The 72,089-nt window shown below is 37.4% G+C and overlaps 2 protein-coding genes and 2 long non-coding RNA genes across 7 annotated transcripts; 3 read left to right on the top strand and 1 right to left on the bottom strand.

The window, feature by feature from the left end:
- The first annotated feature begins 36,854 nt into the window (after positions 1 to 36,854).
- LOC107315246 (serpin A3-4-like) lies at positions 36,855 to 48,090 on the top strand. The gene is made up of 4 exons (XM_032444983.2): positions 36,855 to 37,500; positions 42,575 to 42,845; positions 45,669 to 45,819; positions 46,654 to 48,090. Exons 1-4 carry the CDS (start codon positions 36,867 to 36,869, stop codon positions 46,840 to 46,842), a joined length of 1,245 nt encoding a protein of 414 aa, XP_032300874.2. The 5' UTR covers positions 36,855 to 36,866; the 3' UTR covers positions 46,843 to 48,090.
- Positions 48,091 to 54,290: 6,200 nt separating this feature from the next.
- On the bottom strand, positions 54,291 to 62,863 carry LOC107315248 (uncharacterized). Its single transcript, XR_004307420.2, has 3 exons — positions 62,734 to 62,863; positions 56,818 to 56,975; positions 54,291 to 56,056 (listed from the first exon to the last, which is right to left on the bottom strand). It is a non-coding gene; the product is annotated as an uncharacterized LOC107315248 (long non-coding RNA).
- On the top strand, positions 55,358 to 62,787 carry LOC146760783 (uncharacterized). Its single transcript, XR_014947261.1, has 3 exons — positions 55,358 to 55,434; positions 62,234 to 62,330; positions 62,658 to 62,787. It is a non-coding gene; the product is annotated as an uncharacterized LOC146760783 (long non-coding RNA).
- An 865-nt stretch (positions 62,864 to 63,728) lies between the features above and the next one.
- LOC107315243 (alpha-1-antitrypsin-like) lies at positions 63,729 to 68,569 on the top strand. Of its 4 annotated transcripts, XM_085550523.1 has the most exons (6): positions 63,731 to 63,838; positions 64,023 to 64,082; positions 64,849 to 65,538; positions 65,986 to 66,256; positions 66,964 to 67,111; positions 67,775 to 68,569. In XM_085550523.1, exons 3-6 carry the CDS (start codon positions 64,866 to 64,868, stop codon positions 67,979 to 67,981), a joined length of 1,299 nt encoding a protein of 432 aa, XP_085406649.1. In that variant the 5' UTR covers positions 63,731 to 63,838; positions 64,023 to 64,082; positions 64,849 to 64,865; the 3' UTR covers positions 67,982 to 68,569. The 4 variants fall into 4 exon arrangements, with proteins under 4 accessions (XP_085406650.1, XP_085406649.1, XP_015720869.2 ...); XM_015865383.3 differs by lacking the exon at positions 63,731 to 63,838 and having other exon boundaries at positions 64,006 to 64,082; XM_085550524.1 differs by lacking the exons at positions 64,023 to 64,082; positions 66,964 to 67,111 and having other exon boundaries at positions 63,729 to 63,838.
- The last annotated feature ends 3,520 nt before the right edge of the window (positions 68,570 to 72,089 follow it).

The following is a 72,089-nucleotide window of genomic DNA, read 5'->3' as shown; positions in this document are numbered from 1 at the left end:
TGTACATAAAGTTAATCTTCATTTTCTAGCCTTTCTCTCTGTTTAACAAACTTTTCTTTTGGAATACTGCTCATTAATTTTTACGTTATTTGTTTCATGCTGACATACATAAAATTGCAATCTCTTCTATTTAGATACTCAGGTCCTACATTAGCTTTAGGTAATATGTATTAAATAACTTAGGAAAATCCCATCTTAAGACCAGCCATTTAAAAATTGCAATAGCTTTATCTCAAAGGCTAGTGCCTTTCTCACTAGAAGATGGCTGGTTATTATTACGAATCACTCATTAGAAATTAATTCCTGCTTCACCTTAAATAAGTAGTACTCTATTAATGATTTTGCAAGGTGGCGTGAAGAAATGGAAATAAAGGTAGGTAGAGTGGGGAAGCGGCCTATGCAATGAAATTAATGAGACTTCAGGAAGACTCATCCTGTGTAAAGTAACCATATTTCAGAATACATTGACTCTGTTCCAAATCTGCTATAATGAAGTTATCCACAAACACTCATTGGTATCTCAATGGCATAAAATATATTTGGTCAGAAGCTACTAAGGTCAGCTTCACATCAGTCTGTCCTCTCACTGTATGTGCATAGCTTTCATGCTTTCATAGTATTTCATAAATATCAGGCTGACTGATGGTTACACCGCTTTCTGTGTGCATTCCCACCTTTGTTCTGGCCATATTCTCCTTCCTCTTTCTTTACATCAGTTCTAGAACTCATGAAGCTGTTGAAGAAGTAGATCATCAGGATGAAAATTAACGGGAAATAGATAATTGCTTTAAATCTGATCACTGGGAAAATCTGATCTGCAATGAAACAATAATTGCTAGAGCTGAAACAAAGGACTGCAAAAGGATCTGCAGAAAAGGCAGTTTTCTGGCACTTTTGCAGTAGCCTACAGGTTGATCAGCTTAAGACAGTTGTGATTTTATGTCTGTGGTGTGCTTTGCAATTTTCATAATGAGTTTGGTAAGTGACAAAAAATCTGTTTGAATTTCTTCTTCTGTGAGTGATCTGTGAGTTCTTTGGATAGTTTGCAATATTTATATAATATTAATTTTGCAATTTTTAACAAATCTTGCTAAGTAATTCTTAGCAGATAGGTACATCTCTTACCGTAATCAATCTGCTATTTGAAAGCATCAAATGGATATGAATGGGTGACATTTCCTGCCCCCTCCCCCCCCCTGCATGGAAGAATTCAGTGACAAGCTTTCACTTCATCCACACTTCCATTTCAGATGCCATTCTGCCAGAGTGTCCCCTCTGCTGCCTTCTGCTACACAGCAACGTAATGAAACAGAATATTGGTGGGAAGGTTCAAACTCTATTGCCATTCCACTAACATCCACCTCTGATGTTGTGGGCTGACACAATGAAATAGGAGGCATTACTTTCGGAGCAGCCCTCATGTATTTTCCTAGAATTTTTACCACTTTTAAGTACTGAAAGCACTGAAACAGAGAAACCTGAATAACAGCTGATATGTAGGGTATTGGAGGCTCTTGCATTCCAGTCATAGTTCTGGGTGGAGCAACTTTGCCACTAAGTTAAATTGCTTTCAGCTTTCTCTTTTACAGTGTGTTAAATATCAGTAATATTTTTTGTCTGCAACACCTTGTGTTTTGTTGGCTACAAATGCTGATGCTATAAGTTAATTTAAAGATGAAAGTGTAAATTATTACCTTACTTATCGTTCACTTTTTAAGGATGTAACAATTGTTAATAATATACTTAAAGGTTCCATTTGTGTGGCTGCTTTAAACGTTCCTCCAAGTTTAGGCGTAAAGAAAAAGTGTAAGCTAGCAGTCAAGTCCTACTGCTACCAGTAGTACTAGAGCAGGTACATAAATGTATTGCCGACAGCCTCCTTGTTTGTTTTTTGCCATTCAGCCATTCAAGTGTTCAGTGGGAGAAAGTTGTTTGGGTATGTGTCTGGGAAATATCACACTGTGTTCTTCAGCCAGGCTGTTAAGTCAACCTAGAATGCTTTGGATGAAAACAGCATGTTTAACAGTACAAAGTTCATTTAATAGATCTGGTTATTTTAGTTCAGAATGAGGTTGTCAATGTGAATGCTTCCCTCAGAATGATGATGACTAGAAGCCAGAGCCTATTGTGCTGCAACTAACCTTTACCATTCGTGGTTTTAACAAAATTCCAAGTTCTCTTTTATTTGAAATAATAAAGCAGAAGTATTTTAGTGGTAATATCTGCACACTTAGAATAAGAAAAGTCCTGGAAACCTTCAGAGGAAAAACATGAGTTCATTTTCGTATCTGTTTGCCAAACTTCAGCAAGTTTAGAGTAGCATGCTGATTATTAGGCATATAATTAAATTAAAGCATTTTCTGGTATCCATTTGGCACTTCATTTCATTGTAATTGCTTAAAATAACTAATAATGGAAATCATCCGAAATTAAGTTAGTTTTTTAAAAAGACAACCGACCTTCCTGCCAGGAACACCCAGAATCTCAGTTGCCATATTTTTCTTTAAGTGAGAACACTAGTGAAGATGAATGACAAAAAATTTTCTTATTTGGAAGTATTATAATGTTCCTGGGCCTGTGTTTGTGCAGTTCCTGGAACGTTTGATCATAGGCCTTTTTGAGAGCATTCTTCAGCAATTTCAAGGGAGGATTTGGCATTCTGTATGAGTACAGTCAAAAGAGCCGAGAAAGAATATTAAGGACTCTTTTGAGAAGGTTTCCAGAACCATATAATCTATTCTGAAGAAACTGCCTTCCAGAAGGTGAAAGATACTCCAGCTTTTTCCAACAGGAAGAGGGTAGCTGAGACCTGGAAGTCATGTCTGGAACATTCTGCAAGAAAAATAGGTACTACTTATTGAATGTCATGAATGAATAATTTGTTTTGGATAACATTTTTGGAGACTTATGTTCCTGAGATGGGAATCTGAAATGCCTGTTTCCGCTTAGTAATACTGGAAGGTGGTCTGCCTAGTCAGAGAAATTACCATATTCTAGTCTATTAGTGCGGAAAGGATCATGACAAGTGTAAGAAATGGAATACCTTGTTGAATTTTCAAATTACTTTGCTGGTGAGACAGAGCCAAAAATTCTTTTCCTGTTAATTTCAAAAGGTTGTGTATGTACCTCATATAGCTAGCTCTGGGTCTTATTTGTTTTTCTTCTTACACCCCCAATGATCTAATCTACAGTCTCTGTTCTTCCATTTAAATGATTTATGTTTCATGCATCTCAAGGATTTCAGTATCTATTTTGTGTGATTCCCATTAATACTCTTTATCCAGGGAACAGATTTCAAGTCTTTGTCATTTTACTTCAAGGTATTGTGTTGTACCTATGGAAATTACTTTGGTTATGCTTTTTTCCATCCATTTCAGGAAATATAAACAGAGCAGCTGATTTAGGGATATAACACCTATCAGCTGTGTGGACAGTTCTTTCAAACAGTACTAAAGGAATAAAACTGAGGGATGTGAAATGTTCTTGGTATTTCAGACTTTTAAAACTAAATTATTACAGATATTTCATAATTTAGGAGATTATTTATATAGCACTGAGAAAGCAAACTAAGTGCCTAGAATTCACTCTGTGTTCCAATCTCATATAATAAAAAAAAACATTTGGCTGCTCAAGACCTGCTGACATCCACACTCCAGAAACCCCTGCACTAAGTGAGATGTGGATCTCTGGATGAAATGCAGGGCTGCTTATTGCTTGCATTCATATTCCTAATTTAAGTGTATTTGTACTAATTGTGGTCAATGAAAAGTGTGCAGTTTAGCTAGTCTCTCTGATTCCCTGAATGGCAATCTCAGATACATATGCCAAGCTCAGTTGCGACAGATTTTTTCCAGCAACAGCATGTGGCTCTCTTTGGCAAACTCCCACCAAACATTTTGTTGGCTGCTACTAAGTAGACTCTTGATCTTTAAGGCAGGGAAGCTGGTAATGGGGTTCTGACCTACATATTTATCTGGAAGTAATTTTTTTCAACCTACCTTTTGCTTCTGCAAATGCTCATTTGCTTTATATTTATCTATTCGGTGCCAAACCTTACGTAATCTTCTAAATGCCTAGAAATCAATTTACTTTTGAAAGAAACATTTTACATGCTAGAAATCTATGCTGTCCTTTGCTCTTCCATTTTTCACTTGTACAACCTCCTTTCATTATGCATCCATAAAAGCTCTGTGTCCTCTAGGTTTCAGTGCTGTTCCCCTTTCTTGTGTCACTAGAATTTTTTTAATGACGTGCTAAATTCTGTCTGCTTTTTCATCCTGGCTTGAGGTCTTGATATGGTCCTTCAACTTTTCTTGTGCTTCTACAATGGCAAGCCAGAAGCTCCTCATGATTTAGCATAGATAGTGATGACTAGAGGAAGCAGAACCAGATATGCCATCAGATTTTCTTTGTCTGATCAATATTTAGAGGATTGAGCCTGATGGCACTGCAACTTCTGGCAAGATGTGAGTTGTTTCATATAACACCCTTAGGAAACAATTTGCCCTTCCCTTCCTGGCACAAGGAATACAAGCACAAAGCTAATGACCCAGCTCTTTTAAGTACTGACTTTTGTACAAGTCTGTCAACTTGAATTTACTATTGGCAGCCACCGTTTTGCTCTGCCCTTATATTTTTAATTCCATGTCCATGACTGTCTGCTCCTGCAGACACGTGAATTAAACCTTAAAAGAATTCTGTGACTTAATGGAAATAGTTATAAGTTACATAAAAGGGAAGGTGGAAGTCCTGTGGAGGCACAAAATCTGCATTAGGCAGGAGTTGCCAACTGCTGGAATAACTTTCTGGGCAGAACAGCGTTCCTACTGTTTTTTGGAACTAGATTTCTAAGAATAAAAAATGAGGATCACAGGTAACAAATTTAACAAATTCTCTGTTGACAGCAGACAAACAGAATCATCAGAAAGCTGCTATATTATGTTTTCCATCATGGTGGGTAACTTCTAGGTCATTTGTTTAACCACTGTATGATAAAAGCTTCTCCTCAGATCGTAAAGAGATCTTGAATACTGAAGAAAAGTATCACTCCAAACAGAGTTTCACTGCTAACTTGTGATTCAAAGTTTGTTTCGAGTTAAACATTCATAATGGAAGATAGAAATAAATAGCAATTTTTGTTCAGTTTTGATCATATATGGAGAAAGGGACCAAGTGGGGTCTCAGATTACATGTAGGAGAAAATGGAAAATAAATGGAAAAAGTAACAGCTTTCCATAAAATTATGTATTTGGATGGAAATGAGTGCATCTTTCAAACAGAAATTTCAGGGTGAGTGAAGGCAAATAATGCTATCTAAGCAATATTACTGTTCACATATTCCTACTGTTGATTTTTCACATGAATTTAGAAAGACATACAGCTGTTCATTGAATTTTTATGAGTTTTAGTCATGTTACAAGCAGAAAGCAGATATGGCACATTTTCCACCCAACTAAGTACTGCTTCAGTCTAGTAGGGAATTATTGTGTAATGTTGTCAGTTATTACAGCAGCATGGAGCAGGTAGTTCTCAGGTGAACTTTGGATTCTCATTTTATCTTCCCCTTTACCACTTTTTGTGGACCTGAATGAAAACACACAATAATACTAATTGATAAAGCAAATTATCAGCCACAAAATATTATTTCTTTAATGCAGTCACTGTCACTAGCTATGTGTTTTCACCAGTGATAATTAAAAGCCTGAATATCCCTGTGGTAAAAATATCAATGGCTGTCTGGAACATGACTTGCCTTTCTTGTCACTCTAGCCACTGTTGGAACAGAACACCCACCACCTCATTTTGCTCAAGTCCCCATCAATGTTCAGCAAGTGTCAATGAATGTCAGTGAGAGTCATTTTAATGTTTGAAGGAATTCAGTTCCACACCTTTCTTTCAACCATACCTTCATATCAGATACCATTCTGTCACACTGCTCCTCTGCTGCCATCTGTTGCTCAGCAACAAAATGTAATGGAATATTGGTGGGGAGGTTCAGTCTCTACTACCATATCACCAACATCATCATCTGATGTTGCGGGTTGACAAAATAGGAGGCAGTACTTTTGGAGCAGCTGTTGTAAAACGTGAATTAAAATCAAACAAAGTGGGGAATGGTATCATGAAGTGCATGCTTAAGTCATGAAATCCAGTATGAAATGTAGAATGAAATAAGTGAAGCGTTTTCCAGAATCTAGTCCCAAAATAATGCTGTGGAGTGGTCAGTAGGAAAAAGAAACAATTCTTGGGGGAGGAAAAAGAGGGGAAAATCGGGGATTAGGCAAGTGAGAAAAGATGCATAATTCAGTGGCAGGAATTGGACATCTTGTGATTGGAATTTGCCTGTTGGAAGAAATGGTGTAACTCCCAATGCCATTGAAAAGGCCAAAATCTTAGCCACGCATTTTATTAGGCTCAGTCTTGCAAATGGTTTCAAATGGATGCATAGTTGACATTTAGTTGATAATTTACCTCAATTCAAGAAGTTTAGAACTTGCCTGAAAACGCAAGTGGTTAACAGCTACAGGGTAACAGCATATTGTACAGCTGCATTAGTGGTGGAAAACAGGCAGAGCTGCAGAACCTTTTTGAAAACCCATTTGGGAGTGCTCTTACAACCTGATTGCCTAAATTATATTTCCCAATGGCACCACCTCTGTTGAGTCTGAAGGGCTGAAAATAGGAACCCAGCAGGAAGGAACGACAATATTTTGAAGACTTTTGTGGTTCAAGTAGTGGAAGAATCATAGAATTGTGAGCACTGTAACAGCCTGCTCAAGGGGGCTGTGGATTATCCTTCTCCAGAGATATTCAGGGCCTCCTGGACATCTACTTGCGCAGCTTGGTGTAGGGAGCCTTCTTTGCAGGGGTTTGGACTTGATCTCTAGATGTCCCTTCAAACCTCTACAATTCTGTGATTCTGTAAAGGAGGAATTAATTCATGCAAAAGAGAGTGAGAGGTGCATGCTGTTTCTCAGGAGTGTTCCAACCCCTGCAATTCTGATTCTGTGATTTCCAGAGGCTAACATCAGTTGTCATTAAAGTGATCAATCCTTTCCATGTCCTGAGGCAGCTGTTGGCAAATGTTCACATTTGGGTAAATACATAAAGGTTGTGATCCAAATTCAATTTGCAGTTGTTTCCCACTGTGTTCAATGGGAACTTCTTGACTCCGCTCACCTTGTTCAGGTAAGAAATAAGCTTACATAGCTGTGTAATACAGATATTGTCAGAGGACGTTCTCTGCAGCCAGTTTCGAATATTCCCGCTTCTTTCCCAAATTATTCCATTCTGTGTGGAAGGTACAGTGAGGAAGGTGGCTTTTGGGATGTCTTTCAATATTTTCTGGGTGTGGAATAAATCCAGCCAGGCTAGATGTTTCCAAAGAGCAAAATCATTCAAAATGAGGAAGATCAGCTAAATATAATTTGAAATGGTATGAGGTCCTGGCTTTCTTGTATTTCCACTTTTTCAGAATTACATTTGATTCACTTGGACATCTGAATGAAGCAATTCAAGAACTCTGACATTTTCATACTACAGGAAAACAAAACGAAATGATTCTCAGAGGATCCTCATAAAAATAGTGTGCAGAATGCTTAATCACAGGCAGGCAGGAGGGGCAGAATTCCAGAAAGGTGCCTAGGGAGTTGCACATGTTGTGCTTTCTCTGCCCTTTATACACTGACTTGCAAGCATGCACACTTCCATATCACTTCCTGAGCATTACACCGCTACTTTATTATACTCAGATTGTCTCAGCAGCTGGTGAGTGTGAAATGGCAACTAGAGAGGGAAAGGTAGAAAACTGTTTTTTCAGCTCATAGCTTTAATTTTATGTTTACTTCAGAAGTGAATTTTAAAAAGGTATTTACAGTTTTGAGATATGTGGGATTTATATTATTATTATTTAATTTCAGCTGGGATTTTGGGGGCTCACCATTTTTAAACAGCATTTCACTGCTTCTTAGCAGCAACTGAACAACATCTGAAGATACTAGGTTGTGTGTTAGCATTTTTAATACCTCATTATTGGTTCTGAAAAAATAAATAGAAAGCAATATGTAGCCATTTCAAAATTATATTACATTGCATATCATATTTATAGTAACTCCTCTCCCCTCCCCTCTGTTTTGCTTTGGTGTTGCGGTGATTTTCTTAAACATATGTTTTTGAATGGCTAATTGCATCTTAGTTGATTACTGTACCTAAATTGATTGGTTTTACTTCATTCACTTTTAATGTACCAGTTGCCTGCAGCCTACAATAAAAATAAGTGCAAACTATGTTTAAAAGCTTGAGAAGGCAGATCTGACAAATGCAATGTAGGATTTAGTCACAAAAAGCAATTGGTCACTCCTACAAAATCATATCCAAACTAATGAAAGACTTTGAGATCGATAGATCTCTTCAGTAATTTGGAACCTGACGGGCATCTAAATCTGCTGTCAAAAATCAAGCACCATATTGAAGTCAGTGCAGAAGAACATTCTGGGAAGTGTGGGAATAGAGGACTAGAAGGGGTTGCCTGGGTCATCAAGACCAGTTTTTTTTTACTGTTGTAGACATCCATGATTCATAATCCCTCTCATTAAGTTACCAAGATCTATCTTAAAACTAGTTTGCCTTCACTTTTCTTGGCTGGCTGTCTCAGAATCTCTTTCTTCTGATGGTTAGAAGCCTTCTAATTTCCAAACTAAATATACTCATGGCCAGCCACCACCCATCTGTTCTTTTGCTAGTGCTGCCCTGAAGCTGAAAAATCTCCCTTTCGCTTCAGTCTCTTGATGCACAGGATTGCATGTCTATTCATTCTGCTGCACTATGTGAGCTTGGTCTTCTGGGGTTTTCTCTTGTAACAGCTTTTCCATGCTGTAGTGATTTTATTCTCTGAGCAAACAGGTCACAATTTGTGTTCAGCCATTTTGACCATGGCATTTCAGTGTGAGTGGCAGTGCCTTGCTTGAGAGGTGCAGCATACCTTTGGCTCTAGCGTAAACAGAATAAGGATTCCATATTAAACAGGTAACTCAGATATGAAAGACTGTGTTTGCAGATATGGCAGTGTTAACACTGTAGTTCATAAACAGAGTGGAAGTGCAAACTGTGGAATTAGTTTTGTCCTGCATCTAGGCTTACTAAATGAAAGTTTTAATTTATGTACATCTGCTGGTTTTCAGTAGAATCATAATAAAATGTGACTCTAATCAAATAAGATAATGGATTATTTTTTTCCTCCGATACAGTTGATCATCCTCAGGTGTGAATGCAGTATTATTAACGGACAGATTGTATATTAGATTGAGTGTAATTAACTAATATATTTGTACAGTGAATAATAACTAATTTTAAATAAACAGATTTAAAATACATTGTAGCTCTGTAGTAGATATGTTTAGGATTTGGAAAGCTGTACTTTACCAGTAGATGGCACAAATCAGCTTGATTTGGCTTCAGAGCATGTATAAAGAATACGCTGCATAAATGATAAATAGAAATAATATTAAATTTATATTTGAGATGATCAGATGACAAGCAAAATATATTAACAGAAAAGTAACATTCTTATTTTCTATTGTGTTTCTTGGTGGATTTTTGGTTAAAACCTTGTATACACCAATGCTTTATATTTGTGGAATTTTACCTGGTTTTGGCCTATTCAGACCTAAGTAGAAATGTTCAGGCAGTCAGTGGGTTTGAATCTGGTCCTCATCTTGCAAGTACAAACCATCTTCTTTTCTCTGAAGTCTTTGCCTGAACAAAGTTGCAGAATTTAGTTTGCTTATCTAGTTGGTAGTTTATTTTTTTATTTCTGAGTGTTCACTATAACACCAAATCTTCTGTTCTTGCTGTTTAAATACCAGCTGGCAAAGTGTTTCATCTAATAAGTCTTTAACTCTTTTAATTGGGCTGATTTTAGCTCAGGGCATTTTGTACTTGGAGGATGGCTTCATATCTTGGAAGGCACATCCCACATGAGATGTGGAGGAGTGATTTGGACAGTAATCTTGCCTCATCCTCCACCCCTCCCTTGCCAGCCATTGGGCCATGTTTTCCATGGGGAATCCCAGCCCTGGTGATTAGACAGTTTGGCTCCTTGCTACGCAAAACAGGGGCATATAATGGAGAAAAAGGCAGTCATAGATCTGCCAGCAGCCTCCTTGTCATCCCAGGTGTGGTTTCCACCCTGCTGGCAACCAGGGGAATCATAGCCCATTTTCTCAAAACATTTCTGATTTAGCTGAAGGCATTTCTCACAACAGAAGAGAATACAAGAAACAAAAAAATAAAATTTAGAAGTAAAAAGTGCTGATTGCCTTTGTTTGAATGTTGATTTTGTCAGCCCTATAGGATTAATTCAATTTCATTACTTAGAATAAATAAGAATTCCAGTTCAGCCTTGATCTTTTCTGTTAAAGATCATCAATGATTTGATGACAAAATCTCTTTTGGTAGGATGAACTGCAACAGTAATGTGGTGTCTTGAAGCAAATTTATGTTTTATCAGTAGAAGGGCTGATCAAAAGTTTTTAATAGAAACAAACTGACTGAAAAAAGAACATGCAAAATTACTTTCCTCCTATTTCTTTTAATATATTTATATGCAATGAATATATTATACCTTGACCAAGGAAGTCAGGAACACTAGCCATCAGCGCTGTGAAAGTAAGGACTGGGTTATTTGCTAAAATGAAAAGTACCTCTTACTCTGAAGTACTGGAGAGCTGTGTTAGGAACTCTACTAGTTGTGAAAATATCTTAGAGGAGATTAGAGGCCCATGGAGAGATGCTAAGGGGTTGTTTTCATTTCTGAATGACTCAAAAATCCCCTACAGTAACAACACAGGTGTGAGAACACTACTGAGGGCAATAGTCTGCAGCAGTGCGGATCTACAGCAGCTCTTTGGAGGCCACTCAGCTGTTGAGATCTGGATGCTAAATCAAAAAGAGGTTTGAAATGAAAGAGAAAGGCAGAACGTGTTTTAGGGGGTACAAAACCAGTGGGGTGCAAAACAATTATCTTTGCTAATGTGGATATCTTAGGTGGCTGCTAGATGGCACTACAAGATGCTTATGTGGCAGAAGTGGTAGGAGACTGCAGGCAGATTTCTTTAGGGACTGCTACCTGGCTTGCTCTGAAAGCATAATGAATAAGCAGTTACATATATACTAAGACAGTTCTCCTCCCTCTTTAGTACTATTGTGTGCAGATTTTAAGGATGGGAAAATGACTATTCCTTCTTGCAAATCATAGCTTGTATTTTAGTGCCTTGAAACTTCAAAGGGATTTTATGATTCTTTGGGGGTGAAGGATTTTGTGCAAGTTTAATTACTGTTGTGACGCTGCAAAAGCTTATGTTTGCATGGGTGAAACTGGACTTAAATATGAGAAAGACTTTCTATCCTCAACTTTGGATGTATTTATTGATGAGACTATTTCTGAAGTGTTGATAGCAAATAGAGAGAATGAAATACATTCTAATAAGACTTGCTATGTAATCACACAGAGAAAAGACACAAAAACTATCCTGGACGATCTTCAAAGCTTGGTAATTATTTTTATTAGTTGTGTAGCACCACTTGCAATTGCATTGGCAAGCTCAGTAAAAGGCAAGGGTTTTAGAAGGGATTAGGATGAAAAGAGCTCAGAGTCTGTCTCTGAACTAAAAGGAATTTCATGCGCAAGGAGCAGGTGGGAAGTGGAGTCAGGGGGAGCAGTGATACCAGAGGCACTGGAATAATAGAAATAAAGAGTAAGAGGAATTAGGAGCATGAATGTAGACAGGGATAGACTTGTGCGGGGTCTGGAAAATTCCATCTTGTCTCTTATATTTTCCAAGCAGACACAAACTCATCTAATCTTGGCTGTGGAGTACAAATACCACTCTTAAAATTTCTGGTTACATTTGAAAGTATTGCCTTCCTTTTCTTTCCACATGGCTTAAAATACAGACTGTGTTATCCAGACTAGATACTGAGTTTCTTTTATATCTGCTGCTGAGCACTTGGATCATTTTACACAATTGCAGCATCATTTCTGCGGTGTTCATGAGGCTAGTTACAAGAGTACTTATTTAAAAGAGTGAATTGATGTATACTGATAATGAACTTTGGTCTTTCCCAGATGTAGATATGGCAACCAGTTATGGAGGGTGATATGAGATCCTTTGGAGTGGTTTATTTGTGACAGTTCAGTAAATAATAAAAATAAAGAAAGAAATTTTCTAAGAGTCCACGTAACATTTAGAAAGCACTTAGAAGTAGTAGTTGTCTCTCAAAGTGAAGCCATCTTGGCTGTATTATAATGCTTCTGAATGCCTCATAGAATCACACAATCTTTTAGTTGGCAGGGACCTCTAGAAGTCATCTAGTCCAACATCCTTGCAGTGAACAGGGACGCCTACAGCTAGATCAGGTGCTCAGAGCCCCGTTCATCCTGACCTTGAAAGTTTCCAGGAACAGAGAACCCACCACCTCTCTTCGCAACCTGTGCTAGTGCCTCATGACCCTTATTGTAAAAATGTTCTTTATACCTGATCTAAGTTTCTTGTCCTTTAGCCTGAAACTATTTATCCTTACCCTATCACAACAGGCCCTCCTAAAGAGTTCATCCCCTTCTTTTTTATAGCTCTGCTTTAGATGCTGAAAAAAGACTCTTAGGTCTCCCCAGAGCCTTCTCTTCTCCAAACTGATCAGCCCCAGCCAGTTCTCATCCTGTTCTTGTTGGGGAGATCCCTTGGAACATTTCTGTAACCCTCCTCTGAACAAGCTCCAAAAGATCCATATCTTTCCTATACTGAGGACTCCACATCTGGATGCAGTACTCCAGGTGAGGTCTCACTAGCACAGAGTAGAGGGGCAAGGTCACCTCCTTCGACCTGTTGTGACCATGTTTCTTTTGTTGTAGCCCAGGATACAACACACTTGCCATCCAAATTTCTGTCAAAAGGCAAATCTGTGAAGTGTGATACTATAGCAGTGCTTGACTATCTATATACAGATACTATATACAGATCTATATACAGATCAAGGCTATCTGTATATTTTTAGGTCAGCTTTATTGTAGTTGTAAATGAAGTCTGAATTTCTTCATCAATGAATTTCCACCTCGCTAATACTGACTGGAGAAGCCATATCAGAGCCGTTCCTGCAAACAGAGAGAGCTAGCACTTGATAAATGACTTCCCGGGACCTCCTGACTGCAGCCACCCAGTCCAGTTTGTCCATGGTCATTTTATTTAAAGCAAGACTGCACCAGGACTTGGTACACTCAGGTACTGTTTTCCACATATTTTCCCTCTCTGTCATCTCCTTTCAAAATGAGAGGCTCAAATAGAATAGCACTTTGTTTTCTTTTCCTTTCTTTTTCTTTTTCTTTTTCTTTTTCTTTTCCTTTTTCCTTTTCCTTTTTCCTTTTCCTTTTTCCTTTTCCTTTTTCCTTTTCCTTTTTCCTTTTCCTTTTTCCTTTTCCTTTTTCCTTTTTCCTTTTTCCTTTTTCCTTTTCCTTTTTCCTTTTTCCTTTTTCCTTTTTCCTTTTCCTTTTTCCTTTTCCTTTTCCTTTTCCTTTTCCTTTTCCTTTTCCTTTTCCTTTTCCTTTTCCTTTTCCTTTTCCTTTTCCTTTTCCTTTTCCTTTTCCTTTTCCTTTTCCTTTTCCTTTTCCTTTTTCTTCTTCCAAATCAAAAGTCAACAATTTTCTTAAAAGAAAAGAAAATCTTAAGTCTTTCATGAACGTTAATTGATTTCACAACTGGAATATTTTCTTTATTTTATTTTTGAAAAATATCCCTGTCTATTTATTCAGTTTGCTTATTAGTCTGATCTCTACTGTTAAAAAAACAAACCAAACAAATATATGTATCTATACATAAAACCTAATACATGGCATTTGTTGGGCTATGTTTGCTGTCTGCATAATTTAAAATGATTAATCTTAAAATTCGAGCTGGTAGATTCCAAGTCAGACTTTACTTACAGCACTGCAGGAATATACTTCATCTGTAAAACATCTTACATAACTGTGCCCAGTCTAGGTACATCGAAAGTCTGTGCTGGTATGCTTAGAACTACACAAGCTGATGTTGTGAAACAATTCCTGTATTAGATGTGCTCTGAATGTTCCCTTGGTATGAGCACACAAAATCCTTCTGCATAGCTTAGGTGTTAGGTATACACCAGGTCTGTTACTGATATCCAGTCTACGTAAATGATTTTGTCTAATTATCACCCAGTCTCTCTAATCTTAAATGTTATTTTATTTTAAATACTTTTCTATTTATTTTTCTTAAACAATTTTATAAAGGCACTGCTGATCTCAGCCTGCCCTATGTATTTGTATCATTATTGTTGCTTAGTTGCTTGCTTGGAAAGCCAGTGAAGAAGGACTTCAAAGAGGAAACGGGGAGGAAGTTGTTCATATGGAAATGTATGTTGAAGTCTGATTTCATTTCTAGCTGTTTTTACTAACAGTTGTCATAGCTTATTGCCTAGCATCAAGAAAAAATGGTTACTTGAAGGTCAGTTGTTGCATATGAAATTCTTTTTTCTGTTGGGTGGGATGGCTTATGAAGAATTTTCTGTCCTTCAAAAAGGATGGCAGTTGTTGAATAGCAAACCAACTTTACAAACTTCTTTAAGAACTGTTTACATAGAGCTAAAGATAATAAAAGACAGATGGATCATGTGTGGGTGTGGAACAGGGAAGGAGAGAGAAAAAAAAAGCAGGTCATGGGAGGTGATCCTTCCCCTCTACTCATCACAAGTAAGGCCCCACCTGCTCTACTACATTCAAGTGTGGGCTATCCAGTACAAGAGAGTTGCAGAGCTACTGGGTAGTCAGTCTATCAAAGGGCCTCTAGGATTGTTTAGGAATTATAACTTTTATTCTGCAAGGAAAGGCTGAGAGAACTGAGGCTGTTAAGCCTAAAGAAGAGAAAAATCAGGTAGAAGAATCTTGTTAATGTGCATAGATATCCAAAGGTTGGCTAGAAAAAAAGTTGGGTATTTTGGAGCTGTTCCAAAAAGGATCTGGCCGTGGTCCTGGGCACCCTGCTTTGGGTGACCCTGATTGAGCCCATGGCCTGGGCTAGGTGATCTCCAAAGATCCCTTCCAGTCTTGGCCATTCTGTGATTCCGAGTAGAAGAGAAGTGCCTGAAGATGGAAGGAGGGCCTGTTGAGGAAGCCTGAGCTGTGAAGAACATTAAGTAGTAAACAGAAGAATTAACAGGTAGCCTTGGAGAGAGGGAACATGCAAAGTCAGGACTGCAGAAAGCAGTCTTAAAATATTCTTATCACTTCAGTCCTTCGGTCAAAAAACAATGTCTGTAACTGTGCCAATCAGACAGAGTTTCTGTATAGCAGTGATCTGGCCACTCCCTGGCATTAGCCTTTCTCCAGGGAACCTGGATGCAATACATTTGTTCTCAGTGCCCCTAAAATTGTGAAATATGAACAAAAAATGCTTGACTTTCTGGTTAAAAAGCTTGTGCAGCAGGACACTGAGGAGCCAGCAATGACATGCATGAAATTCTGCTGTAGATTAACAGTGACATTGTTAGGAATAACAGTGATAAAGCCCTGTAGACAACCAGAGATGGGACTACACCTAAAGAAGAAAAAAACATGAGATACTGTTGCCAACAGAATTACTCCACCCAAAGATTCCAGTGGAGCAGGATATCCACAAAACCTTTTTATGCGGTACATACTGAGAAGAACTTCCGAAGTAAGAAATCTAATTAGTTCTCAGCAGAACTAATAGAAAGTGCTGTGTGATGAAAATACATATGTGTATGCATGCATGCACTCACATGTACAGTATAAGATAAGCTAGATATCAGGAGATCTTGAGCAAAACTGAGCAACGATGGGCATTGTGGGTGTGTCTGTGTACCAGGGTTCATTGCAAGATGCAGGAGAGCATCCAGAGAATAATTTTCACCGTGGGAACCATAAAGCAAGACATTGGGGTAATAAGAGCTGCACAGATACTCTGTGGTGCCCCATGTATCCCTTCTCATGAAATTTAAGACAGTCATAGTGCAGCTATCTGGCAATGGCACTGCATGGCTCCATTTCAGTAGATTTCTAAGAGCGGGTTGGAGATCTGTTGGTAACACACAAGAATCCTTATGTCAGCCCAGCTCTGATGAGTTCATTTATACTATGATGGTATGGTTATCTAAATGCCAATCAAACTACACGTGCATGATCAGCATCTTCATTATTGTCTCTGCATTTGTACTGTGGCCTTAACTACCATGCCAGATCAGATACAGGTTTCGCAAATAACTACGTATCATGCATTGAATGAGCGGTGAGAGAGAAGTCTAATGCTTGTCCTTCAGTAACCTGTAAGAAGTCTACTCTTAGGTGAGATTTCTTATTCATCTTCAGTTTGATCACTATCTTATTCGCTGGAGTTCTGCAGTGTATCTTCATTTCCTGTAGCCTGATGTTCATGCAAAAAAGTGGGTATAGGGAATCTCCTTATTATTAGTGAAGAATGATGTAGCTTTGTTCCTCTTATCATAGAAGTACCTAAATGATGGTACTGTAGCTGAGTATCATTCTTTTACTTGATAGTGGCTGTGTCTATCTCCATGTTCTTTTATCTTTTAGGAAACAAGAAGATCTGCAGAAAGTGCTAAGAAGTTTGGGAAGTGGTTAGAACTTTTAAGAAAAGGGACCTCTTACTGAGAATTACTGAGAGTAAGGGAAAATGCAAATATATCCACTGAAAACTGGACCATCTGTCTGCTTTATTTCTTCCAAAAAGCTATTTCACACAGTATTCTTTGGAAAACAACTATCACCAAGATACAGTGACTTTCTTCTACTCCTACAGCTGAAGAGGTGGTTAAACAATAAGCCAACACAAAGAGATGAGAATATAGGACAACCAGCAAATTAACTTCCAGTTGTTTTCATAAAAGGTTAATCTCTAATGCATAGTATTTATTTGGTCAGTACATTTTCTTTGACAGAGGACGTTTTGTAGATACTTTTTCAGCAGGTGCGTGAAAATATGCAGTTGATTTAAATTCATGCATGGTGGCTTACTCAGAAGGCCTGGTTGCTTAAGAAGCTTTTCTGTGCCCAGGATAAACATCAGTTGGTGATGGCTGATTTTGGTGTTTTGATGACTTGATGATGCTTGACTAGTGACGGACATAGCTCTTATCAGCAGAATTCACTTGTTTCATCACTTTTGATGATAATATCAGCAGTGAGAATGCTGAGAATTGCAAGATTTTCAAAACGGGATTGCCTGATGTGTTTGATGTAAGATTTTCAGTTACATAGAAATTTACTTTTTTTCTCTCTAACAGTATATTTTGTCTTTTATTACCCCCATATCGTGACAAATTATGCAGCAAATCTGAAAGGCATTAAAGAGAATATCTTAAATTTTTGGAAGCAAGAGCAAGTGACAGAAAGGTTTTGATTTTTCCATAAATCTTTCAATAGTTTTGTAGTTTGGAAGACCAAAAAGGAAGATCAGTTTACAGAACTATGGCTGATACATAGGTATTCTGAAAAATTGCATCCCCAGCAATATTTCTTCATGTAAGTAATGATGGCATACAGCTTCCATCTCACCATCCTGTGGGGGAGGAGAAAAGCAAGGATCCGGAGAAAAGCAAAGGCAGGTGGGTTGTAAGACATTTGATTTAAAGTTTTTCTAAGGTGATTTTAAATGAGAACAGCCTCAGGACTCCCTCAACATCCTGGAGGATGATTCAAGTTGCAATAGGTGCTCAGGTATTATGATGGCTTTAGGTCATTTTTCATTTAATTCCTACAGTCTAAGACACAACACAGAATTCATCCCTCTGCTCATGACCAAAATGCTGTCTCCAAGGATTCAGCAGATCTGCATGTGCATGCCTGTGATAGATGGGTTGGGAAATAGGGAATGTCAACCACTTGTGCACACGTGGCTACCTCTAGCAGGCAGACATACAGCTATTGTGCCTGTCACATCAAATATTTTGAGCGAAGTTGGTGTAACTAGGAGGTCTGCACATAGCTGACAGTTCAGAGTCAGCTTTTCTGTGACAATGATAGTCATGAGAATAAACTTGCAATTGCATAGTAGAATGACCTTCATTGACACCTGTGTAATCATGCATATGCTGAGCATGAGGATAGTGTATAAAGTGGTTACTTGAAGACTAATGCTAGCTGTTTCATTTGATGGAAAATCAGGGACTGAATCTTTTGTTTTCTCTATTGAATCCTGCAGTATGCATTATTCGTGGAAGTCATGCTCCGCATAAGATTGGCTTAGATTCACTTTAGGGAGTAGCAGAAAGCATCAGTAGACAAGACATATTCTTGTAATGGAGTACATTGTTTCTGTAGGCTGTCAAGCTCAAAACAGATTAATAATTTAATTTATTTTTTGATGTATTTCAAGTAGATTCTTTGATGCAATCAGCTTTATAACTAAAGAGCCTACTTTCTTAAAAGTGATGAGACATCAGCTTGTTGGTTTTTTAACCTCTAACTGCCTGAGAGAAAAGGTATGTGAAAAAGAATTTACTTCTTTCTCATCAGTAGACTTGTTAACAGAGTGGGAACTACTCATAATTCTTATGTAATTCCCAAGTACAGTTCAGGGTTGATGCATGTCCTGAAAGATATACGGTTCCTTAATGACTTTTTCTGTTACTCATAATACCTTTATTCTATACAGTAGTTAGTCTGTAGATCTCTGTGTATTTTCCCTAAATCTTTGGAAAGTTGAAAGATGTGAATCTACCAGTGTTGTTCAAGACTCTGCTTCTAAAAATCCTGTATAATTGTGCTTTACCATTGACTGTAGCTGAAAGTTCCATCTGTTCCTTTCCAAAGGTTGTTACAATTCTGTATGAATGCCTTGCTGTCACAAGACTCTGATCATTCTGTGCAGTGTGTTATTTCCATTCAGTGAGATGACAGTGGAAGGTTTCCTGGAATACTGAATATCTTCATTATGTTGGTATCCATATCACTGTTAAGAATAACTTGGGCTGGGCTAATTATGGCTTTGTCATTCAGCCTTAACTAATTAACAATTGCATCTGTAGTCTGGGGAGTGGGAAAATGTGGGGAGAGAAGAACTAAATAAGTGCTGACTTACTGTTCCGCGAGTATAGCTCCTGGAGCAATTATTTGTATTAAGATGATGATTGAGCACTTCACAAAAGATGTAAAAATTCACTAACCCAATGAACGTGTGATCTATTTTTAAGCAGAGACCACAGGGAATTAGAAATAAATCAAGAACTTAAAGGAAAATAAAGGTGAAGCACAATGAGATAAGGCTACATACTACCCAAAATTTACTAAGTGTACTTGCTCCCTTTCTGAATTTACTTTATTTACTAACATGGAAAAATGGGGTTATAGGAAGGATCAAACTGAGCAAATAGTACTGTTGAAAAACAACATCCCATCTAATATGCAAAAAGTGAAAAACAGTAAAAAGTACTATAAGGAAACAACAAAGTAATCAGCAAATAATGGAGGACAAGGTGCACCAAGTGAGATTACTCTTGGTGGTCCACTACAACAGTGTATGAACTTGACAGGTTCATGTGAACTCTGTCTATTCTGTGCTCACTGTTAATCCTCAGTGAGGATGGAATTCTTACAGATATTCGGTGGAAAAGGTGCTAATCACATTGGCAACCTGTAATATCCTATATTATCAGACAGGTAGGAATGAATCACAAAGATGCTTACTTATCTAAAAGTTGTTGTAGCATTTGCCTGTTAAAGAATGCCATCTTATAGTGTTGTTATCAGCAATTTCCCTTTCTATTTTCAGTGAAATCATGACATGATTCCCATGTCACAAATGTTGAGCATATTCCCACAGACAAGTTGCTCCTAGTGACTTATACTATGTAGTAGTATGCTGTAACTATGGTGGTTTTGATTTTGCCAGTGACAAATACATACATAAAAAACTGTGAGTGTAATAATGCTCAGTTTATTTTGAAAAGAGAGGAAAGGTGAACGTAGACAGGCTAATGAGTAGCAGTGACAGTATCAAGATCCTATGATGTATAATTTTCTTAGTTTACTGAACATCATGACTATGAAGGGTACAATCACTCTTCTCTAGCTTTGAAGTACCTCTGAATAAAAAGAAATTAGTTAAAAGGAACACTTAAATGGCTGTGTTAATAATTACGGGAAACTTCCCCAAACATCAGTGTCAAGACAGGAGATTACATGAAAATATTTCTTTGAAAATGTAATACATGGATGAACACATGGACTTGTCAGGAACAGAATTTGTCTTCTTGATGTTGTCTGATGTATTTGGGGAGCAAAAAGAGTGTGAAAGGCTCTGGAAGAGAAGATAAGCTATTCATATTTGGTATAATTTAGAGGAAGAGAATGAAGGGATGCATGGGGAAAGATAATGTTACACTTTCTTGCATGAATGCAATTGCCAGGAACAGAGAAAAGGATTTGGTGTTATGCCTGAGTAAAATTTTAAATGTGTACGGGAACAAAAATGTCAGTATAAACATGACATTAAAAAGATTATTATGAATCAAGAGGTATGGACAAGGTCTTTCACTGTTTAAGTTTTTCATGTAGAATCCTTAGAGGATGGGGTAGGTTTGAATACTGTGAAGGGAGATGAGTGTGATTGAGAGCCACCCCATTCTCTCCAATCAGCTCAAATTTCTCAGAATGTTTTTTCCTTTGTACTTTTTTTTCCCACGAGAGCAAACTGGAACTCAGGTAAATCAATAGGTTCCAGATTTACAACAATCAAAAGGATATGATTCCTCAGACAGCACAGAACTGAACTAAAAAACTCACTGTAACAGGAATCCAAAAGTATAAATGGATTCAGAAGTTGTTAGATACAATTCATGTGCTTGTCTTCTGTCAAGAACTACTTAACTCTAGAGGCAACTCCTGACTCAGGAAATCCTTAAAATACTGATTCTCATAAGGTGGGAAGGTAAACCAGGAAGTATCAACACCAAGTTGACCTCATTCTTACATCTTATCCCTAAAGAGAAAACTCTAATCAGAGAATCATCATAGAATCATGGAATGGATGGGTTGAAACAGGCATTAAAGTCCAACCAGTTTCAATCCTCTGCCATCAGCTGGTTGCCACCCACCAGATCAGGCTGCCCAGGGCCCTATCCAACCTGGCCTTGAACACCTCCAGGGATGGGTCATCCACAGCTTCTCTGGGCAACTTGTTCTAACACTCTATGAGTGAAAAAATTACCCCTAAAATCTAATCCATATCTCTCTTCTTTTAATTTTAAACCCTTTCCCTTTGTTCTATCACCATCTACCTCTGTAAAAAAATCACAGTATGAGAATGGGAAATTAGTTGCCTCTGCTCTTACAAAATTATAGTTACATATTTTTAAGTTCAAGGACAGACTGAAGAAAAAAAATTATGAAAACAAATGGAAATGTTTGTTTTCTTTGCTGCTTTCCCCCCTGCTAAGTTCTGAGTAGTGGGCTGTGAGGGAACTGTTTGGGTGCTCACTGCAGAAAGATGGAACAGCTTCATTGAGCACATATGGACTACTTGGAATTTCCTAAAGAAAGCCAGAGCTAGTAGAACAGTCATTGTGTTTTGAAAACTTCATTTAGCAATAGCACAGAGCTGATGCAAACAAGCCCAGGAGATTCCTAAAACATCCTGAGCATTATTTCTTGGTACATGTATTGAGGGAGCTGAATGGTAAATGTGCCTTCCAAAATTTATGCTTATAAACAGAGAGGATCTTGTGGGTGAGTTGGTGATTGGTGTCCATCTTGGCCATAAAGTAATTGAGTTTAAAATCTTTGTTGACAGGAGGACAGCTGCCACCAAGATTTCAACTCTGGATGGGGTGGGGTGGGGGGGTGGAAGGGGAGAGTGTGTTGAGTTCAGGCTGCCTAGGGAAACATTTAATGAAGTCCCTTTGGAAAATACTTCTGAAGGTACTGTGGTCCATGAGAGCTGGTCATATTCTAAGAGCAAAGAAATAGGCAATACCAAAATGCTGGAAGTCAAGCAAATAGGGTATAAGGCTGACTTGGTGAAGTAGGGATCTTCTTCTAAAGCTTAGGCAGAAAATGTATAGCCACTGGAAGTGAGATCAGGTGACATTGGAAGACTACAGATGTTCTGTTATACCCTGTAGAGGGAAAACCTGTGCAGCCAAAGTTCAATTAGAGCTGAAGATGACCAGTGCTTTGGGGAACAATATAAAGGACTTTTAAAACCATGTTAACAGAAAAAGGAGGATCAGAGATATCATTCATTTATTACGTGGTGAGTATGATCACCTCACAAATAGGGAAGCAGACAAAGCAAATTTTTAATCATTTCTTCACCTCAATTTTTAGCACCAGTGAAGGACTCTGAGATCTCCAGAACCTTGAGCTAAGGGATCATGTGATGATAAAATCACACCCAGCCCTGGATTTTTAGTCATTTACTCCTCCAACTAGATATATATAAGTATGTACGGGGCACTGTGAGACTCATCCCAAGGTACTCAAAGATCAGGCTGATGTTATTTTGAGACACCTCTCTACTATTTTCTGAGTGATTTAAGGAGGTAGGAAATTAGAGAAATCCAAAAGAAGATCATGTTTTGCTCTCAAGACTTTGGATGCTCAGTTCCTCCTGTTTTGCTCCATTTGTTTCTGCAGGTTTCTGCAGCTATGCAGAACACACTACTTCTGCCAAAATTTCCTTTGCATTGCTAACATCAGTCTGCCCAGCCTCTGAGTCTGATTTCCTTCCTTGAAGGCCTGATTTCCTTTGTTCTGCTCCTGGGGATTTTCCACTGTGCATTTCATACAGAGTGGTTATTCAGCTGATTTCTTTAGACTTCATCCAACTAATTGTCCTAGGGCTCTTTGAATAGGTTATCATTAAGGTTTTAACAACCCATTATTGTGCTTTGTCTGGGAGGGATCTGATACAACCTTTGTAAACAAATGGTGGATTCTCTATATAATAAAGCCTTCCATGATTAAAGAGTTTCATAACAACTTTATAGCATCAAGTATAAGGTATAAATTGTACACAGTTTCCCCACACACCCCCTTTCCACAAATGACAGGTTACTGAGGTACCTCTTGGCTACAGAAGTATAGTTAAATATTCCGGTAAAAACAACTTCAGTTGCAGAAGGAAGGAATGACACAAGGAGAGAAACCCCAGGTAGATCCCATAAAGATTGTGTTCAAAGAGCCTCAAAACAAACAAACAAAAAAGATGGACTGATAATGATGAAACAAGTTGGCTGTAAGTGGGATGTTTTTATAATGGGAGTGGCCAAAGCAAGCTCACATAAAGAAGTAATTGGCAGGAAAGTGTGAAGTTACGCACGGCAAAAAGGAAGTGATGAGGAAGTATGTGATGGGGATCACAAAAGACCATGTTATAAAAGCAGGTGGAGATAGGAGTGTACAGGAAGAGGGAGCAGTGCTTCTCTAGCTGTTTGCTTGTTTCAAGCTGACCTTAACAGTCTTGCTTTCTCTGGTTTTGGAGTAGCACACCTGTCTCTCCAGGTATACATCAATCTCCATCAGAGTCTCATTGGTGTAGAGTTATTGTTTATGAGAACCATTGATTCCCATGTGTTAAGGATGATGTAGACTACTGGTGCTGTTACCATACCACCAACAGGCAAGTTATGGGCATTTCCTGCATCAGATGATTTTGAGTTTGGTTTGTGCCTTACATTGCTTTATCTCATTCAAAGATTATACTGGCTTAAGTTTTACCATTTGCTTCCATTACAGGCTTTATTCTGTGGCTTGACCTCTTTTCATTCTCCTTGGGCTGTGCCTTCACCCATGACAAATGTGTGGGCAGGCCTGTTAACTTGTGCCATAAACACATTCCTTCCTTCAGGGTGGTACTGAAGGTGAGGCAAGAGTTTAATAGGAACTTCTTCAAATAGCTATGGCATTTTGTCTGTTGGGATGCATACTGTGCTGTTGCACTTATCCTGCTGTACTGGCTCTGCATGCCTCACTTAAGTAAACCACTCTCCAGTCATTGATGTGGGTGTGTCTCTCTCACTCCTGCATCAGAAGGGAATGATAGTTGAGCCTTTTGCCTATATGTAGGAATTGGCTGTCTCACTGTAAATCCCAGACTTGGCACTGAGCTTGATTCTTTATGCCCTTGTATTTACACAAAGAAAATGATAGCAGCTTTGTTCAGGTCATGGCAGGTCTACTCTTTGGTCTTCTGTACTATGGATCTCCATGTAGTTCAAAGTGGTGGTTGTGCTCAGAGTTGTTGTGTCATTAGTTTTCCTGAATGACTAGATATTTTTTTTTCTTTTCAAGCCACAAAATTCCAGCTAAAAATGAGAGAGTTCTAGGAACATACAGCACTGAAAATAGTCAAGTTAGCAAGTGAATATCATGATGTACTTAGTCAATTTTAAGACCGCATGGGCTGGAAGATTCAGGGGTTCAAATAAATAGTCTTTTCTGCTAATTGCTCCCTCCTCTGTTTTACTTATATTTTTCCTGACTTCTTTCTCCTGTAAACTACTAATTGGTATTCTTTATGGGATATGTCTTTGATCTGAGAAGTAGAGTGATGAAGGAGCATAGATAAAACATAGTAAGACATAATTCCAAAACAATTTTAGGTGTTTTCTTTCTGTGATTCTACTGTTCTTTTTCATCTTTTTCAGTAAAAAACATTAATTATCATGTAAAATAGTTCCTGCACCTCTTACTTAGCTGAAGTTGTTGCTGTCTCAAGGGTAAGAACTTTTTGAAGACTGGTCACTGGATTTATACTTTTAGAATCAAATTTTAACAGAAAATCTGACTAGATATATAAAAAATTCATATACGCAGCTTCATAGAAGCTTTTAATACACAGAAACTTGAACATATATAAATATACTTATTTTGGGTAGGGAAAAAAAATCATTAAAAAAAGTTTTGAAAATCTGACCTTTTCTTTTGAAAATAAGATCATAAATTTACTTTAAAAGAATCTAAAATTAACATTCAATTTTAATAGAACAGAAAATGATAACATTTCAAATAATTCTCTGTTTAGAGCTGTATTTTTGGATACAGTTTCTAACTATTCAGTTATTTACAACACTTTAATATCTTGCCCTTTCCATAAACATTTAATTCTGTCTTTCATCAAGCAAGTTTCCTTATTTTCTTTAAAGGAGGGAATATCTATCTCTACACAACTGAGGGATACCTTTAAGGGTAAATGACCAAGAAACAAGTTGGAGTATGGATTTACAGTTTGTTGTCTGCTTCACCCAGTGGCTTCTTTTTATGGTACATGCAAGGTCTTTGCCTCCCACCCTTTGAGGTGCAGACTACATTGAACTCAATGTGGGTAAAATTGAAAGGATATCCAAGCAGTTGCTAATGTACCATAATTTTCTCTTTGCAACTTATTTGTGTAGTATACATTTATCATTGCAAAAGCTTGCATAAACAAAAAGGGAGTATAAAAGGTCATTATTTCCAATCCAGTACTCAGTATCACCTTAAGAAGAAGCAAAGTGCAGTGTATTTGTAATTCTGAAACTTCCTTGTAGGGTGAAGTGTCCACTGGGAATATTTTGTGAAGAGTTTTAGGTAAATAATGTTTTCTGTTGATTTGTACTCATTTATTTATTTATTTATTTATTTATTTTTCCTATACACGAGCTGGAGATACCATGGATTTATTCAGAGATGAAGGTAGTTAATCATAGAATCCTTCAAGTTGGAATGTACCTACAAAGGTCATGAAGTCCAACTTCCCTGCTGTGAACAGGAACACAACTAGATCAGGTTGCCCAGGGCCTGATCCTGCCTTGTCTTGATCACACCTTTGGGCAACCTGTTCCAGTGCCTCACCACTCTCACTGTAAAAGACTTCTTCCTCATAACTAACCTAAGTCAACCTCTTTGAGCTTGAAGCCATTTCCCCTTGTTCTATCACCTCAAACCCTGTTAAAGATACTATGATTCATGAATTATTGTACAATTCAGAGGGAATTCTGCCTCTGAAATGAAGGATGATATTTTATTTTATCTCTATCCCATTTTACAGAGTTTAGCACTTCAATTTTTAAAAGAAAATAGCATGATATTTCTTAAAATTATCACAATATTTTAAAGAAAATATCATCTGATTAATTAATCAGAAGAACAGAAATTATATAGTAAAATAAACCTATATAAATCCATGTGTATAGTTAGCATTGAAAAATCTGTATGTGTGGCCCTTCAATAATTAAGCACTACATACTGAAGTATCTAACTGCAAGAAGAATATTTGTAATTTCAGATTTCCTTTATCTTTTCATTACTCCTTTAATTTTGATAAATGTAATAAAACCTCAATGAAATACTTCAGTACATTAGAATTAAATTCTTTAAAGCATTGGAACAGTAGTTTTCAAATAAAATATTTCTGAAAATATTGGAATTAAAAAAATGTTGCTCAGAAATGGATGTGATCATAAAAATAACAACTACCCTGTTCTAAAGTATTCAGATTTGATATTCATCTGGATACACACTGACAGAAAAACTCAAATGTCTTTGTTTAATTTATCTAAATACTTTTGAAAAAGGATCTCCTTAGAACTTCATTTCCAATTTGAAAATGGGACATTGGCTCTGACAAAATTTTGGCATTTCTAAAGATTACTTTATGCCTTCCTATTAAAGCTTATCATTGAAGAGACTTCTGACAACAACTGCTCTGTCTAGAGAGCTTGGGCAAACACAGGTTCTCTTTTAGGAAAGAGCGAAAATGAGAATTGTAAATATAGAGGAGCTGTGAAAGGAAGGGAGCTTCCAAACCCACCAGATAAGTACTTTAAAACTCGCAGAAGTAAAGAATAAAATATTCCTTTCATGACTCAAAGTTATTTAGAAATACAAATTAACCATTACTTGATGAGAAAAATAGCATTACGCTTCCTTTTTATGTGTGAATGTACAACATACTTTCTCAAGACCCAGTAAAAACTAACCTAGTAACCACAAACTAATCTGACCACAAAAGCAGGATCTGATTCCTCTTCTTTCTGCGTGCTGTGTTGTTTGCTTTGCAATGTGAGAACTGTCTCAATGGACACAGCCCAAAATATGATGCTTGAGTGCCTACTGTTACCCTGCTGTAAATGAGAGGTAACCTATTCCTGCATAGAAGGGCATTTTAACTGGAGATTTTGAGAATATACACTAAGCTTTACAAAAGACTACGTAACACCTGAAAACTTGCATCCTTGCTCATCATGCAGTGACCTGTTCTAGTTCCCATAAGTTCAGGAAACCACTGCAATGGGCAAATTGTATACTGAACTTATGATACCTGAAGAAAATTCCAAGAGATTGAAACTTGATTTCTCAAACCATTTAGAGAAACTGACAACATTTGGTGTTTTCTTCTCTGTCCTCATTTGAGTTTCCCTTCTTTTGTCCTTCAGGAACAAAAGTAGGCTGCCACAATCTCACAAAATTTCAGAGACAATGTCATGAGATTTCTCCAGGTGATGGCTTAGACAAATGCAAATTTTCAGCATCCTTTTGCCATGGAACAAACAGTTTGTGAGCAGCAGCTTGCTTTGCAGATGGTCAAGAAGTGTGGTGGAGTGCAGTGGGTCTCACAGCACCACTCAGAGCCTGCTGAAGCTGGGGAGGAAGGCTCCTGCTATCAGCAGCTTGCTTGAACGAGGTGCTTTTCAGGATGCAGCAGCCACTACTGGACCAATCCAAACTGTGAGTTCCTGCGCGTTCTTTTTTGTCCTGTGGTTGCCAAAGATCTTCCTGCTTTAGTAGCTGTTACAAAGCGTCACTTGTCTTAACAGCTCTTGAGCAACTGTTGCTTTTTTCTTTAACACCACAGCCAAATGTTAAGCAATTTTTAAATATGTGCATACACACATACACACACACATATATTTCTTCAGTGCCTGGCTTAAGATGTAAAGATATGTGTCTGTTGGAGGTGCTGGTCTCATTACAACCTGAGGATAACCAAGCTACTTGCTGTTTTCTCCTTTCTTCCTCTGGAAGGTGTCTCTCCCCTTGTGATGCTCTGGACTTCTTCCTACCAAATAGCATTTCTGACATCCATATGTGTTAGACTTCTAAATGTAGAGAAGATTTGTCCAAATATTATTCCATCAAAGAGATGTACTTTTCAGGCAGATAGATGAGGTGACAGAGGAAGGTGCTTAAGCGCTCAGCATGGTGAGCTGGGGTCTGTATATTGCAGGATCTGAAAAGGGACATGCTATTTGTAGAGCAGTGGATCAAAGCAAGGATACTGAACACTCATTCCAGCAAAGTGACATACATAGCATCTACACTATGACACTGATGTGCTGTTATGTCTCCACAGAATATCTTCAGCCAGCCAATTTTCTCATGCCCAGTGCTGACTCAGTTTCGATCTAACTTCTTCCAAATAGATGTAAAGGTATATTCAGCTTTTGAAGATTTCTGCAGGTTGCTGGGAAAAAAAAAAAAAAAAGAAAGAAAAAAGAAAAAGAAAAAAAAAATTATGTAACAACTGAGCTGAATCATTTGAAGCATATATCATCTAATGTGTAGTAATTATGGTGAAGGCAATTCCCTCTTCTTTTATTGCCTCAGTTCTAGTTCACACTGCTCATTCCATGCTACACCCCACTTTTTCTGTGTCTACTGAGCTCAGTCATCATAGGAACAATTTTCAGTACTCAGTCTTTCTCTCCACCTCAAATACGTTAGCTGTGCAATGATGTTGAAAATAGTTCCAGTAACCCAGATATTTATCAGCTAAATGAGTTGACCAAGTTTGGTAAATCTCTGATGTACTTTATCCTCTGCACCTGTAGCTCTCTCTTCCACTATTTATGCTATTGGTTCTCATTGTTTGTTGTATTAGAGTTCATTTTCTTTAGACAACAGTCAGCACTGACTAACAGAAGCCTTTTCAGGAAAAGCAGCAAATCCTATGTATCTTGTTCATCTTCCTTTTGGTATCTAGAGACATTTGATACCATGAATGTTTTTGCTTGGATAATGATTTCCTTAGTTCACTGAACACATTGTCATTGTGATCATTTTAGAACTGATTTTTATCAAGAGCATGAAGTTATGGATACAGCCAGGATCCTGAATGAAAAATTCCATTTATTTACAACTGTGCGGGCCTACTGTTAAAGGCATTAGAAGCATTCTAATTGTCTGCTTTCTGCTAAGTTAAATTTCACATATCGCATACTCTAGCTTGTCCATTTATGTGCTTCTTACTAAATAGTGCAAGGTCAGATCTCAGTTTTCATTCTGTCATAATGGAGATCATGGAGTTTAACTTTCTGAATACAACTGCAAATATTTGAAATAGTACAGCTGAAAATAGTGTGTTTGCTGAACAATGGGCTGATGCAATGGACCAATGGAACAACTATCTGCATTGCTGTGATATTTTGCCCATAGACTGTTTAACAGAAGTGAAAAAATATTCAAAATATGCATATCATTTTTCCAGCAAGAGTAAATAAAACTTCCCCTGCAGCTTCACAGAAAGGAGAAAATAGCTTGCTGAAGTATAAAGTATTCCTGTTAAGAATTAAGTTTAAGTACAAAGTATGTTCTATTGAGGGATCTGCTCACTGATCTAATCTCTATTCCAATGAGATCTCTGTTCTAAGAGATGCACTGAAGTTTTTTCTCAGCTGTTCTGTGCCATTTCACTTTTCGCTTCACTGTCTTTATGAATCCAGTGATATGAAGTATTTTTGCAGATTTGACATCCAGAAAAGAGTACATTGTTTTTCCTCCATTTATTTACCAATACCTCTAATTCACACAATTTCTGTGTGCATGAGTTTGATACTGCATAGATTGAATTTTACCTGTTCAATTTTTACTACCAAGAGCTTTTCTTTAGTTGCAGTTTCAATCTGAACATGGGTCTATTTACCCATGGTACAATTTACAGTGTGCAATGTCTTCACCATTTTCCAGTTATCACTAGTTTATCTCTTGCTGTTATGTTGTCTAGTTTTCCTATGAAAATGTTCTCTGAATTACTCTGAAAGAATAAAGAACTTTTTTTAAAAAGCCATAGCTTGTAAATTTTTCCATAGTTTTGTAATCAATTATATTTTAGTTCCTTTTTCACATAATAACGTCTGTATTGCCTTGGGCTCATTGTCACAGGATGCATCATCATGATCTAGTCTTGCCAGATTTGCTTACTTCCCAGATTATTTTTACTGTTCAAAACAGCTGCTTACAGAGATATCTTAGAGAGCCCTGAACAAGCTAGTTCAGGTATCAGGAGCAGTGGAGTCATGCTTCTTGGCACTCTGATGTATGATGCTTTCCAGAATGTGTCTTTGTAATCGGAGTTTCCTTTTTGGTAGCACTTAGGATTTTCAGGCATGTCTGAAAAAGAGTGTGTAAAGTACTGTTTTTGTTTTCCAACTTAATTCTGGACCGTAAAATTTCCCTTAGGGAAATACTGGAGCAGCTATCTGGGGCCTATTCTCAGTTCTAATAGAGTTTTCTCTCAGAGCTTTCTGTAAGTTCTGAAGTCTATGCAGAAGGATCCTTTCGATGAGAGAGATGGTGTTTATGTTCAGTTCATGCAATATTATTTCATGCTAGTCACCTAAGTTTGTTCTTAATAAATTACCATGAGTGTATTGCACATCACTTTGCTGGGTAGAGCTGAATTGTCACACCTGAGCAGTAGCACAACAGCATCATAATTAGCCTGACTTCTAGAGGTCTGCACCATTTCACCATCATGTCACTGCCTCAATTATTTTGCTTTCAGTTCTGGTACTACCAAACAATCTGTTGCAAGGAGTAACAGTGTCTAGAACTAGACCCCAAAATGGAAAAGTTTTTGTCCAGCCCCACTTTCTCTTTTTAGGATGATCTCTCAAGTTCTCCTCCCCATCCTCCTAAGAAATAACAATTTTTTAAAATTTGTTTACATAATTTTGGTAGCTCAGCCTTTAATCACGTTTATCTGAACTTGATCACATCTCTTATTACAACTGTCATTCTCTTCTCTGGTTTCTGTACTTTGTACTGACAGAGTATGTGGCTGTCTATATATTCTCTGCAAAACAGCTGTTGACATACCTTTTATAATATGAAGCATATTGAGATATATTGATTAAAAGTATATTAGAGTTTGGAGCCAGATTACATACTCTTTTATTCCTTGAGATGCATGTTATTAGTGTCACCTAGTAGTACTATGGCTTGGAATTTCCATTAATCTGATGATCTGCTGGGAATTAAATTCTTTATTTTTGTGATTTTTGAGGCATAATGCCTTACACAAGGGAGGCCAAAACTGGAAGAAGGAAGTGGGGGAAAAAAGGGAAGGGGATATTACTGGAGGTTGTCTATGTATGATTTATTAACTTAATCTTGAAAATTTCCTCTGAGCTGCTGAACCTCATTTTGAATATAGAGAGATTTTCTTCCCTGTGATGGCTTTGTTTCCTCATTTAATTAAAATTTCAACAGCTGATAGTAAGTACTGATCATTGAAAGTCACTAACTTTTGTGTCTGCTGTCAAAGTATTAGTGTTTTGGGACCATGAGAGAGCTGAAATTAAGAGGAAAAAGTAATATACAGATTTTCTCTGACAAAAATCTAAAGATCATAACATTTCACAAAAAGTTTATTGGGAGGGAATACTGGGATTAAAAGGGTTTTTATAAAACCCATAACTAAACAGAGGTGTCTTGAAATTATTTCTGTTTCTATAATCTTCTGTAGCAGTGCTATACTTACTAAGCAATCATTTTTGAGAAATCCTGCAAGGTCTGAAACAATTCTAAAAGGCAATATTTTGGTTATTACAAGGAACCAGATATTCTAAATTAGTATAAGCTTCGTCATTGTTTAGGCTATACACTCTTACCCATTAAATTTCCAGAAGAAAGTACTGACAGCTCCAGAAAAGTACAGCATAATGTAAATTTGTTTTTCAGTCCCTGTTGCCTCCCTTTTAATTATTGTTATGAAAAAGTTCTTTAGTTTCAGTGGACAACAAATTAGGACATTCTTCCATCCCTTCAAAAGTGTGTACACACCTGGTATCTGGGGTTTAGTAAAGCTAAGAAGAGGCTTTGTGGCCTTGTTTATGGAGTAGAATTCTCTACTCTTCCTACCAGTGGTTACTGGGTGTAGTAGAGAGAACTCAGCATAAATAAGCCCCTTGATTTTATTATCTTTGTTCTAAACAGATACACTAAATTTTGCCATCTGGAACTTAATCACATATGAGCAATTCAGTGCCAGTTATGTGAGATTGTTTTGAAAAGCTCCTAGTATGGTTGAGGGAACTTTCTCTTTCACTATTAACATTGTATCTTCAGAATATTCTGGAATATCACAGTTTTCAAAATTACACAAAGTGGCCAAATTATCTATAAATCAGTATTCTGTTTATAATTTTGATATAAATAATTTTTTATAGTTTAAGTTTTTCATCATGTATAGAAATTGTACAGTTGAGTCAGAAACTGCTACGTCTCCTTTCACATGAAGGACTCTAATGGCTTCACTCTAGAAAGACATGAAAAACGTTTGGACTTTCTTTTATACTAGTAGGAAGATATTAATGTTTTTCACGTACACTGGTCCTGCATCAATTTTCTCTGCCTTCTTTCCAACTGTGGGGCACACTTTTCCCTGTTCACTGTCAGGCTTTCTCCTTACAAGTGTCCTGAGGTGTGGTCTAGGTGTGTGCAAATCTAGCTTAGTCATTCATCCATCACCTTGTCATTAGTATGGCGTCTGTATTTAATTAGGCTTCCTTCCTTTCTTCATCAGAAATCACCTTTCATACACTATGAAAACTGTAGCCCATTATTAAAAGTTGGTTCTAAGTGAGATTCCTGGCTCTTACACAAGAAACAGTAAAAATGATATCCCAGATACTCTTTCAAGTGAATGTTATGACTAAAGAACACATTATTTGAGTCCAGTAAACAACCACAAAGCATTTCTTTTCTCAAGATTTACTTCCTAAGCAATATGTTTGAGTTGTTCGTTGTTTTATTTTTTTGTGTTTTTTTCTTTTTTCTTTTTTTTTTTTTTTGTTTTTTGTTTTTGTGTTTTTGTGTTTTGGAAATCTGCTCAGTTGATTGATAGGTTGTAACCATCAACAACTTTCACTGCTTGCATTTTTGCCTGCCAGAAAATATTACTGAGCTATCGTTGTGGTTAGTATTTTGATGGTGCTTTGAGATGGAGCATTGAGGTCAGAACTCCACCTATTTTGTGTATAGTAAAGTTAATCCCCCTTATAAAATGCTTGTGTTTTAAAGGGAAATAGGGAGTAAATGTTATCCAAATTCTTGAAATGGAGACATGTGATAGTGTTTTTAGTGGGTTTGGAGTTTCTGTCAGAGACCAAGATAACCATGAGCCACTAGTGAGCACTTTTCACAAAGAAGGCCAAGAGCATCCTGGGCTTCATGAGGGAGATCATCACCAGTGGTCAAAACAGATTATGCCTTCCTTCTACTCTTTCCTGGCATACACATCTGGAGTGCTTTGTCTAGTGCTGGGCTCCAATGCAAGAACATGGGTATTCTGGCATGGTTCCAGCAGTGGGTAAGAAAAGTGATCTGACATACAAAGTGAAACTGAGAGTGCTGGATTTGTTTAGCTCAGAGAAGAAAAGGCCTAGGGATATCTCATGTAATGAACACTTGATTTGTGATGGGAGGAGCAAAGGAAGAGCTACCCTCTTCTCAGTTACAGGACAAGGGGCATTGAGCACAAATTAAGATAAATTCCACTTAAGCTTGTGAGAAAACCAGTTTTATTGACAGCATGGTCAAACTCTGAAACAGGTTCTTCAGAGAGATTGTTCTGTCTTGATCACAGTTGAGACAGTCTCAAGCAAACTGCTATAGCTGATCCTGTTTTGAGAAAGAGGTTACACTACATGATCTACAGATGTTCAACGCTGCTGTCACTCAGGTCTCACCGACTTGCAACAGCAATGACAGGGGTTCACTGTAGGGAATAGGGCTGAGCTCAGGGTACCAGGCTGACTGATCTAACCCAGATGAATTTGGCACACGATCAGAGGGGCCTGCTACCCACAAACCAGATACCAAGATAGTAAGCTGGTCTAAAGACTTGTTCAATTTAACACCCACGTTCTTAGGCTTCCGCCCCCTGCCCCCAGGCCATACTTGTACCTGGGATCACCTATGTACAATGGCATCCCAGCCACATTCTTTTTCATCTGGGCACACAGCTGTGTGAGTGGCCCTGAAGTTGCCATAGTAGCTCATGCTGCCAGCGCTTTCTCCGTGTGGGAGTGGATAGTCAGATACACTTACGGCTGCATTTCCAAAGGTAACAAAACAGTGTTTTAAGTTCTGCATCTTTTAGAACCATCACTGAGTTTGTTTGGGGAGGATGATGCCCCCATATGGATATGCAGGATGCAAACAATCAGGCTAATTCATGAAAATATTGTTTTATTTATTTATTATTCCAGGGCATCAAGTCTAGCGCTTGTGGCAGCAGTGCTGTAGTCATTGGAGATGGTGCTCAAGACTTTTCACTGTAATTATTTCTGTAGATTCTCTGGACTGTAAAAGAAAAAAAAAAAACAAAAAACAAAACCACAGATTTTGGCAGTTGAAATGTCTTGTAATAAGAAAAATCTGTAAGTTCAGTTTGATGAAAATAGGTTTGAACCTAACCAGGTCTATCAGATATTCACAAATAATATAATGTCACGTGTGAGACATATATTCAGCAAAGTTAGGTGTCCAGTAAAACTAGTTTCAACATTGTTTGCTCTGCCTAATCTCTAAAATTATAATGTGTGAGTCACAGCCCTTAGATGATCTTAACCTTTGCTAGAGGATACCCTGCACTGTGTTCAGCAGCATAAACAACTGAGCAAGGACCTGTGCAGACCTGGTGAACACAACAGGAGACCCTTTTGACTGTACTGTAAGTCATACATCTTTTTGCTGTGGAAAAACTGCCAAATGTTACAACAATTTCTAATTAATCAATTGAGAAATTATATTGTTCTCAATCAAATCGCAATTTAAACTTTGTTTTTGTGTTGTTTTATTACTTTATCTTATAAATATAAAAGATTAGTCCTTTATGAGCTCATTTGTATAGCATTTCCCTCTTTAGGAAAACTGCACATTGAAATGTTTTAGAGTTAAATGAAGCTAAGGGGTGATAAATAACAAATGATGTACATGAAATAACATGAAACTAGAGATTTATGTTTTGCTCTCTAAAACTTCTAGAAGAATTCAGAAAAAAACTGCTGTGGATAGAGTTAAGCATTGAGAGAATTAGAGTATGAGTGACAGTAGAGCAAGACACTAATAAATCAAAAAGTACCATTTTAAAATGCATTCTAGGCATAAAAGTGAATGATGACTGAAAGTGTTTTGGCACAGGGTCCTTGTCCTTTCCTAGCAATAGTATCATTGCTGTAACCATGATACTCAGAGAATGTGATTAAAGAATATATATATAAATATATATATACATAATAGTGGAGATCAGTATTCTGAGTTCACTGGATTTTGGAGAAGCAAGGTATATAAGAATGTGGAGAACACTAATGAAAGATCATTGCTGGATAAAAATTCAACAGGATGTCATGATTTTATAAGTTATGAAATCCTGAATACTATTTTTCACTCCAAATCAGATACTTAACTTACATTTCACCTTTGGAAATCTTTGTATTTTTCACTGAGGAGTACCTCATTTTATTAATGATTTTGGAGGTAAAACAGTAATATGCCACAGAAAGATGTTTTTGATTTCCAGTTTTGTTCCATGTCTTTCTTCTGTCAACTAAGGTTGCTGAACCATGCGTGGTACCATTAAGATTTGTTTCTAAAGTTAATAGTATGCAGAAGTGAATGGATGGTTTATGTACTACTTTGGAAAAGGCTTTCCTATGCTATGGGTATTAATAAGTATTATTCCTCTAGAGTTCATTCATTCATCTTTGCTTTTTGCCACTGCAGCTTTCTGTGCTAAAATCACATTTCACTGTATTTTTGATTGTAAAGTCAAGATTGTTTTCTAATTGTTCTCTTGTTCCTCTAATTTTTGTTTGTTTGTTTCTGATTTTTAGGTGATTTGGTTTGGTCACTTAGCTAGACCTTTACAAGGTCTAGTTTCCTTTTTTTAATGAACAGCACTGTATTTCCATGGTTTTTTTCTTTTTTTTTTTTTTTCTTTTTTCTTTTTTCTTTTCTTTTTTTTTTTTTTTTTTTAAATAGTGCTTAATTAGTCAAGCTTTAGGGAATCACAGAAAATGCTCATCACTTCCTCATTGTCTAATTCATTTACTTTCTCTCTGGTGTCTGCTTGTATGTTTACCCACAGCCCATTTAAAATTATGTGTAACATTTAATTGTCACAGTGGAGGAATACTGTGTGTTTCCTTTTGAATTTTTCATCTTACTAACTGTAACTGACCAGCATTGACTGGCTCCCTTATCCTCTCTTCTAGACCAGTGCTTATGACTTCAAGGATTTCTAGCAATTAAAGTCACATTTAAAATAGAATACAGGAAATAAAACAGTTCCAAAGGAAAAGTAGTCTATCGTTAATGAGGGTGTCTCTCATATTGTTTTGCTTTGATTTTAATTCTTTCATAACTTCTGCTGGGGATTGAGTAATTTTCCAAAGCCTACTTCCTTGAAATAGAAAGCTGATATCATTTGAATTAAAATGGCTTGAAATAACCAAGCCAGAACTGTACAGTGAAAGGACAGATTTATTGAAAAGGATGAGGTAAAAAGATTTGTAAGACATTTCATTTTTACTTTCTTCTTTTACAGATTTATAGAAACATGAAGCTGTTGTTGTTCCTCTGCCTTTTAGTTGTTGGGATTCATTCCAACAGGTATCCCTGTGAGCCTTATCACCAAGTTGTAAGAAACCAAAATCAAAGAGGAAATGAAAACCGAAACATGCCACAGCGGGCTGTAGGGAAGCGTGTTTGTCAGTTTGCTTGTTGCTTCTACAAAGAGATTTCTTCTCATGAAAACAGTGAGAATATTTTCTTCTCTCCTTTGAGCATCTCTACTGCCTTTGCAATGCTGACTCTTGGTGCCAGGTCTGATACTTTGGCACAGATTCTTAGGGTCCTTCACTTTAATCCACGTGAGATTTCTGAAAATGAAATCCATGAAGGTTATCGTCAACTCATACAAATGGTAAACAGAAAGAATGAGGGTTTTCAGCTAGATATGGGAAATGTCCTGTTTGTACTTGATCAACTGAAACCACAGCAAAGATTTTTGAATAACCTCAGAGAATACTATGAAGGTGAAATTTATCCTATGAACTTCAAGAGGTCTGATCAAGCCCAGAAGAAGATAAATGATTATGTAGCAGAAAGAACCAATGGGAAAATCAAGGATCTCATAAATAACCTTGATCCACTCACTGAACTACTTCTCATTAGTTACATTTATTTTAACGGTAAGATATTCATATCTTATTCTCTGATTTCATTCATTATTTTCTCAGATCAGTCTTGGAAATCTTTTCTTTTTTTTTTTTCTTTTTTTTTTCTTACAGTAAAGTATACAGTATATTACAGTATATTACAGCATAGTACAGTATATTACAGTATTAACTAGTAAAACTAGTTATAGTTTCACACTGATTTTATTTTTTACTAACTTCAGTAATAGTATCATTGGCATCCTAATGTGTCTAAAGGCATAGGTCTTCAAACTTTTGTTTTGTTTTGTTTCTTTGATTGACAGATATTTCTGCAGTGAAGAAATGGATCTCCCCTGCCCCATCCCCATATAAAATAAAAGCATATTGACAATAAGCTTGCTTAATTAAGTTATACAGTCTGCTTAGCTACAGCCTACAGATCTTCCCAAAACTTTTTTTTGACTCCTGATCTAACAAGAAGAGAAGCAAGTGTGTAAGGATCAATAACTGGTTTAATAAGTTGTTTTTAGGAGCATATCTGAAATGTTTTTTTACTAGCACACAAAGTGTGAGGAGCAAATGTGAAGAACTGGAAGCTTTGATCTTTTCCCAGAGCTATGATAGTATTGGTATGGTGAAACTTGGTGAATTGAGTCTTGTGACTGGAGTACTGGGATGGAGGGCTATCAGAAAGGACAGGCAGGGCAGGTAATGTGAAAGTGTTGCACTGTACATAAGGGAGAGATTAGACTGTATAGCCATTGCTGTTAAGGATGATGTAGTAGAGAACCTCTGGGTGAGGATTTAGGGGAAGCAATAGCAAAGCAGATATCACTGTGGATATCTACTACCAACACTGACCCAGTAATGTTTTACGGATGAATTATACTTTAGGCAGTTAGGGGAAATCTTGGGCATGGCTGCTCACACCCTTATGGGAGATTTCAGCTTCCCAGACATAAACCGGAGACATCATGCAGCTGCAACAAGTAAGGTTGGAAAATTCCTAAAACATATTGAAGATAACTTCCTTCTTCCTGCCACAAGTATATACTACACAAACTAGAAAAGATGTCCTCCTAGACCCACTGTTTGAGAATAGAAATGGTCTAGTGGGAGATATAAAGATGGGAGGCTGTTATTTTAAAATAGTTGAATTTAAAATTTTTGATGTAAGGAGGGAAAGGTCAGCAAAGTTGCCAACCTGGATCTTAACAGAGCAAACTTTCAGCTACTTAGATAGCTTGAGAAGATTTGAGTTGGTTATGAGAGATGATCCTTTTTAAGAAACACCTTTTAGGACCACAGGAGCAGGGAGGCAACCTCATTGTATTGCAAATCAAGAAAGCAGGGCAGAAATTCAGAATGGAGGAACAGGGAATTCCTCAACTTTAGGCAAAAGAAAAGATATGATCTCTGGAAACAAAGTCAGACACAGGGAGGCTGTATAGCTACAGTTCATATTTCTAGGAAAAGAATAAGAAAAGCCAATGCACAATTTTAGTTGACACTGGCCAATGTAGCATTAGACAATAAAAATCCTTTTTAAAGTGTATCAACAGCAAGAGGAGGTTTAAAGATAAAGTTGGACTGATACATGATGAATATAGTCACCTGGCAAGTGGGAATGAGGATTGAGTGGACTTATTTGATGCCTTCTATGTCCTAGTTTTTAATTTTAATGTTACATCTTGTGTTGTCGTCTAATCTTCTTAGATTTCATTGACCTTCCATTTGTCAATGAAAATGTAAGGAATCAATTGTATTGGCTGAATGTTCTTAAATCCATGGGGCCTAGCATTCATTCCAGAGTGCTGAAACAATACTGAAGGAGGTAGTGGATGTTATAGCTGGACCTTCTCTATAATTAACAAAGATCCTCATAATCTGAGGAGAAACTTGCTGATTGAAATCTTGTCAGTGTTAAATCTATCTTCAAAAAGAGCATAAGAGAAGACTCAGGAAATGTCAGACCTTTCAATCTAACCTCAGTCCCTGGAAAATTAAGGAGATTATCCTGGCTGCTATCAAAAGGCATTTAAAGAATAGAACTATTATCAAGCCTAGTAGTTTCCATGGGTTCACCAAGCGAAAGTCCTGCCTTAGCATTTTTATATTCTTCTACAATGAGTACACCTATTTAGGGGGAAAGGAAGGCAGTAGATGTAACCTTCCTGGATTTCAGTAAGGTCTTTTATACTGTCCCTCATATTATACTTTTGGACAAATTGTCCAGCTGTGAGGTAAAAAGATTCATGCTATGTTATGTGATGAACTGGCTCAACAATTGAACTCAAAGTTTTGATGTGAATGGGGCTACATTTGTCTGGCTGTCATTAGTTGTGTTTCCTAGGACTCAATCCCAGACTAGGTTCTGTTCAACATTTTTATTGATGATCTGGATGCAGGGGTGGAATGCAACCTCAGCAGTTTTGCTGATACTTAAACTGGGAGGTGCTGTTGAGTTTCTGGAGGGATGAGAGCCCTTGTTGAGGGATCTAGAGAATTTGGAATATTAAGCAATCATTAATGACATGAAGCTGAACAAAGGGAAATGCCAAGTGCTACACCTGGGATGGAGTAATGCTGAATACAGGTACAGAACACAAATATAGACTGGGAACTGAGCAGTTGGAGACCAACAAGTCATCAAGGGTAAGAGCAGTTCAGTTCAGCAGGAGCAGCCAAGAGTGCAAACTATATTTTGAGGTGCTTTAAATGCAGCACTGTCAGCTGGCTGAGAAAGGGCAGTCTTCCCACTATATTTAGTATTGGTGCAGCCTCACCCCTGGCACAGTTCTGGGCTACACACTACGAAAAGGAAGTTAAGGCCTGTGAAAGTCTCAAGAAAAGAGTAACAGGGATAATAAAAGGGCTGGAAGATATGTTTTTAATGAACAGGCTGAGGACACTTGAGCTATCCAGTCTGGAGAAAGGGAGGCTGAGAGGTGACCTCTCCCTGCAGTGCCCTAAGCATGGGATATGGAAGTACCAGTCTCTGCTCCTTGTTAAATCATGATAGAAAGTGAGGGGGTGGCACAAAACTGCTCCAGTGTAGGTATAGACTAGATATGAGGAAAAAACTATTTCTTATGGGAATGGTCAAATGCTCTAGGAAACACAAGCTTCCTAGCAAGATGATTGAAGTTCTGTGCCTGGCAGAGTTCAAGAGGCATTTTTATAATGCCTATATTACTATGTTTTAATTTATTATTAGTGCTGAAGAGGTGAGGCAGTTAGACTTGATGATCTTTGTAGGACTCTTCCAACTGGAATATTCTAATTGTTTCAAATCCTCTCTCTCTTATTGATTTTATCACATTCTGAAAACGAAATGAAGAAAATAATATTAGGTAATTTATCTGGTAGAAATAGCGTGTTAAGGATGTGCAAAGAAGTAGAACCTCATATGACCTAGGAGGGAAAGCTCAATACAAAACGAGGGAGAAAAAAAAAAAAAAAGAAATTTCATATTATGAACATGCTTCTAAAGTTTTTTCCATTCTCTATACATTGCAACATTCTGTGCACAGCAGTGGTGACTTATCTCCCCCCATTATTTATTTATTTATTTATTTGGTTTAGCTTAGTTTTTAGAAGTCTTTCCCTAAGGACAAAAGTCTGACGGTGTTTTCCTGGCTCTCAAACAGTGGGCATGAAATTCCACCAGTGCACCAGTCCCTTATATTATACTTAATGATTCCTTTTTTTGAATTGAACTTGTAAAACAATTTGTAGAGGTGCCATCCCTAGAAAGCAGCCTCCTAAGAAAGAGGAGACCATTAGAATAGATGTCCCTCCATAATGGGTGGAAAGGACTTGTGTGAAATCAGTGGATGTTCTCCCTAAGTGGAGCACTACATAAAACTTGTTTGAGCTTTTCAGGACCTGTGTCACATTTCCATGATTCATTTTGGTTTTGTTTTTTCCTTAAACCTTATTGAAAGAGAAATCTTACCTCTTGTATGTCTGATGATAGAAGTCCCCAGTTTGTTTTTTAATGAAAGTTTTACAGAAAATCAGTCTATGACATCAGAACTATGTTACTGTGGTCTCAATTAAGAAACATGACAGTGGTTGACTGTTGTCAATTCATATTTTCATAGCTCAAGACATGAAACCTCATATCACTGCTTCAGAGCAGTACATAAGTGTTGTTTATATCTGTTCCAAATTTGCTGGAAACAGTAGATTATTTGTTCATTTGTACCAAGCTGCCTAGTAATCACTGTTTAAAATGAAATCAGAATTCAAATGTGATCTTGTTTCATGGGTACATTTGTTTGTTTGTTTGTTTGTTTTTCTGATGGCACTTTTTAAATTTCATCTGCTCACTGAACCTAAAATGACCTTTGCTCTTCAAGATAAAATCTACTGCAGAGCAGTGCTTCTTCCTTTAAAAATAAACAAGCAAACAAACAGAAAAAGAAATACAAAACCATTTTCCAGTCTTTTCAGCTCTGTCTCTGAAATGGATGAGACTGATAGTTGGAATTTGATTTATAAATTTTTACCTAGAGAGGATTCAGTGTGCGCAAGTGTTTGGTTTTTTTTACCACAACTTAGTGAAGAGCCATTGAAAATTTGAATTTTTGAGTACGACAGTACAAAGGGTTTCTGTTATTTTATTTTTTAATCTAGAAGTATGATGGTATTAAATTCTTCATGACTTTATTGCCCATGAGAAGAAGTGGCATATAAAACTCTTCTCTCTTCAAGTAACCTAGAGAATTTACCCCTTCACAAGTTTCTAGGGTGTGGAAACAAGGAAAGGAGAGAGAATCTGTCTTCTTCTGAGTTCCCATTTATATGGGGGATTTGTAGCACTGTAAAACTATTTTCATAGAGGAAAATCACACATTTGATAACACACTTAAATTTATTCTGTCTGACAGTAAATAATGAAGGGGATTTCGTACATCACAGCCTACTTACTATGTCACTATTGAATTATTCTGAGTATTCAGTAACTACAAGTTCTTACTGCAAACTGACTTATCCTTGAAGCTTATAAAAATGTAGCAGTTAACGCCTCTGTGACAATGTCCTGTCATTCCTATATCCCATATCTCATAGTATCCTATAACTCTATCTCTTGTATTTCAAGCTGAATGGGAAAAACCTTTCAATCCACAATACACTAAAAAGGAAAAATTCTTTGTGGATGGGAACAAGGCTGTTGAAGTTCCAATGATGTTTGGAATCGGCGCGTTCAAGCATGGTTATGATGAACAACTGTCCTCCACTGTGGTGCAAATGGATTACAAAGGAGGTGCTTCAGCATTTTTTGTTCTGCCTGATCAAGGACGAATGAGGAAGCTGGAAAACAAATTGTCTTGTGAACGTATGGCAAGATGGAGGACATTAGTCACAAAAAGGTAAAATTCTGCAGTTCTTGGTTCAGATGGTAAGAAAGGGGATGCATACATTTTAATCTGCTGAGCTCTGATAAAGAATTGGGATGCTATTTTAAATTCTCTTCTAAACTATTCAAAAATTCCCTCTCACCAAATCTGAAATTTGACTTTCTTATACTCCTGTGTTTTCACATTCATACTGCATGAACTGAAAGCTTTCACTGCTATAGGACTTTTGTTACTCTCACATTCTGTTTTCTGATGTCAGCTCTCTGTAGGTCCCAGTTTTCTGCCTTAATACCTCTAATAGTTGTTATTATTTTTTGCCCCTGCCTTCTGCTTCTGTCTTTTATTTACAACTAAATTCATATGACTTTCCTTAAGTCTTTTTTTTTCTTGGCTCTTACTTCCTTTTACTCCTTACTGTTATCAGTAATTACACATGTAATTTTGAAATAGCAACGTTCATCTGACAGTTGTGATTACAAAGTTTAGCGATAAGTGTATAGAGCATCTAATATGTTGCAGAGCCATTGAATTCAGGCTCTCTGAAGACTTAGAAAGGCGATATTATATTAAGGCACATTTGCTTCAAGGTAACAATGAGACTAGAAGGCAAAATGAATTTGCCTTAAAACAACACATCATAAGCTTGTTCTATGCAGCTCTCCACCTCTCCTTATGCCAGCTCTCTCTTGCAAACTAATAACATCAACTTCTCCACCTTTTGCCTGTAGTTTTCAGTGTAACTGCTGTCATTTAGAGCCTCTGGATGTATCAATAAATGTCTTTTTTGTGGGATACGGAATGATGTAAGAGTTTGGGACAAGCTATTTTTGCCTCTGTTTTTATATCTGCAAGCTGATATTGACCCTATTTGTGGTATTGTTTGTTGGCTGCTGAATGGGAGATAGTACCAAAGTATTTGTGCAGCTGACTACAGGCAGCTGAGATCAATTTAATGGTTGAACTGTGGAGAAATCATTCCTGTCTCTTCTGGAAAGTGTATCCCAGTGCTTCTTGCCCAGTCACATTGTTGCTATATGCTTTCCCTTTCCTGCATGTTGAAAGCAAGTAGGGGCTTGTGAATGAGTGTCTTTGAGTAATAGAAAGAAAGATGATGCAATTGTAGTTGCATCTCCTTTGAGTCAGTAATCAGTACCATCAGAAATTAAGTAGAAGATCAGCAAGCCATTTTCAATCCACTAGAACTCTCATTTTTGAGTACCAGCCAGACTTTCCATTCAGTTTGTGGAATGTGCTATGATGAAAGCACAAGCCCTTCCCTTTCCACTAGTCCACTGTACCACTTGCTTTTTAGCTAGTTTCAGTAAGTGCTCCACACTTCCTTGCCCTAGAAACCTGAACCTGGTTTATGACCAGAAAACAGCACCGACAAATCAGCATTGTCAGAATTACCTCTGGCTAAATATACTGCTTGAAAGATCAAGGAAGAAACAGGATAGAATGGAGGTGTGATTAATTTATTGAAAGACTAAACTAGTCATTAATAATAATAATAAAAAGAATAAAAAAAGAATAAAAATGAATAAATTGGGCATCAGATGACATAGAACTATCTGTTGAGTAGGTAGTTGGTGTCAATGTACTTTTTTTTTTTTTTGTTACTTTGCCAGCTACTCATTGCCCTGTAACCTTGGGATGTCTTGTCTTCTTTGTTCTCAATTTGTGTGATAAAACTAATGGCACAGCATTTTTCAAAATAGTGATTTTTGAGACACCTGAAATAATCTTTTTCACAAGGCGTATCTTCTGTACCCTCCACTAATGGAGTTTGTGTAGGTTCTTTCCTGAAGTTTGCAGTGTATGGCTAACCTTTTGACAATGTCATAAGAAGAGCGTGGGAGGCATGTCTCTACTGTAGTACTGGCTGACTGCAAACTAGAGACCCTAGCTTCTCAACCAGCATTTCTGGTTATTATAAACATTCTTTTTTTCTCTCTCAATTAATACAAATATATTTCTCATAAACTTCATTAAGTTTAACAAGGCCAAGTGCAAGGTCCTGCACCTGGTCTGGGGCCATGGCAAGCAAGAACGAAGGCTGAGTTATGAGTGGATTGAGAGCAAACCCGAGGAGAAACTGAGAGTGTTGGGTGCTGAAAAGCAGAACATGAGCCAGCAGTGTGTACTTGTAGCCCAGAAAAGGCCAACTGCATCCTGGGCTGCATCAAAAGAAGAGTGGCAACAGGGAGATGAGGTAACCGTATGCCTGTACTCCAGTCACTCCACCTGCAGTTGATTACTGTATTCAGCTGTGGGGTCTGCAGCATAAGAAGGACAAGGACCTGTTGGAGAGGGTCCAGAGGAGGGACACAAATTTGTTCAAAGATCCAGAGCACCTCTCTTGTGATGACAGAATGAGAATGCTGGACTTGTTCAGCTTGAAGGAGAGAAGGCTCTGGGAAGACCTCATTACAGCCTTCCAGTACCTGCAGCTGGCCTAAAAGAAAGCTGGAGATGGACTTTTAATCAGGAAGAGCAATGGTAGGATGAGGCTTAATGGTTTTAAAGTAAAAGAGGAAGATTCAGATATTAGGAGAAAATTTTTCACTGTAAGGGAGGTGAGGCACTGGCACAGGCTGCCCAGAGGAGTATTTAAGGCCAGATTGGGTTGGGCTTTGGGCAACTTGATATACTGGGAGGTGTCCCTGCAGATGGAAGGAGAGTTGGAATCAAAACCATTCGGTGATTCTATGATCCCCTGTGTAGAGTAGACAGAGACTGCAAACAAAATATCTTTGGGGAGAAGCAAAATGACTCTACCTAGTACTGTGTTATCATGCCTGAAAGTTTAACTTTATTCTTGCACTTCTTTTCCAGCAACTCAGTAAATTTATATCTTCCAAAATTCACTCTTCATGGGAGATATAACCTAAAAAACATTTTATATCAAATGGGCATAAGGGATCTATTCACTGATAAGGCTGACTTATCTGGTATCACTGGACAACCCCAGCACAGAATTTCCCAGGTAAATGATATTACTTCTTCTTTTATATTTCTATGGCTATTGATGTTCACATTAGATTGATTTCAAATATTCATGATGTAATACTAATGTGAGGAGGATTCACTTCACATGAAAAAGCAGATGCACAGAGTATTTCACCCATGTTACTTGGGCTGTCAGCATAACTATATTGGAGTAGGTTACAAGTCCATAATTTTCAAATCCGGGAGGCATTTTTTATCTGTATGGGGATGCATTATGAAACAGATGTGACTAAATAATTGCCTCTGCACACTTAAGTTTCCTCCTGCACTATATTGTTACAATCATTACATTGCTGCTTCTGTGTATGTCTACCTTCTTTAGCTTGTCTGTGGATAAATAGGGAGACTGCTTGTGTATTATAGTGGGGAGGGCAGAAGAAAAACAGTGCCTACTTCTAAACTCTGGACGCTACTCATGCCTATCTGTATGTTAGTACTTCAACTGTACAAACTTGTCAAAAAATTCAATGTGATTTTGCTCTCTTTTCAGATTTATTCTGTCTTTGTAGATCTGCCCCAGTGGCAGCATGAAATACAAAAAGTAAACAAAATTAAAAGAAGAAACAGAAAGATAGTGTTTTTATGAGTAGCTCTTCAACAGAGACGGGTTCTCTGAGATGAAGAAAGCCATAGTTCAAGTAGTATGAATTCTTTCCCCCCCTGAGATCACTGTCTTTGTGCATCAGACTCATGCCTGTCCCCTTCATGATAATTTTGTACTAATTACTTTTTTAGACAATTCTGGCTCAGTTCCTCTTAAGGTAACTGTTTTTGTACCATTCTGACTTGTAACATATCTGTTTGTTCACAGGCTATTCATCAGGCTGTGGTAAAAGTGGATGAGACTGGCACTGAAGCAGCAGCTGCCACAGGCATGGAAATAGTGCCTATGTCCGCTCCAGTTGTCATTAGAATGAACAGACCCTTCTTATTGGTCATAACTTTGAGGGATAACATACTGTTCATGGGAAAAATTGTGAACCCTCTGGAAAAAGATTAAGCTAATATACACATTAGGTATGCAGTTATCACCACTGTTTAATCCAGCGTTTCACCTGACGAGCATGGCATGGCTACAGAGGGCTCTCCACCTCTTAAACTATGTTTTGTTTTTTGTTTTTATTTGTTTGTCTTTGTAGATGAGACACTTCATCAATGTACGTTGTCATAATTGCATATTTGTTTGGACTTTTTTTTTTTTTTTTTTTTTTTTTTAAATGAAGGTTACATCCAGGCAAAATTCTCATTAGATCTGGAACAGAATAGGCCCGTGTGACAATGACAGCACAGATAAATTTTCAAACAGGGAAGATGAAGAGCATGTGAGCATGTGGGTGGAGAGGATTGTGCAACCCCTTGCTCCTTCGCTTCTTCCATCACAGTTGTGACTGCCTTCTTTTTTTTTTTTTTTTTTTTTTTTTTTTTTGGCATTGATTGACAAATGGGTGTAAGTTATGGCACTTAACTACTTGTGCCCATTTTCCTACCAAGTCTAGGATAGCTTTTAACATACATAGTGCTTACTACCTTTCATAGTAACATTTTCCAGCAAGTCTACTACTTGCATCTTGGCTGTTGTGGTAGCTTGCCTGCTACAAAGAGATCACAAGACAGTTGCGTTTTTCCCTTGCACATATATGGTATTTCTGTAAGACTTCCCAGTCCATACTCATTCCAGGGCAAATATGTCAGAATTGGGTCTAAGAAAGGAAGAAGTGGGTCAGATCTCTGCTGTTCAACTCCCTGGAGCAAACTTCTGTGAACACAACTTACAGCAGCCACAGGATTTCTTGCAGCCTGTGCCTGAACCTAAATCAGCTTCTAGTGGAAACAAAAGCCGTCTCCTCAAGGTGCCAGTGCACATAGTAGTACCACCTTGCCCTGGGAGATCAGCCACAGTAGTAAGCACCACTGCAGTATTGTTTGTAGAATAGAGCACCCTACTGGTAGCACCTTATACCCCATTGGTGACTTATACCATGTCTTTTGGCATGAACCCTTCTGTTCCCAGACTGTCTAATAACATGATATTGGTACTCCATTTCTCATCTGCTTCATAGTTAGTATAGCAGCAATATTATAGGATATGTTTTCCCTATTAGGATGCACAGTACCAGAAGTCACATTCATAATGTACATGCTTATTTATTTTTTCTTTTCTGTCTACTTTTACTTCTTCTTTCAGAACATCTATCAGTGTTTTATTTCTGTGCCCATGTTCATAATATATATCTGATCTCTGGTTGCAGGAGGGGTAAATTATTGACTAAAATGGGTTAGCGTGTTAATGGGTGTTAAGCATTAACAACAGTCTTTGTACTGTCTTGAACTACACAGAAAAATTGTACTACAATAGGAGAACAACAATGAATAAATATGACATTAAAAGTCTCTAATTTTGTAAAAAATTTTTTCTGTAATTCTGATCTAAAAATTACCAAGTATATTTCAAGCAGGTTTTTGACCAGTATTTCCTACCTACAGTTGTCCATATAGTGCTCATATACACCAATCACCATGCCAGAAATGATCTTCAGAAAGCTCACACTCTTTGATCTGAGCAGAAAATCCCTTTTCAGTGCATAGCAAGTTATTCCTGTTAGGAGGAGAAACTGCTGAGAGGACTTGACATTCTTTTGATGCAGCAGTGTTTATTTAAAAGGCAATATACAATATGCACTTATTCTACTTTATCAAACATTTAGCTTCATATGTACCTCTCATCATCTCTGTTCTGAAAAAGTCTCTCTCAGCTCCCTCTGAGAGCTATGTTATGATATTTGGCATGTTTACTGACCTGTGGATCTTGTTTCTTCAGATACCTTATTCCATAAACAAAATATGGTTGCTCTTTACTCCTGTACTGAGTTGAAATTGTCGACAGCATAGATCACAATTGTTTAAAAAAACATATACTTTGAAAGATACAAGAAAATGAGATAATTTCTTTAGGATCTATCATAACATTGTAGAGGAAACTACTTCTTAATAAAATCATAGTGATACAGCAGGAAAGAAAAACTCATCTTTGTGGTATTCAGATTGGACAATAAGGAAAAGTAAACCCACAGGCTCCCGAAATAAAGTTAGATATACTCAACTTATTTTAATTTCTTTCTGATCACATCACTGGATCTATAGATAATCTTAACAGAGGTCATTTTTCTACAAGGTCTTAGAGAGCTTTATATTCTGTATTTATCTACACACACTGGAGATCATTCCAGGTCTCAGTATTATGGTATAATCAAATCTTGCAGCTTGCTTTCCTTAAAAATGTGTAGCAGGAATAGATGTACACCCCAAAACACAAAAAAAAACAACAAATAAAAACAAAGCAAGCAAACTAAAAAAAGAATAGAAATAAGAAAAGAAAAATAAAGGTGTATTAATGTGTTAATGAGAATTGTGAAGAAAATTTTCAGAAAATGGAAGTTGTGATCAACTTGGGGAGGTTGAACTGGGGAGTGGGATAACAAAATGTAAAATAGAGAACTGGAATAAAACAGGAAAAAAACAGTTTTGAGAGAGAAAAAAATGTTACAGAAGTCCCAGCAGCTAAATAATATATTATTTTTCATAGACTTCAGAAACCTGCCAGAGAGCCTGAGGGGCCAATTAGTGTTCAAAGTGTACAAAGGAGTGTTCAAGGGGGTAATTCCAGAGTAGAAAAGCTCAATTCATTGCAGATGTACCTCCTTTGCAGTGGTTGAGCCTGAGGAACAATTTCAAGTTGAATTAACAGTAGAAGGGATTATAGGGAGCAGGGAGGGGGGGAAGAGAAAGCAACAACAAAGTGCTAGGTATGCTTAGTATTTATGCAAGAGCTCTTAGCTGTCTTAAGAAAAATGTCAAAACTTTCACTGGGATGCACCACTTAGATAGGTCTCTATATCAGAGGAATAAAAAGTTACACATGTAACAACAACAAGAAAAAGTCTGCATGCAACTTTGCAGTAAAATGAAGATCACTTCTATCACTCAGCCCAGTTTTTGAATTTTTGAAACTAGAATTTGTAGTGATATGAATACAAAATATTCAATAATTAATATGGATTTGCTGAAGAATTCTTTGAAACTGTTAATATGCATATAGATTGCAATTTGATTAATATATTGCAGAAATTCTTCATAAGGATCTTAAAAAGTATATATGCTAGGATCAGGGGGAAGATCCTTCTATGAGTTTATAAGCAGTAAGTTCAGGAAATTTTCCAGGGAATATAGAGATCATTTCAGAATGGAATGAATTTCAAGGTGGTATATTTTGTTGATGTTGTTGACCATCTTGTTCATGGTCTTTAAAAAACTGTCTGTAAGGATGTCACTGTACTGAATGAAGAGCTGATAAAAAAACATTTTATTGATAAATGGTAGAAGTTTTTAACTTGATAGCATCCAACAAAAATCAGTGTAGGATATTTTCATCATTTCAATTTGAAATTGCCATCAAAGCAAAAACATTCCTGAAAATGTTCTAACTCCTGTTAGAACATTTCTGTTTCCTTAAATGGAAATTACATCCTCAGACAAGTTCCAAGAATTTTTTCCAAAAGAAGTTGTTAAGGGAACTGTAATGGGCAATAAGAGATGCAGGCACACTGTCCACTTGCATGGAAGTCCTGGAAGTCTCTCAGATGCAGAAAGAAATGAAGTTTGTGATGTACTTTGTACTAAATGAGGAATTTTCAGACCATCGATTTGTAGCTCAGTTATGAGCCTACTGTCAAAGAAGCAGAGATCATGATTCCCATCATAAAAGGCTTGATGGACTTGGTTTTTAAAGTAAACTCTGAAGAGAAGGGTAAAAGTTTTGACTCCTCTGGAAATGGTGAATCTTCTTAGGCTTAGTCATGGCTTGTTGGATTCAGTTTCTGGTGAAGAGATCCTACTTGTTGTGCTTCAAATCTTACCTCAGAAGGAATCTCAATAGTTCAGAGGTCTCCAAAGAGCAAGGGATGCTAATTGTCATCTGTGCTGTAATATTTGGGTGTTAGGTTCGAAGCTATAGTAATTAAGAGTGTGGAGGCGAATTAGAAAAACAAATGTGTTTGTTAAGAGATTCATTCAATCATCATTTGTAGGAGAGCTGGAGCATTCACAAAGGCTGGAGACCAGTTCAAACAGGTTTCCATAATCCCCACCCACCTAAGCTCAACCAAAGGCATTAATTTAATAGCCTTGCATCATCCAGGAAAAAAAAAAACAAACAATAGACCACCAACACACAACAATACAAAACAAAACAACGCACACACACACTCTCACTGCCTGATCAATGAACTTGAGAGCAGGGCACTGTCACCTAGTTCTTACGACCTAATTACCCTCTTTTGATCTTTACATCAGGGCCCTATCTGACTGACCCCAACCCTAGGACTGCTGTAATGCTCTGCTACTCTGTGGAGGAGTACACATGGTTATTCAGTGAATATCAGTCCAGACTCTCCCTCATCAGTGAAAGTTTGCTTTTGATGAAGGATTTTTCAGAGATTCTTTAGGGAATGCTTTCTCTGTGACTCTTCAGAAGGCTCTATTGGCCAGCTCTCTCCAAGATGATGGAGGAAATGGAGAAAAGAGGTTTGGTGCTACAAGGAGAGGAGAGGAGATGAGAGTTGTCTGCTGTTGAGAGTGACTGCTGTTGTAAAGGAATGTTAGAACAGATGAGAATATGTAGGAGGCAAGACCAGACTGTGGATTCAGGTAGTGCTTTTATAAGTCACGTGGTGCTGACCTAAATCTTTTTCTTACATAGTTAGAAGCTGTAGTCAGAAGAAAGTGATTTCACACTATAACTACTGAAAACAAAGCTGAGAGCTGACACCTTTCTGTGTTTTCTACTTGGTGGATTCTTTTTTCTGTAACCACATTCCCAATTAAGATCTTCTTTGTAAGTTGAGACTGAAAGGTAGTAAAAAAAAGGCAAATTATTTTGTGTGTAGCAACCACATTCTGGGTCCCTTCTTTGGCTGTTAGCCAAAGTCTGTATCATGTACCTAGGCAACTACACTTCTGAGTCACACAATAACATCATTAATATTTACTTCAAGACACTTTCATCAGCCGTACTTGATCAACTGCATGGCTAAAGGTAGGCACTCAATTCGGTATTGCTTAGAAGTACAAAGGATGTATAGGAAGCAGCTCAGCTGAGATGGTCCCAGATAGCAGGGTCAGTAGACCAACTGGGAAGATGAAGAACATTTTAATGAGGGTTTTCAAAATAACAGAAGTTGCTTAAGTCTTGAATTAGTCATTGGGATGGTTCTTGTTAACTGTATTTTCATGTTGTATAGAAACAAATTTATTACAATTTTAAGTACTGTATTACTGTTTGAAACCCATAATTAATTGATTCTTTTCTTTCTTTCCTTAATGCAAGAACATTATTAGGAAAGAAGGATGGGCCAGTTGTTACAGCATTGAGCTGGGACCTGGAAGTTTCTGTTTTCCTTCCCAACTCAGCCACTGATCCAGCCCATATAAACTTAGCTTCCTGACTGCATATTGTTACTGACAAAGGATGCCAGTTCTTCCATTTTTTGTTTAAACTGTCAGTGCAGGATTTTGATGCGAAACTGTAGATAAATAATTTGAGCTTAAAATGACATCTACAAAAGACTGGCAGTTGGAGAAAAGATGAAAAGCTCCCATCTGACATCAAAATGGAAGGTGAAAAAACCTTTTCAGTAAACACAATAGTTATATAATCCCTATTTTCTCATACAGTAGTCTTGTGCTGAATGGGTAACAAATATTTGCATTTCTTGGTCATAAAATAAAAAGTTATGGTAAAAACATAGTCTCGGAATGTCCTGTGATGCATACAGAATATTGCTTTTTGCAGTTTATGTGTGTTTTGTCACTTCCTTCTGTGCTGCAATGCAGGTAACACCTCTTGGATGCCTGCTGTAAGTACATCAGCACATTAATTTTAAGAAAGTTTGCAACTGAAGAACATTTCCAACTTCACTTTGAAGTTATATAATTGAAGCTGTGGTCACTGATTTTCAAATGGTGTATTACTGTAACCAGGGGAGGTGCCATAGTCTGAAACTGGTAAAAGATCTTGTTTACATTAAACTCCATAGAAGTAAAATGATGCTCAAGGCCATTGTGAGCAATTCTGTATTTTCATATTGTTTCTCATTGTATCTAAATAATGAACTTTTATGTGTTATTTTCATCTAACTCATTTAAGAAACTGAAGTCCAGCAGTGTTAGTGATGTTCCCAAAGTTGAAGTTAAGATACTCAACAGAACTGGCAATTCTTCTGGAATTTTCAAACCAGTACTTTGCTTATCAGGCACCCCAGCTTGAAGTCTTTTCAGTATTTTCAACTTTATTTGGACAATGAAAATGAGTGCTGGAGGTCTTTATAGTAAGTAAGATTTTAACATGTAGGGTTTTTTTTTTTGTTGTTGTTGTTTGTTTGTTTTTAATTATTTTATTTTCTCAACTGTTTTGAATATTTTTTTCTTTCTTGGAAATCATTCAAACATGAGAATTTCAGAAGAATATTATTAGTATTATTATTTTATTTTACTTTACAAATATTACTATTACACAAGCACACAAGTCTGAAAAGAATTTCCACGAAAAGCTGATAAATACAGAAATAATAAAAAACTGATGATCTTTTAAAAGAATCTGAGGTCTGAACAAAAGTTTCTAGTGCTAGAAGGTGCTGTCTACTCTTCTGCTCCCTTTTCAGGAGGGCTCCTGTCATCTGGAAAGTTTTGTCTTGTATACCAGCCTACATAATGTTGAAACAGCAGCAGGAGGTTTACTTGTTACTGGTAGGTAATACAGGTAAGACGCCTGCTATATTGTAGTAGGCAATTTGTAACTGGAATTGATCTTGTAACCTAAAAGCTGGTGATTATTGTAACTCCTGGTCATTGCCACTGCTGTAGTGTTGAGGTCTCTCCAAAAGCAATGCCTCCTATTTATTTCCATAGAATCTGGAGCAGATACAAAAAGTAAAAGAATACTATTTGATAGAGAACATCCTCAGGTACAAAACATTATTATTATTTTTTAACTACTCACCACCATTAACCATGTGTTTTTGCCAAAGATTTACAAGAGCCTATATGAGCCGTTCTCATAAAAATCTGCACTAATGGAGGTGATCTGCTGTCATTGTTGCCACTGCTGAAATGCCCCACCCACTGCCTCACTGTGCTCACATCCACTGTTTGGTCTTCAGAAATACTCAGCAAGTTTGGAACAAAAGAAACTGTCAGAAAGCTGTCTGCAAAATGTCTGTAGATGCATGAAATACTGTATGGTTAGATTTCTCCTAAGGGTGTTGAAGTCTGAGATGGGATGTGGATACATATATATGAAGTACACAACATTAACACAGATTACATAGTTATGTGGAGTTTAAAAAAGTTGACTGTGGTCTTAATGATCAGCAGTAGTAAACCACACATCCTTGGTTATTTAAGTATTCTGGAATTTTATTCACATTAAAATTGATTAATTAGGATGTAGAATCTAGTTCAGTAAAGGAATGACCAATAAAAATCTGGTTAATGTGGTTTCATGACATAGTTTGGGAGCTGAAACTGTGATTAGCAGGAAGGTGGGACTGTTACTGGCTCATGGCATTGCAGGTCACACCCAACACACATTTTAGTTTAAAATCAATGTTATATCTTATATCTCCTGTTATGAAGAAATGAAAGGGAAGTACGTTGTTAAAATGTGTTCCAACAGCATTGTAAACTGGACAGTAATTACAGACCCTCCCAAATGAAAAGAAAACAAGAGGTATGTGCCCATTTTGTAACAATTTGTCCTTGACCACCATGACCTTTCATTCACCTAGGCTTTGACAAGTAAAATAATCTCTGTGACTGTGAGCAATTACAGCTAGAGGAAATAAATTCAAAGAAAGAGGAGGAAAAGAAGGAAAGAGGAAAACAAGGAAGGGAGAATATCAAGACAAGGTTTGTCTATGTATATTCTATTTCTCTGTTTATCAGTGAATTGACTAGATTATTTACATATAAGGGAAAAGTGGTCACAAATAGGGAAATGTATTTCATGTCATCATTGGCATCATTACTAGAATCAGACAGAGGGTGTGCAGACAATTTTGTGTCCCTATTCAGTTTCAAGACCAGGAGGAATATTTGGCTGTGATCAGAGTTTTGGAGAACACTGACCTGCAGCAAAGTATTTTGCTGACCAAACATTAGTTTGGTGCCAACCAAACCTGGTTTCCAGTAGGGTCCCAATTATACAATGTTTACACTAAGCTCCTCTACATGACCAGGGGGAGCAGACAGAAAGTCACAGCCACTGTTCAAAAAGCATGATTTCTTCAAAAACTCTCCAGCTTGACCAAATTGCAGAAACTATCTTTGGAAATACTGTGTAATCAATATTTGCTCTCCTCTCGTCTCACCTCTGTCTCCCTCCCCTGTCATTTTGTTGTTGTTGTTGTTGTTCTGTCTTGTGCTTTATCAGGTCTGTTTAATATTTAACAGTGGAAATTAAGCAGAAAACCATTTAGCAGTACAATTAACAGTGTGGAGAAAAGTGTGGTCTGTTAACTGCAGCAGGGCTTCTGCTTTTGTAAGTACTGCAAAGACACTTTTCTTAAAGACCTGAAAGAGATGCTTTATGTGCTTGGTGACTTTTCATGTTAGGTTTATTACAACTGTGTTCTTGTAAATTTTTTATTTGTGGATGCTGCTATGAAATGTTAATTTGTAAGTAAGGGACCAGTGGGATGTACTAGTCTAAGTGAATATGACCCAAAATTAGAATCAAACAACAGTCATGGGGACTCCTAATAAGGTTTGCAAAGCAGAATGTTGATGAAATCACCTTTTATGTTGAATACAAGCTTTGCTGTGACTCATAATTACCATCATCCCACTAGTAACTGAACAACTAGGTCCACACATAAATTCTTCTGTTGCCTTAATATGTAAACCAACTAATTTCTAATGCTAAGCTCCCTAGTAAGGACTGTTTTGAGCATAGGGGTGGATGAATTTAAATTTAATTGCATCTATTATTCTCATAGACAAACTAACCTGTGGTTTAGCACTGAATTAATTTTTTAATTTCCAGTTAAAAATACATTCCAGAATTAATGTATGGACTCAGGTCCTTCCTGCTGCTCTAGAGGGAGCCACACATCTCATGTAGCTGCGGCTATCAGGTTAACTCATGGTGAGAGACATAGTACCTGTAACAAATTACAAACATTTGTTCTAGACTCTGAAAGAGATGATTTGTCTGTTGCAAAAATCCCCTCATTTTCTGGTATTTCCGATATCTTTATACCCAGTTTTAGGCACAGTATCAGTTTCTTCCACATTTTTGCCTTGAATTTTGTCTTGAACTTTATCTAGATTTATGTGAAGCTTTCATCCTTCGCTTATCAGCTGTGGCCAGTGACTGGTGGTGAATAAGCAATGATGAAGTAAACAGGAGTGTGAACTTAAGGTGCACTGGATAGTTATAATAGCTGATTGTGAACTGTCTTGAGATTTCTCGTGTTTTCCAAACTGCATGTAGGCAGTACTTTAGAGTATGAAAAGTCTTTGAATGCCACACCCCTGTTTACTTCATGGCAATGTGGTTTGTTTAGCTGCAACCTATATGGTTCAGGAAATAAAATATTTTTATTAATAGAGATTATTATGGACTTTGGCTCAACACTTTCATTACCACTGGGGAAGCAAATTGTCTTTTCAAAGCAGTTAAAGTAGAACATTATGATTTTATTGAACCTAATGTTTTCCTCAGGATCTAGGTTGAATTTATTAATGACACAACATTTACTTGTCTACTATAAATGCCACCATCAAACAGATTAGGAATTAGAAAACTACTATCAAGTGTCACTGAATTGCACACTATACAGCCTTCTGGCTGAAACAAGGCTACCATTCTTCACCATTGTTTTGTTTTGTTTGTTCAATAGAAGATTACATCTGCACTTACCAAGGATTTCCATTAGTGGGTCTTATGATGTCAAAGATTTGTTCATGGAAATGGGCATTACTGATGTATTCTCTAGTAATGCTGATCTGTCTGGAATTAGTGGTGGTTGTACACTCCAGGTTTCACAAGTAAGTGGATGGACCACATTGATGGGGTGGCTGTTAACAGATAAATAGATTTATAAAAAAAATCTCATGATTATGTTCAGGTGCTTCCATAAACCCTTATTGAACAATTGAAAAGGTATTGCTAGTAGAATTCCAGTCCATCTAAGAAAATAAACAACAGTTGTTGAACCCCTGTACTCAGGACTGGTAAGCCTGAGTCTTCTCACCGAGACCTCCTCATTCAGTCCTGCCAAGAAAAACACTCCTTGCAATTTGTTGAAGATTCACTGTTGCAAGAGAGTTTGGTCCGTCAGATTTTATTATTTCTTTTCTCTCCTAAATATCACATAAGAAAAAAGGTGTTCACCTCCTGTTTACTGTTGTTTGTGGTTCTGCGTAGCAACTCCACAACATCTGTTCCTTTTCCCTCCAGGCAATTCATAAGACTCTGCTGGAAGTTGCTGAGACTGGAACTGAGGCTGCAGGAGCCAAAGCCATAATTCTTACCAATGTTTCACTTCCCTATATTACCATCAAATTCAACAGACCCTTCATTGTGCTGATTTTTGACAAAGCAACCAGCACCACACTTTTCATGGGGAAAATTGTTGATCCTACTATGAAGAAATTGCTGAGTTACTGGAAGTTTATTTGGCCTGAGTTATAATGGCAGCCATGTTTGCATATGTGGGCTGGTTAATTCTGCTGCAACTATTCACTAGTTGAGAAATATTCAGAATGAAATGACGAATTTCAGTAGCAGATACAAAAAAAGTAAAGCACCAACAGCAAACACAGCAACCAATAGATGGTTAAAAAATATAACATTTTCCACTGCTGAGTAATTCAGGTTCTAATAAATTTTACATATTTTCCTTGTAAGAGAGATTCTTGTAAGGAGTTCTATTGTTTCAAAAAATGTTTTTTCTCTCTAAGCAGTTCTGTTCAGGCCCTTTTCAGTTATTCAACACAAGCTTTGCTCCAGTAAGTAACAGACCACTAATAATGCAGTTATCTCTGCCCTGGGAGTTGCAGATATCAGTACTCATCTGAGGCAGTCCCTAGAGAGTTCTTTCTTCTTTATGTATCTCTTTGCTGCCTATTTAGTTTTTGTAATCCTTCAGTCAAACTCTTTGTCTAAAAGGAATTTAAAAACAGAAAAGAAAATTCTTAAGAGAATAGACTCATTCTACTGTAGTGCTGTGTCTTTTTCTAGTCCACAGTGTTATAAAAAAACGGTGAAAGACTGCTACATTAGGTATAGACTGTCAAAGAATCATCCTGCAACAATGTTGTCCATGAAACATTGCTGTGGCTGGTGAAGAAAATAAACATTAGTTTAAACCCACTGCTAACTCTCACTGTCTTCAGTCTCTTGCTATGAATCTTTTAAAATCAACAGAGACTTTCAGTCTCTTGTAGAAGGCTGTCTGCAAATACATTCTAAAGACTTCTAAAGGAGTTTATATTTTCTTGTATGGAGACAGAAGTTTTTTACATTCTCTCCTTATGTGCTTTCTTGAATAAAACATATTTTCAGAAATCACATAAACTCTTCCTTCCATTGCAGGTCAGCAGATCTCCCACCCCTACTGCACAGGGGCTCAGTCTTGCTGACCTGTATACCAGACACTTCATTGTGCAGTTACAGACCCAAGAAGAGTATCACATCTGCTTTGACAGCTGTTCTCCCACTTCACTACACACTTTGATTCATGCCATCGCATAGTGGTCCTGGATAAATGCTTTGCAAGTGGATGTTAGTCCTTGGCCCTGGGAAAATTATGCTCTGGAATGTGCATAGCTGAGTTCTACAGTTGTTCTGGCAATATTCTGGAAGTGATGAGAAGGCAGTGCAAGCCTCGCATCAACAACTCCCTCTCATTAACGTGTCTTTGACCTCCTTAACTGTACTCAAGAACTCGGTCCAGCCTCAGAGGTGCTTTATTGGGACCCATCAGTGTCTGCAGCATGTGCTTAGTATATGGGGGGCAGCTATGCTTTCAACTCTATAGACTTGGAGGCTCCTATCTTGTTTGGAAAGAGGAATCCTTTTGCTCCGAGCAGCAAGAACTCCATGGAAGCCCTGAGCTATTGCTTATGCTGAAGAAATTCCATCGCTTAGTGGACCAGGAGATAGTAAAAGCAGCAGCTTTTACAGTGTTGAGATCAAAGATAATTTGCTATGGTGTGAGACAGCCTGCTCTGCAATGTCTATATGAACTCAAAAAGAGCTGGGAGCAGCTGCAGTGAGATACCACCCTGATAAATTGATGCACCAGCACTGATTACAAGGCAGGATGGTGAGATTTTTATCAGAGCAGGGTGGCAGAAAAACAGGTTCCAGATCTATTGCTAAAGAGAAAGAGGTTAGAAAAAATCCCACGGTCACTGGGATAGAGAAGAGGATTCGGGAAATAACACATGGAGCAATTTCCTGCCCCATTTGCCTCCCAGGCCTTTGCTTTTGTGAATGGAAACAAGGAGCTGCAGGTGGAGAACTACACTGGGAGCTTTCACACTGGAGTGAGAGGAATAGGGCACTTCACTGCTCCTGCCAAGAACCTGGCTTGCTATAGGGAGACTTTGAATACTGGGTTTGGGAAGTACCTATCAGCGCATGGGGCATCACTGCAACTTTCTTCCAGTTGAGAAACTTCACAGCCTAGAACAGCAGGTTGGCCTAAGCAGTTACAGGATTGGGGAGTGGGAAGAAAGATTGTCAGAAAATATTCTTCCAGGATAGGATGTGGAGAGAAGAGGAAACAAACAAGTCATTTGCCATATGTATGAAGAAAGAACACAAATACCTATAACTTACAATGGGAGCATTCTGTCAGCCTGGATGCTAAACACACCTGGCTGATGTTATTCACACCAAAGACCAGAGGATGTTATTTAAGAATAGGAATAATTCTGTCAAATTTTATGAAGAGATGGATCATTTTGTCCTCATTCACATGAAACCTGATAACATCTGTCTGCAATGTATCATTTGTCCTTTTTGATTTTGTCTGTCTTAATGGGTGATATGGAACATTCTTCTTCATGCTGTCTAATTGCATCAGTGGTAGAGAAAGAAATGGTATTCTGACAGGTAAAAATTTCCATTTAAGGACTGTATACCCATTTTATCTGTGGTAAGCACATGTATTTTATGGAGTCTTTCATTTATCTGTAGGTAAGCCTATTGAATTCCTTTTATCTTCCACTGCAACGAAAGCTGACTTGACTGACTTGATCAGTTTAGCTCAATCTCACATTCATTCCTACAGTCTGGGCAACAGCTGGAACTAGACCAAGCATAGAATGATATATAGAGCTTCTGTACACCCTACAAAGTATCATTCACTTGATTTCCTGAAGTGACAGTCAGTAGAAGGGAAAGTATAGCTTACAGTGTCCCTACAGTACCCACCCAAGACTCCTGCAGTTCTTTTACTCTGACCTGACATACTTACAGGAAGACCAAAGGAAAAAGACTTAAATAAAGATAGCTTTGAGTCTTTGAAAGGGAAAAGTGACCCACTGGTCTAAACCCCTGAAAAACAGCCTAGTGGTGTGTAGGCAGACCTTAGTGCCAAGATTCTCCTGGCAGTCTCTAAGCCTTGTGGGGAGATAGTAAACTTGTTCTGTCTGACCTTGTTTATGGTCCACTGGGACTTTTTACTGATGGGATAGTCTCTGTCTGATTCTCCTCTGTTTACGCTACCCTGTGGCAGAGTCTATGAAACATGTAGTCATAAACCACAAAGTACCATGATTTTAAGGCTAATGCTGTCCAATGCTTTCTACCTTTCACCAGTAGGGACAGGAGTTGCTCCAGTTCCAAAAGGTATGAAGAAATCAGATAATCACAGGAACATCAACTGATGAAATAAACTCTTCAGGAGTATTATAGATTTTTCTTTCCTCATAGAATCATAAAATCATAGAATGATTTGGTTGGAAGGGCTCATTAAAGACCATCTAGTTCCAACCTCTTGTCATAAGACAGGGTACTGTTTAGTAGATTACGTTGCTCAAGGTTGCATCCAGCCTGACCCAGAGAAGCAATTTTAGCTTAAACCTTGTTCTTCAGAGAGCTCTCCCATGAGAGGGCACAACAACTCTCTTCATGAAGTTATATCACCGGGTCAGCCCCTGACTGTTGTTACTGTTCAAAGGAAATTGAAGTTTAGCCAGAAGCAAACCAATCCAATTCTAATTGTTTCCGCAGATTCAATGGAATAAAGCAAGCAAGAATTTTATTCTATTTTATTTTTCCTCTTTACTCAGACTTATTTCAAGCAGAGAATAATTAAATTTTTAAGAATCAGTTGCTTCTGATATTTCCTGGAAAGGATGTTTTTTGACTGTGGATTCTGGAAAGGATGTTTTTTGACTGTGGATTCTGAGAATCAGGCATACTTATATGGCAGCTACAGGACATTCTGTGACTCATGGACCAACTCATCTTTGACATCAGTCTCAGTGGCTTTTGGAGGTATAAAGGAAATTCAGAGCAGTGTTAATCCCTAATAAAGCACTGAAGTCTAGTCTACAAAGCACGAAGGCACTGGATTTTCCCAGTGGAAAAGAAGTGTGAGAAGTATGAACATTTTAAAATGCAAATATTTCCCTGAAAACAAAATATTCACTACATTGGGTGTAAATTCTGAAGGAGAATATGAGACCAAAGTGGACTATATATCTTTGAATCCTGTGACACTTCTCCAAGCATCCCCTGTTGTATAGTATATCTCTACCCTTACTCAATGGAGCTTCTTTGATTAGATTTAAACTGATTGCACGTATACAGTGGTGATAACATCCATTCCTTGTAAACTGTTAACCAACAATGACTGAAATGGAAATATCCCTTGTATTTTCCCAGTCTCAGGTTTGACAGAGAAACTGCTGTTAAATAGCACTGTAATTGTGCTTTCCTCAGACTAACAACTTTAAAGAAAACAATATAATTTATTCATTTCATGTAGATGTCCTTGACTATGATTAATGTCCTGATTGCAAAAACTCAGCTCAGCACAGATGTTTATGCAAATGACTTTGTTGTCCTTTTGTGAAAGAGTATTTTCATAATGAAACTAGGTTTTCTGTTCAACACTACTCCTACAAATGAATTTATCAGCAGTGAATTAGCCTGATTTATACAATGAATCTTATTTATCTTATATCCGGTTGCATTCAATTTCCACTCCATAAGTCATCTGGCAACAAACTACTTATGATTTATTACTCTGCGGTTGGAAAACTTCTGTTTTCCATGGAAGGTCTGAAGAGCACTGTGCTTTGCTTGACTTTTGCAGATGTCTTGTCAAGGAAAAGCTGCTACCTTGTTTTCTCTGTCTCATGTGGGACATGGGAAACATGGACCAGGTGGAAGATGCTCTGCTGAAGGAAAATGTGTGAAAAACAACACTGGAAAATGATATCTCAAGAAGTCATGATACAAACTTCAGTTGCAGCCAGGAAGAATCTCAGAGCAAAGGAAAGTGTCTGTGCATGGCTATGAGTAAAGATTAAATGAAAAGCAGGTTTTGAAATGCAAATGAATGCAAAAGTCAGCGTGTTACCTAGACCTTCTTTATATGTATATATTGATATATTGTTCACACATACGCAAAGAGATTCTTTAGGCGTCAAAAAAAGTCATGCCACATCTGATACATTCAAGAAATTGGTAAAGAAATGTACAGTTCGAATTTATTTTCTGTTCCTTCTATTTTTCAGGTCTGAGTCCTATCCCTAGTCATATCCTGTGGAAGAAAGACATCTTGACTCCACTGCCCTCATTGGAGATTATCACTTTGTGCCAGTGCTGGACTTAGTGCTGCATGTCTAAGCTTTGACACACTCAGAGTTGTAGCAGAGATGATTCAGAAGAAGCATCAAATAGAGGCAAATATTCTCCTGTGCTTCTAGCTGCTTCTCGTTTGGTAGAGTAGACAGTTCTGCAATCACAGCAGAAAGACCATGTAAGTAGAGTTTCAATATCACAGTCTCTGTACAGTTGTGTCCAGTACCTATTGAAGTGCTCCTTTAAACATGACTGTATTCCCAGGGTGGAACTGTCAGTTTGCCCACTGTTGCTCTGAGTAAATTAGCATTGATTTTCTGGGCAGCTGGCCAGGCACCAGCAGCTTTTCTGGAGTTACAGCTCAAGCCTTTCACAGCAGTGCTGATAATGAAAGCTTTCCACCAAGCCCCATTTTTCTTCCACACTGTTCTATTTATGCTCTTTCTGTCTGTTGGTTTTTGCTTTTGCTTTGTTTTGGGGTGTTTTGTTTTTTTTTTTGTTTTTTTTTTTGTGGATTATTTGTGGTTTTGTTTTGTTTTCTCTAAATACCTTCCAAGAGGAAAACTCTTCTACACCACCACCTCACCAATACCCAGTCACAGGCTGTAGTCATCAGAAACAGGCAAACAGCTGCACCTGCTGGAAACAACTCATTAGAGTGATAACGCCACACTGTCTGTTGCTGTTGTTCACTAAAGAATCTAGAAAACATTACTAATGTTTTGCCCACAAATGGCTCCCTTTAAGAAAGCCCCTCCAAAAATGTGATGTCAAAAAGGAGCACTGTAAGAGGGGCTTTACAAATATGGCAGCAGCTTACCCTGTTTGGGAACCCTGACAGAGAGATTGTACCTCTGTCAGCAGACTCATCCCATTTTTTTTGTTTGTTTGTTTGTTTGTTTTTTAACTCCTCAAAACTGGACTAGGGAGGATGGTAGGCAGGGAGGCTGTACCCCTATGGAGCTGTGCTGAAGTCTTCATTCCATCTGCACTATTCGCAGGCTGCAGGCAGTCTTCATGGGGATTCATCACCTGCCCTTGGCTCCAACCATGAGAGGCCCAACTCTCTCAACAGGCCCACGCAGCAAGCATCTCACAGGAACCTGCAGACATGGTAACAGCACAAGATATGGTCCCTCTCGTCAGAGCCCTACCATCTGGCAATATTATCTTATGTGTGGATCGTACAAAATGTCCAAAACATCTAGTGTCGTTACTGCTTGCTGTACATCCTCACTGATAATTTTTATTTGAAGTAATTAATGATTAACAAAGGTGCTCCACTTAATCTTGCTCAGTGGTACTGAAGAGAATAAGAAGCAGACAAGGTGAATGCAGCAGGGTCCTCTTGTAGCATTGTAAGTACTCTTTAAACATTTTCTTGGATCGTTTGGATACATCAGTTCAGGGATTTGTGTTGTTGCCTGGGAAGGGAGTTTTCTCACATGTAAGCAACATATGCACAATGATTTGTTATGAAAAAATTCAAAACATGTCAAGGGTAAGCAAGAACTGTCTACTAGCAAAGAAGATACTTTGTCCAATAAAAGCATGTTTTGGAATCAATAAAGTTCCACATAGAGACTTTGCTGCCACTGTAACCCAATATTTTATCTTTGAGAAAATTGCATATTTTGTACTTTGTGCCTTAAACTGTAGAACATGTGTTTGCATCACATTTTAGTTTAACACATCTTACATTATCTATTTATCTGAATAAGAGAGGAAGACTAATAGAGCTGCAGTAACAGCAGTATCAAGTATAAAAACGGCTTCCATCTCTTTTCTCCAGAGGAAAGATCATGAACTTTGTGTGTGTTTTTGTGTGTGTTATCTGTGATTTAAAAACAGTGACAAACAAAAAAACCCCACTTCTATATATATATCTACTTTCCTTATTGTTATAATCAGAATTACTCTGTTTGTGAGAGTGCATGGTTATGAGCAGTTCATCTGGAGACATATTCTTTCAGGAGTTTTCTGCATGAGAAATGTGAAACAAAAGGGAGGGATTTTTGAGAACAGGTACTTGTACTTTGAGAGCTTCATTTTAGTTGGCTGCAACATACAAGCATAAGAAAATATATTTCCCTGCTGTGTTTGGTGTGTTTATCTCTTTTCCAGGAAGGGTTAAAAGGAAAATGAAACCTGCCTTCTCCTTGTGTTTTCTGCTGGCTAGTTTGTATTCTGTTGCCCAGTGTCATCAGCGCCCTCGCTACCGCAACAAACAGGATGATTCTAAGGGAGTACATTACCTGGGTAGCAGTTCACATAGAGAAGGAGTTATTCCAAATAGAAACAAAACTTTTGTCAAAGTAGTTTACAGTAATGCTGATTTTGCATTTTCATTTTACAAGCTGGTTGCATCTGAAGCAACAGATCAAAATATTTTCTTTTCACCCATAAGCATCTCTACTTCCTTTGCAATGCTTGCACTGGGTGCCAAGTCAGAGACTCTGATGCAGATTCTGGAAGGGCTTGCCTTTAACTTGAAAAAGACTCAGGATCAGGAAATACATGAAGGTTTTTGCCAGCTCCTCCACATGCTGAACCGTTCAGATAGTAATCTCCATCTGAGCCTGGGCAATGCCCTTTTTATACAGGAGACACAGAAACCTCTACAGAAGTTCCTGGATGATGCCAAAAGCTTTTACCAGTCTGAAGTCCTTTCTGCTGACTTTAATAACTCCCCCAGTGCTGAGAACCAGATCAACAGTTATATTGAAAAAAAGACAAATGGGAAAATTGTTAAACTAGTAGAAAATCTTGATCCTCTTACCACAATGGTTCTTGTTAACTATGTCTTCTTTAAAGGTAAGAATTACTGAAGGGTGCTAAGATTGTAACTTTGATACACTGCTTATTGCATGGAATGAAAGAACAAAACTCTAATTTGAGTATTTATTTTGAGGAAAGTATGTTTGTTATCTAAAAATTGCTCCAGTGATATCGTGTACATGTGTTGATAGTAAGGATATCTGAGTCCTTACTTTTTTGAGTAAGAGACTGGAATGTTTTTAGCAAATACTTCTGTACTTGGTAAATTATTTAATGTGATGATAGACTCATGAGCTACTGAAAGATGTTGTTTTCAGTATCCTCTCTTCAGGCACCTAGGAAATAATTATACACTTAAGGGTGCAGTAATATGAAAAAAATGCTTGCTCTAACCAAAGGGAAACAGTGGGACTAGATGCTATTTGATTCATAATGCATTTGTCTTTGCATACCATTGAATTATTTTTCCTTTTTTGTCATAAGCTCATTGGGAGAAACCCTTCAGTGATTCATACACAAAAAAAGAAGATTTTTTTGTGGATAAGAAAACATCTGTAAAAGTTGACATGATGTATCGGAAAGGTTACTACAGAAATTACTTTGATGAAGAACTGTCCTGTTGGCTGGTTCAGATTCCTTACAGTGGAAATGCTGCAGCATTATTTGTTTTACCTGATGAAGGGAAGATGAAACAGGTGGAAGATGCTCTTTTGAAAAGAACTGTGTCCAAATGGGAAAAGCTCCTCCAAGATAGGTAAGAGATTTTGCTCTTAGTGAGAGAGATCACCACATTATAGTTAGTTTAGCTGTCAGCAAGATTGAGCTTGAAAGGCCAAGCTACTTTATTGAACTCTGTTCAATTTTAGGTTTCTCTCTGTGCAGGACTTCCCCTTTCCTAGCTCAAAAATGAGAAATACATCTGGATAGTGAACAAAAAGGGCGTTGATCTTTTTATCCTCAGCATCATGGTGATGAAGTTAACAGACACTTTATTTACATGGGCATTATGAAACTTAAATGGAGTAGCTGTTTCTGAGGTATTGAGTAATTAGAGTGCTGAGGGCCTGGTAGGATCTGCAGTGTTGTGTGTGAAAGATGAATTATACTAATTTACTATTACTGAAGCTGTTTCTGCTATGGCCCAGCCCTGTTTTACGTTCAAACAGCCTTAGGACAACAAGCCGTGACAGTATAGGATGCCTACTGCCTATTGAGGCTCTGTTTGCAGCAGAGTTTATATAATTGTTTCTTCCCTGAATCCTTGAAACCCACAGTGGATGTTGAGGTTAACATGGACTCAGACTGCTCCAATTCTCTGTGTTGTATAACTATATTGGTAGAAAGGACTATTTAAAATCCAATAGCAGACTTTTGGCATTCAGGAGAAAAAAGAAAAGAAAAAAAAGAGGGAAATAGAGAATTATCACTGAAGTGAAGCACTTTTGATGTTATTTGTTTCAGAAAAATACATCTACATATTCCAAAACTTTCTATTTCTGGTACCTACGATGTGAAAAAGATAGTCAGAGAAATGGGTATAATTGATCTATTCACTGAACAAGCTGATCTGTCAGGAATTACTGAGGATCCTGGACTGATGGTTTCAAAAGTAAGTCAGCACATGGAATACAGTGATCACAAAATTTGTCTATTTCTGGTAATCCATCACAAACATTAAATGAAAAGCTTATCCCAGTCTTTCTGAAGCAACGTTTAATTGTAAGCATCTGCCACAAAGACAAACATACCTTTCCTAAAACTGAAGCCAAACACGCAGATAAAGGGTTAGTTATAGACACATGGATCAAGAACAAGGAAGACATACATATCATTAGATGTTCTTTTGGATACTAGGCAAAATTATCTATAGGTAGAACATTAATTTTGGTAAAATACCCTCTAATAGAGGGCAAAAAATGTTATTACTCTTACCCTTCTAGTGCTCTGACAAGGTTATTTTTTTCAGCTGGATGATAGGGTAGATTTCTGATAACACATGAAGCTGCCAAACATAAAACTAAGTCCAGGCTAAATTACCAGCTTTCTTTACTTCCAGAATTTCTCATCATCAGTCATCTTGAGTGCTCTTTGGCCATTTGCTACACAAAGATTGCTCTCTGCACACCCAGCTGATGGAGGCTTTCAGGGCTGATGTGATGGTTGATTAAGTGGGCAGGAGAGAGCTGGGGATGACCTCCCCCAGACTGTTGCTGCCAGATTCCATCCTAGGCAGGTCTCTCTCTGCAGGTTGCTGTGCTTTGTATCCTCACAGGTGATCCACAGAGCTGTGCTAAACATTCATGAGAATGGCACTGAGGCAGCAGGAGTCACAGTGAAGGAGATTACATGGAGATCTGGTGATTTTTCTCGTCCTCCTCGAGTCAAATTCAACAGGCCCTTTCTCCTGATGATTTTGGATAAATATGCCCGTACCATCCTCTTCATTGGGAAAATTGTAAATCCTCTGGAAAATAACTGATTGCCCAGAGTACAGGCACTTCGGTACATAGCTGCCTAAGTTCCTGTGATTCAGTAATAACTTTGCATACACCACTGTGTACTAGTGACTTTCAACAATTTTTATTATGTACATCTCTGAACCTTTAAAAACAAAAGTTTTTCTTGCCCAAAAGACACAGGTATTTCCCCTCTGCTCTACAGCTGTATGTAACTTGCATTGTCAAAAAATGTCTTTTTTCAGCTGTTCTGTAACAACCACTTCCTGACATTCTCAACTATACGAGGTGATTTGTAGTCTCTTTTATGGATGATGCAGCTTTTACTCTACACTCACAGTATGTGCAAGGGAGTGTGGGAGAAGAGAAATGGGGAAAAGGGATGGAAGGTGTATATCCTATCTGTTTAATACACTGACTTTTGATAACTGATGTTAAATGCAGAGTATCTTAGTATTGGATTGACTTTTTTGTTGTTGTTGCTTTTATTTGTTTGTTTGCTTTGTTGGTTAGTTGGCTGGCTTGGTTTGGTTTGGTTTTTATTAGAATGAAGTTACATCATCACTGGCTGCGACATTGGAATACACAATAAAGTGAAGTGTTGACCAGTACAATTGGTTTAGTTGTTATCTTCTCCTTGTGGAAGTCCTATTCATGCAGGCAATGAAGTTGCTCTTCATTGCTGGGGCAGTGACAATGTAGTGTGATAAAATAAAAGGTGGAACATTCCATGCTATAGCACCAGTTTCCTGTTTATGGATTTGATGTCACTTTCATTTCTTGTTTCTCTTACTGATTTCAACTTCATTATCACACCTTCCAGATAGACAAGTCAGGCTGTGGTAAAGAAATTTTTATCTCCTCACAGGGAACAGCAAAGCTTTTCTAGGTGCTGTTAATTAGTTTTAAACTCAGAAAGATATCGTAGACATGCATATTAAATACAGGCAATACTTGGTAAGTCACACTAAATTTTAGCAGTGGATTGATACTATGGAATAAAAACATATAGTTGATATTTGTACCTTTTCTTTCAAAGATTCATGATTCTAGTGTGTTGCTAGTGTGTTATTTTATTAAAATATAAGAAGCTATTGAAAGCAGTTAAATATTTATTAGATTTTTCACTACAGAATATCTCAAATTGGTAAAAAATACAGCACTTTGCAGTCTTTAGTTTCTTAAAATGTGAAATAAAGTACCATAAAAATAATGATTACTATTTCTGAAACGGTATTGTCCTGAATGTTTGGGGGATTTTGACTTGTCTCTGACCTTAAATTACCACTATCAGTATTACTATACTGTAGCTGTATGTCAGCCAAGTAATGCTTGATGTTCACACTCGAAATCCTCATCAAAATCACATAATCTAATGACAAAACATCTTTATTGACATCTGTTTTTTATCTACTCAGTATTTAGTAAAAGCTGCTGGCTAGAACACTGGGTATATATACAGACAATCTCAGTGTAATACAGATAAACTGATTCTACAGAATATCATTTAAAAGTTCTTGGCACATTGTGGGGCTAATTCAGGACAGCATGCTGAAGTCCAGCTTTGCAGTGACAAATGACTATGTAAGCAAATACCATGAGACTTTATGTTTGTTCTTCATTGTGGACCTCAGATCAATACCTGTTTGCTATCATGAAAAAAATTTAAATGATATTTTGCCAATCAGATTCCTTTGAGAGGCAAGTTTGATGCCCGACATATTTGAAAGCAGATGAAGAATAATCAAGCCGCAAGTGGGAGTCAAACTTTGTGCTTCCATTTAGTTATGAAAAGACACTATGAGGCTTTTTGCAAAATTCTAATACAGTGGAACCTTTTCCTACGTTATTTTCCCAAAGAATGCACGCTGTATAAGAGGAATGCTTAAATAGAAATCACAGATAGCTATGGTTGTAAGTATGTGTAAATATATATTATTAAAGTATTAGATTCCCCACTCTGAATGAAAAAAAATGCAATCATGAAATATGCATAACCTATTTTTCCTTTTCTCATAATCCTTAAAGAAATTTAAATGGGTCTCTGTCCACATTCACTTTATTGTCTTATTAAGATCCTGAGTTTAGCATCAGGCATTCTAGAACTATTAGGGCAGCTTCCATAGAAAATGTAGCTGGAGAAAAGTACTGAAGATAAGCTAACTTTGATCATGATTTATTCTTGAGATACCTTGTCTCAAAAGTAAAATAAGGCCAGGTGAAAATTAGCTCCTCTATCATTAGCACTCTCTGTATTATTAAACCATCCCTAAATTAACTGAGTAACCAGTAAATATAATGTAATTGCTGTTCATGTAGTCACCTTCAAATGGGAGTAGGAACCATATACAGGTGTCTTGCCTTGTTTCTCTATGATAAAAATAAAGATAAAATTTGATAAAGTTCAGAAAATGTTTCTCACCAGAACTTCTCACTCTTCTCAACATATAGCAAATTTAAGTGCTAAATAGTTAATACAGAACAATCAGAAAGCTGCTGTTCTTATGGGTGTCAAGTTCAGTGTGCTCATGTTTTGTTCAGGGGAGGGCTTCTCCTTTCAATCTGTCATTATTTTCTTCTTTTCTTGATTTCTGTTGATTGGTTTGTTTGCTGACTGTGAATATCATGACTGTATGGCATGAAGGAGTCTTTTCTCTGTAGAGAAATCCCTAGAGTGCATGATTGTATGGCTCTGTTTTGATTTTTTTAGGGAGAGAAGACTACTTTGCTAGATGCTAAAAGTCATGAAAGAATTGCCAATCTAAAAAGCAAAAGCCAATGTATTTCTTGTTCTGTAATAACAGGCAAAGATTTATATGCAAAAGTGAAATGAAATAGAAAAGATTTAAAAAACCAAACAAGAAAAAAAACAAAAAAACCAACAAAAAGAAAAAACACCCCAAGATCAATCCATGGTGGGAATGCACTTAATCCTTAGGAAATAGAAAAGAATTTGAAAAAAATATATATCCAACAGCAATTTTGAGTAGTGCTAAAGATCACAAAAGAAGAAAAAGCAGCCAGAAGCCTGTGTGGGTGCAGAGAAAGTAATAATAGGCTTGAAGGAAAACAAGGAAAATAACATATTTAAACAGCCAGAAGCCAGTGCCCATACACAGGTCTTTGTTCCCAATGCTGTGTGGTATTAGCTAGGAAGAACAGCATGTAATATAGGCAACAGCCTTAAAGGTCATTCACTGAAAAGCAAACTGTATATTCTACTGGAAAATTTACTGATTTTGTATTAAATGCGATAACAAATAGGTACCCGTATTTCAATAACAATAGAAGGCAGAGGCTGCTTAAGGAGAAAAACAAAGCTGAAGTACATAGTTCTGATGCCAGTGTATTCTCATCAAAAGGGAGATATCACAGAATCACACCACAGCCAATTTGCATTTTTATTTGTTTTCTAATAAATGAGAACTTACTAATCAGATCTTGTTACTAATTATCTTGATACCGGATAACTCATTACATTCCTGTGCTGTATGATACTGTTCTTTTCTCCATGTCGTCCTCAGGACACTATGTCAAAGCAAAATGTTAGCAAAGTTTATGAAGTAAGCCATGATGCCCCAATGATAATGAGATGGGAGTCTCAGCTTAATGCCAGCCTACTGGTCCTAGAGTTGATCAATGATCAAAACACCCACAACATCTTTTTTGCTGGAAAAAAATTATCCCCACAAATTGGTTAGTGCCAGTCATATCCCAGCCCCATCACTCAGAGTTTTGGACTTCTCAGTATCAGGTATGATGTATTTCATTATGCATTCAGCATAATAATAAATAAAACCCAACCAGTAACTAGCAGATACCTCTGGGCAATACTAAATAAATTTCTCAGCTCTCTGGTGATTTTTCACTGAAACAGTAGCTGTTAGGAGAACAAAACAAATGATGTAGTTCACACTGAAGTAATGTTAAATCAACATTTCTGCTATTTATTAGATTCCTGGTGTATGCTCTGTCATTTGGCCAGGAAAAAAATATCTGTGGGGCAAGATGGAAGGTCTGTGGCTATTTGACTCCTGAAAGTCTTTGGCAAAGATTTGTATTTCTCTTCTTCAGGTACAGTATAGTTTAAGTTGGGGTTTTGCTTGCCTGTTTGTTTTTAATCTATTATAT

The sequence above is a fragment of the Coturnix japonica genome, chromosome 5 (assembly GCF_054131305.1).
Source record: "Coturnix japonica strain WE chromosome 5, WE-NBRP24, whole genome shotgun sequence".
NCBI classification, from domain to species: domain Eukaryota; kingdom Metazoa; phylum Chordata; class Aves; order Galliformes; family Phasianidae; genus Coturnix; species Coturnix japonica.
This window is presented reverse-complemented; position numbering and strand designations above follow the sequence as displayed.

Coding starts and splice junctions, on each gene's coding strand:
- LOC107315243 (XM_085550523.1), top strand. CDS start 64,866: ATGAAACCTGCCTTCTCCTTGTGTTTTCTGCTGGCTAGTTTGTATTCT. Junction 65,539..65,985: donor TAACTATGTCTTCTTTAAAG/GTAAGAATTACT, acceptor TTTTGTCATAAG/CTCATTGGGAGAAACCCTTC. Junction 66,257..66,963: donor GAAAAGCTCCTCCAAGATAG/GTAAGAGATTTT, acceptor TATTTGTTTCAG/AAAAATACATCTACATATTC.
- LOC107315246 (XM_032444983.2), top strand. CDS start 36,867: ATGAAGCTGTTGTTGTTCCTCTGCCTTTTAGTTGTTGGGATTCATTCC. Junction 37,501..42,574: donor TAGTTACATTTATTTTAACG/GTAAGATATTCA, acceptor TTGTATTTCAAG/CTGAATGGGAAAAACCTTTC. Junction 45,820..46,653: donor CCCAGCACAGAATTTCCCAG/GTAAATGATATT, acceptor GTTTGTTCACAG/GCTATTCATCAGGCTGTGGT.